The sequence below is a fragment of the Amphiprion ocellaris genome, chromosome 1, assembly GCF_022539595.1.
Source record: "Amphiprion ocellaris isolate individual 3 ecotype Okinawa chromosome 1, ASM2253959v1, whole genome shotgun sequence".
Classification (NCBI taxonomy): Eukaryota; Metazoa; Chordata; class Actinopteri; family Pomacentridae; genus Amphiprion; species Amphiprion ocellaris.
In genome coordinates, this window is record NC_072766.1 from 23,716,053 (window position 1) to 23,776,469 (window position 60,417).

The 60,417-nt window shown below is 39.8% G+C and overlaps 1 protein-coding gene across 1 annotated transcript; it reads right to left on the bottom strand.

Moving 5' to 3' along the window:
* Window positions 1-2,175: 2,175 nt before the first annotated feature.
* Window positions 2,176-44,645, bottom strand: LOC111577676 (collagen and calcium-binding EGF domain-containing protein 1-like). The gene is made up of 11 exons (XM_023284053.3): window positions 44,229-44,645; window positions 40,833-40,913; window positions 9,483-9,535; window positions 7,952-8,086; window positions 7,184-7,321; window positions 5,927-6,060; window positions 5,618-5,732; window positions 5,154-5,293; window positions 4,162-4,197; window positions 3,672-3,707; window positions 2,176-3,309 (listed from the first exon to the last, which is right to left on the bottom strand). The coding sequence occupies exons 1-11, from the start codon at window positions 44,339-44,341 to the stop codon at window positions 3,121-3,123; spliced, it is 1,170 nt and encodes a 389-aa protein (XP_023139821.2). The 5' UTR covers window positions 44,342-44,645; the 3' UTR covers window positions 2,176-3,120.
* Window positions 44,646-60,417: the final 15,772 nt, after the last annotated feature.

Consider the following 60,417-nt stretch of genomic DNA (forward strand, 5'->3'; position numbering starts at 1 on the left):
TACGGTCTACAATTATCCCTCCAGCAGCTGTTTATACCTAGGCATTTGACCTCTGACCTCTGATTCTTAACACCTTTCATAATGACACCTAGCCACGCTACGGGTCAACAGTCACTGCTGAGGATAATAAGTGGGAGCATCTGCTTTGCACATAAATGCTAGGATGATTTACTTCTTTTCCATAATTTGCATGTTTGGAAAGCTATGAATACTATGGATGGTACTTGTGTACAGATGTAATGAAAAGTCACTTTGGTGAGGTGAGTAAATACCTTGTTGGTATTCACTACGACACATTCAAGAGACTGAATTTTTGGGGTCATTTTTAGGGTTTTATCTGTCACAGTTTGCTGAACTGAACCATCCTGTTTCCTCTGTAAGACATACTGGAACTGAGAAGTTATCGCTCACTCAGAGAGGAGGTAACATGGATGTTTTACTCTTCAGGAGGGAACATTGTTAGACCTACAATTTAAAAACTGTCACCTCATGAACGGAATATAAATTCTGACTGAAACAGTCTTTTGGTAATGCTCTTCACAGTGGAATATTGTAGACAAAGTTGTTTCTGTCCATTTTGAGGAAATCTATTCAAAATGAGTACATTTTAATATTTGGATAACACTTATAACTAATTGATGAAATTTGCAGATATGTTTCACATATATGGTACAGCTCTTTTCATTTTGTTTCAAGTAATTTGATTGGCTTGTGTCACCATTTGTTTTTGAAGTTTTTATTCGCTAAAGGCTCCTCGCTTCTGTTTTCTCACCCTAATGGTGGAAGATGATTATCTAATCACAATCAGATGTTTTATTAAGGTGTGGCCTATAAAACACACAAGTGCCTTTGTCCTGCTGTGATTGTTGATTTTTAAGAAAGGATTAAAAACAAAATGGCACCCAAAATAAAGAGAACTATTTTTTTCAAACTCTAATGTTTTCTTCCACACTCACTACAGCCCTCCTGTGAAATACATTTTTATTAATTATCTATGAATTAGCACCCTCTGCTGGTGGCACTAAGTGGATCGTCACCTGGTGGTCAGAAATTCTCGTCAACTGTTGCTAATTGGATGTAAATCTCTGCTGCTGTTAAACAAATTTATTTACCACACAAAAACCTTTCCAGCTTCTCTTGACATTAAATCAGTGGCCTTGAGTCTGTGGGGATCTGTGGGCTGCTTTATATTATAAGGTCTCTGGCTGGTATTAAAAGATTTGCGTATAAAAAAAATACATACGATCTTATTTTATTACCATCACTTTTAAGCCAGTGCAGAGGTTTTAAAGACATCAGAGAACCAACTTATCTAATTCATTTCCACTGTCATTAATGTGCAAACTACACCATGATTTCTGGACTTCTTTATTTCTCCCTTTATTGTGGCCAGAAATGACAGAGAGGTGTACAACATTTACCAGGCACTTCATTTAGCTTTTAATGTCACTACTGTTTTTAATAAGAACATAAATTCTAAGAACAGGGAAATGAAAAGGGGTCATTGCTGTCTGGTTTCAACACCACGCATGTTTAAGTTTGTTCTTCTTGTCTGTTCTGGAAATGACTTTTTTTTCTGATAACTAGTTGTGGTGAGTAAAGTTTCTGATATTACCATACCATGCTTTGATGCTGAAGTGAATCAGTGATGCTGCATGAATCATACGTGCATAATGTAATAATAATTTGAACTTTGAAGATGCATGCTTTCGTTGGGATCTCGCGTCTTATTAATAGGAGCTCGCTCTGCCTCCCATGTAATTTGCAGTGTAACTGTAAAATGATTTTTTTAAAAAAGGTCTAAGTTACATAGAAGAAGAATTGTTACAATGAACATATTTTCAGCTGTATATGGACACATGGGATGAAATACTTACAAATAAGAGGCTGTTTAACCTGGTCAAAGCCTAAAATATTTGTGCAGATATTTAAGCTATTGCAAATTATTACTTTATTCACCATTTTATGGTGTTAAAGTGCATTTCAACCAGATCAATTTGGGCTATTATTTCTGATGTTAATGCAGTACTATTTGCTATGGACCTTGAATACGAGCAGCCAAGTGGGGAAAAACATGGTAACAAACATTATTCTTTGATGCATCCACTTTGAAAAGGCAGCAAAATTTGTAAACTGATGATTTGTTGAAAAAAAAAAAACCACAAAATTGAAAAATTATACCACATTTAGACAAACCTTTATTGATAAACCAGTTAGCCCTTCTTGGCAGCTGCTTTTTAGAAAAAAAACTTTCAAGAATTCTTCCTTTTGTCACGTCTGCCAACTTTAAGAATATGTGCAACACTCATCTTTCTGAAACTGTTCACATTAGGAGTATATTCTCAACGTGATGATAATATGAGTTTCCCATTGTGTGAATCCAGTTAAATTCCTTTTAACTGACATTTTTCTTGTCTAAAACCATTTTCCTTAATATCTATTACTACATATACTTTCCAAACAGCAGATACCAGCAAAGTATACCTATTAAATGTTTTGTTTTTAATTTGAATTAAAGTTGAGCTGTTTAATTATAGAACGTCAGCAATAGCACACTCATGAATCTGATGATTTGGTTTCTGAAGGTACCTCGGAGAAAAGCTGCACAGCTCAGACTTCAGCAGACAGGTGCAGCGGAGGCTAACAGTGCAGGTCCTGGGTCTTTACACCAGCGCCCTGCAGGCAAACTGTCAGTGGCACAGCAGAGCTTCCATGGACAGACTCAGGAACAGGAAAAGATGTAGACGATAAAGTTCGTCGTTTGAAGTGGTTCAGCTCAGAGGCACAGCTCAGAGACTCAGACATAAAGGCTCACGCTGCATCTTTCTCACTCTTTGTCCTGCACGCACATCCCTCACTCACATCCACGGCATGCGAAAGGCAGCAAAACAGTGCTTGCAGTGGTTAAGAGAGATTGTATCTCTTGGTTTTACTGTCTGTAGCATTGCTGAGAGGTCATTCATTCAGTCATTGCCCTGTTTGTCCCAGTCGTGAGGTTAGGAAATATGTACATGTTGATACTATGACCACCAGCGTCTGTGTTCAACAAAACAAGGAGTCAGGTTTGGTGTTTGTTTTTGCTGGTTTGAGTGACTGTTACTCTGAGCAGGATGTCAGAGGTCAGGTTTTGAGCATGAGATCTCCTTGTCCAGAGCCCCAGTCTACAAAATCCACTTCCCCGCTGGAATGAGGAGGACTGTCCAGAGAGATGCCTCGCCGCTCCCCAAACACCTTCTCCTGCAGCTCAATTATGTCGTTGCGGATGTCGGCCATCATTAGCAGAAGGAAGTCGAAAGAACCGGGCGGTCCCTGGAGACAGATGAAAAATTGAGGAATTGATGAAGATGACCTGCATGTTATTTCTCACTGAGGTTGACACTGAGCAAACACACTCTGAGTGATTACACAAATTACTAAATAACACAACAAATTGCAGTGAAGTCTTGTATATGTTAGACTGACCTGTGCTACAGTTATACAGAAAAATATAGATGAAGACAAGAAGGGGTTCAGTGAAGAACTTTAATCCAAACAACTACAACAATAATATTAATAATAATACAATAAGGTGTAGAAGTGACATTTGCACAGAAGGCAGTTGTAGCATTTCTTCATCAGCAGAGTCATTACCCTAAATGTGAATATGTGTTTAATCTACAAAATAAACTTACAGGTGGACCTCTGGGTCCTGGAGCTCCTCTGTCACCCTGCAGGTGAGTAACGACACAAATAACACGTCAATGTGTGGACGAGGACAAACCGACTCAAATCAGAAACACACACTTGTGCGTTATTCAGTGATGAACACCTTAACTGAAGTGACCTGAACACTTCAAGTTCAAACACACATCAGTGAGTATTTACAAGCCCTATAGAACTAAAAGTGTTTGTACAATGCACTGTGATAGTTTCTGAGATTCTTCAATAACAAGCAATCAATGAAACAAAAACTGTGATAACATTAGCTTCACAGAATCGGTTGTAGAATAGATCTTATAGATGGTACATATATGTGATGTCGTCAGCAGCTTCAGTGGACTCTTGAAGCATGTTGAAAGACAATACAGACATCATGTGGCGACTGCAGCTCCACACAAGCACAAAGTACACAAACAAGCAAGCAAGCACATATGAAGGGGAAAAAATGCTCTAAATATATACCTTTAATCCATCTCTTCCTGAAGCCCCAGGCGGCCCCTGTAGGAATGATTAGATCATGGGTGTAAGCAGTTCTGCAAGCTTTTTGACATATCTATACATAATGTTGCCAACATAATGCAGCAGGCTTTTTATTGATTCAGAGCAACGGTGTCTGGTTTAAACTAATATCACATTGCTAGTGGTAGATCCGTGCAGTCTTTTACCTGCATGTCAGTCTCTATTTACAGAAACAAGCATGTTCACATGTCACAGCAGGAAAAACACAGAATGAATCACAACTAATGATGGTTACATTTCACTCAGGTGGGACAGTTACAGGGTAGTGCCAGTGGACTTTACGTTATGGTAACTGTAAACTCTTAAAAATAGCTTTTCTAGGCTTTGCATATGTGTACATATAACATGTAGTATACACAGTATGCATAAACATATACACACATAAAGCCTCGATGGTTTAATAGCTGACCATGTCTGCTGGGTGAGACATCCTGTCATCAGTCCTACATCTCTGTTAGAATGACATATAAGCAGCAAGACCCAGAGGTGGTATCAAGTCCAGTTTTCCTATGAAACAGGTATCTGTGACTCAAAAGAAAACCCAGTAGGCAGTTTGAAGCTCCTTAACTGCTTCATGGAAACTGTGACTGTCATATGTGTACTGTGACAGCACAACTGATAGACTGTGCACATGTTTGCATACATGAAATATTTTATGGATCAACAAAAATCTAAAGAAGCAAGTTAGTGTCATGGCACAATTTAGAGTAAGTTAAAATTGAGGAATCTACCAGTAATAAGATGATTTCAGTGTCTTCTTCAGAAAAATCTTATCAAATCATCTTGTAGTTTTATAATTTGGTAATATGACAGATTTGATTTGAGATGTGATGGACTGTTTTCTTCCTGTCACTCTTCCTGTACATAATCAACCACTCTGGTGGGACCTAAACTCTGTGATTACCCATAAATTATAGAGACAGTTTTTGACTCACCACAGGCCCCCTGCGGCCTCTCTTGATATGCTTGAGATCAGGCTCTGGACCCATGGGTCCCATGTCTCCCCGTGGACCCCGAGGGCCAGGAGGGCCCATCTCCCCTGGGTCTCCTCTCTTTCCTGGTTCTCCTGGGTGACCTGGTAAGGACAGATGGTAGATGTGACGAAGAGAAATTCTAAAACTGGAGACTGCAGAGTGACACATAACACAACAGAAAAATTGTAGCACAAATATGATGGAAAATAGTGCAATATGAAGGCTTAAATATGACTAGCACCCTCCTGTATGCTTGTGTGCTTATACTTATAGTTTTTACACAATCTGCTTTGAATTGTTTTGTGTGAAGCAATGCATTTTTTTTAATTTAGATTGTTTTAAATTACCTGACCATACAACTCTCCCTGCATAGATGCCACCTGTAGTCAGGGGTGTCTCTAACATTTTAGGTATCTCTACATTACCTGGAACCCCAGGAGCTCCTGGAGGGCCTGGTAAACCTGAAAGGCCCTGGCTATCAGGACTTTTTCCTGCTCGACCCATAGAGGGTTTGTCACTGCTGTTGGCCAGGCCAGGTACCTACAAACACAAAAAGGAAAGAGTAAGTAAAGTAAATACAGAGTGTGGTTCCACACAGTTTGTCTACTGTTTGCAGTCTGACTCACTTTGCATCTATTGGCAATTTTATAATAACTCTGGTAACTGAAAGACTAGAATAAAGAATATTTGGTCCAGTAATATTTGATTTAGTTGCTCCAAAGGAAAACTGTTACCTGGTTGGGTGACTGTGTATTTCCCAGCCTGAGCTTTAGCTGGAGCAGATTGTTTTTCATATTCATAAAATCCTGACAGGTGAATGAGCAGGTACCAGCACTCATCAAGGTGTCCGACTTCCCTGATGAACTCACTGCACAACAAAACAAAACATACATTTACATTTTTTCTCCAGCTGGCAGCAAAGCGTAGGTTCTTAAACTGCACATTTGTTCATGATTTTTTTTTTTTTTAAATAGGGATCAATGCAGTATACACAGACAAAATAAAAATTCATCCATCCATCCATTATCTATACACTGCTTAATCCTCACTAGGGTCACGGGGGGTGCTGGAGCCTATCCCAGCTGACTTAGGGTGAAGGCAGGGGACACCCTAGACAGGTCACCAGTCTGTCGCAGGGCCACATACAAAGACAAACAAACACTCTCACATTCACACCTACGGGCAATTTAGAGTAATCAATTAACCTCAGCATATTTTTGGACTGTGGGAGGAAGCCGGAGTACCCGGAGAGAACCCACGCATGCACAGGGAGAACATGCAAACTCCATGCAGAAAGATCCCAGGAAAGCCGGGACGCGAACCAGGGACCTTCTTGCTGCAAGGCGAAAGTGCTAACCACTACGCCACTGTGCAGCCCCAAAATAAAAATAGCTATTCAATTCAAATATCTAAGTGTTCATAACTAATTTTACTATCTTTTTTTTTTTATTTTTATAACATCTGTGCCCAGAAAGACTTTTATGAGACTATGGAGTTGAAACAACAGGATAAAAGGAAAATAAACAAACACAGATAGTTTAAAACAGACTGCAGTAGGATACAAAAGGCACGCATTTAAAAACACACCACAGGCAAAAACTAGACATCAGTGTGGGTTTGTTGCTGAATTAACCAGGATCTGATAAGATCCTCAAAAGCATTTTGGAGCGAATTTCAAATAACCACATGTGGGCTACAGAATTTACCCCTTCCACAGGAAAGCTGTGTTACTGATGCTGTTTGACAGAACAACATGTACTTAAGCTAGTTCTTTGAATTCAATACTATTCTCTACCTCACACACCTTACACACACTTGAGATACCTAGTCACCTATAAAGAAACAACAAAGTCCAAGTTTGTTGTCATGAATACATTTTAGAAACTTTTCTATTACTGCAATTACGTAATTTTAGTTTAGCCATGAACAGGTCCAAATCTAAAAGCTGAGCACGCTTGTTGTCCCACTACAGTGAAAACACAGAAACTTACAGTTGTGCACGGGGATGCAGGAGCGCTGGTCTGGTGCCAGTATGTATCCACTGCGGCAGCGACACAAGAAGCTGCCCACTGTGTTCACACACTCATGGTCGCACACACTGCTGCTTGACACTGCACACTCATCGATGTCTGTATATTTGTGTGTGAGGAATAAAGAGGGAAGGGGGAAGGACAGATATACTGTCATGTTCCGGTCAGTAACAACAAAATCTACTTTTGGAGATCACATTAAAATGAATCATCTTCATGCAGAGACACAAAATGATGTAAAGAAGAACCTTACAAAGAACAAGACCTTCAGATTCAGCATATTATGATGATTCTGTATAGTTCTGAATATCATCTGTCCTTAGATATGTCATTCTCACCCTTTAGGTCGGCAATTTTGAGAGCTATTAGTCCCTTAGAATCCATAACTGTAATTAAGAACTCTGTATTGTAACCTTGCTGAGCCCTCACATTATTTTGAAAATCTGCTGAATTGCTCTATGGCAACAAGGGAAGATGTTCTGCTGTACAAAACAGGAGGAGGGAGCTGTTTCACCAGTTTAGACAAATCCTGAAATATCACTTCCAGAATGGTAGAGCAATGGAAGAACCCCGCAGGAAGCTATCTGCTTGAAGAATTTCTCCATGTTTACTTGGGTTACTTACAGGATTAACAGACTGCCTTTAAATGGGTGACAAATATTCCATGCCAGCAGTAGACATGGCATTAAAATGTTTAACCTGGAGATGATGAGAGGGGAGTTTACCGACCCAGGCAATAAGGAGATTTGTGGTTGCGGTGTCTTTCTCTGTCGAAGCGATAGCCGGGGTAACATGTGCAAACAACTCGTCCAAAGTTGTCAGTACACTGCTGCTCGCAGGGCGACGCCGCACACACATCCACACCTACAGAGAGACGAGGCAGACAGTGAATGGACCGAGCATTTAAACAGTTTCATCGCCACCTTCCTACATCCATCACAACTTGAAATTGATCTTAAACAGTTCTATTGTGAGTCTTTCAATGTCTCAGTTGGCCCTTATTCATCAAGCCAGAGTACGAAAAGCACAGGTGTAATTAATAACATGAGAGCTTCAAGTGAGGGTCCTGGATCACAGTCCTTCTGTTGTGGGATACTTGAATGTAATCCAGCCATCACTGAAGTTATTACCTGCACCTGTACGTCCCCTACTGCAGTGGTTTAGAGTATATTCAGAAATAGACAGAGATTTCTGATCCATAGGAATCATCACCATTTTGTGTCACTACTTACATGAATGGACTGCAGCTTTTACATCTATAAAATATAATGCATTGCATTGTGGGACTTTTGGTGGGACACAGTAATAATATTTACAGTATAATATAATCAAATTTTCTCCTGGGAGAAAAGACTGTTACAATGACTGATATTTGTTTCTGTGAATGCCAGAATTAATTTTCAGTTCATTTCATGGCTGGTTGGAAAACAGTTGGTCTTTCATCAGACTACGATAAACTTGGTTATGTATTGTGAGTCCACAAGGACCAATAAATCATAATGCACTGTTCTTGTGTCTGATCATGGGGCTTCTGTGCCTCAGGTAAAACCTCTATACGAACACTTCAAATTCAGTGTAAAACAACCACAACCACTTATGTTTCTGGCTTAGGCTTCATCATTGCTGCTGTGTGGATCAGCTGTGTGTAAACTGAAATTTGTTGTGAGAAATTTACTCCAAATATACGTTTGACATACTTACTCCTAGAAACAGCAGGTACTGCAGCTGACACATGCTGAAAATAGTAATAGTAATCAATTTGAAAATACTCTTCTTGGGCTTCCTTCCTTCAAAGGCTGCTACAGCTGGATGGAGAAACAGTGTCCTCTAGTGGCTACCACAACCTGCATCTCTTTGTCAGAACTGTTCACCAGTGCTTCTGATTATGGTTATAAAAGTCAAATTATTCACAAGTACCACAAATTTAATGTGGGAAATCACTAAAAAATGCGGCAGCTATCTGTGCCACAACTGTTTCTTTGTTTCCTGCTATGTTGTTTGTTGTGCTCTGCAATGTGAAGGTTATCTGAAATGACTCCTTAAACGTAATTACTCCAAACTGAGAAATGCAGACTATAACAAAGGAGGATCTGCACTGCTGAGGTCCACATTGTCAAATGTGTTCTCCAGATTGTGTGGCACAGCTTGTTCTGATCTATGAACTGGTGTAAAGAAGAAATTATATCAGATTAGGAGCATGTGTATCAGATGTGAGACTTTATGAGTAAAACTTAGAAGACAGAGGGATTGGTTTACCTACTTTCAGGTATGCACTGGCCCATCACAAACCTGAATCCTTCACAGCATTTTCTCCTGAAAGAAAGAGAGATAAATGAGTAGCCTACCACCATTTTGAGATAATTTAGCCTGGACTAGATTAAGGACTACAAACAGGGGAACATGGCAGGAATGACTCTGTCCAAAAGTAAAACAATTCCACCTCCCAGTCCCTCGACAATGATCACAAGCCATTTTTAGTGGCACATGAGGAAGAAAATATTTAACTCCAACGCCAACATATGTCTCCACTTTGTTAAATATTACATTAGTGTGATTAGTGTAGCCCCATAATTGCAGGTTGGGAAATGAAGTTAGTTATAAAACAGCTTAAACGAGGTTGATGAGATGTTAAATCTGCATTTACAAAAAAACCTCTTGCAGTATGGTCCTTTAGCTGTATTACGACCACATAGGTGTCATAAACCGGTAACCACCTCGCTAGAAAGAGCTTACCACGCCGCATTAATTTGCGTGTGGCATGGCAAGCAAATCTAGCAGGTCTCCTCAGCCCATTGGGCTCTGTAGTTTTGGTTTGCTGTAAGAATGTGATGTGTTGCACTTCACGTGTAAAGCGGCCATTTAAAACCACCCAAATCAGCCTGATAAAGCTGAATCAGACAAGAGGCCTGTGCCAAAATATGCTCAGAAAAGTAACACTGAGAAAAGTGTACTAGAGAGGGCAGTTATAAAATTTTAAAATAAAAGTGTATTGCTAAATGTTGGGAATCATTCACACATGGAGAACACATTAAGTAGGCTTTCCTCAGCACTGCAGATTGTTTTGTTTTGATGGGCTGCAGAATAAAGACAGATCATACCCAAGGTTAAAGACTTGAAAGACTTGCCTCTATCCACAAGAACTAGTAAGAAGCATATTGGTGAAATGGTGGAAAATGTCCACATTCAGCAAACTGCTGCATTGACAAATGTACTTGTGTTTCGTGTGGCTGTGGATAAAAGTGTGAACATTCAAACCTTTGGACCATTTGAAGGAATCTGCAGCTGGTATCGACAAACAGACCAGACAGTGAAACAGTAAGATCACATTAATTGCTGAGCTCAGTTTACATTTCACCTTTTGTTAAAGTGCATTATAACAACATCAGAATTGAGCGAGAAGATCCTGTTTAAATAATAGACTGATTATAAGAATAACTAACTATTGCATTGAAGCACACAACTCAAAATAAATTCAATGTGAGTTAACAAACAGCACCGCCCACCTTTATCCATTGACACTTACAGTGCCTAAAAGTATTCACCCCCCTTGACAGTTTTCGATTTTTATTGTTTTTCAGCGTTCAATCTTGTCACTTACATTTAGCTTTTTAAAGACGAATTTACAAAAAAAAACTTCCATGCCAAAGTGAAAATAGATTTCTATAAGTTAAGTAATAATTAGTAAGTAAGTAATGTCAATAAATTAGGAATATAAAACATAAAATAAGCGATTATACACAGTAGGTCACCCCCTTTAAAGTGATTCACCTAATTAAACACAGGTTCAGCCAACTGGTGCTAGAAGTCACACAATTAGTTCATCAGAGTGCAGTAAATGTATCTCAAGTGATCCTAACATAAAATGTTGCATCTGGAAGGTTCAGTCACTGCTGAATCATTACCTCTGGCTATAACTACACACTGGAGACAAATGAACACTAAAAGCAGGTCTGTGAAAAGGTTATTGAAAAGTATAAGGCAGGGGATGGATACAAGACAATTTTCAAGTCACTGAATATCTCTTAGACAACAGTTAAATCCATCATTAAGAAATAAAAGGAAAATGACGCATTCATAAATATGTGTAGAGCAGGTTATCCTCAAGAATCTGAATGGCTGTAATAGACAGAGACTAGTGAGGGAGGCCACCAAGACACTTATGACTCCTCTAAAGGAGTGACAATCTTCAACAGTTGAGTTTGGAGACACTGTGTATACAACAACTGCTGCCTGTTCTTCACCTGTCAAAGCTTTATGGGAAAGTGTCAAAGAGAAAGTCACTATTTAAAAAAGCTTGACTTCTAAATCTCAACTAGAGATGTCGGGAGACATGTAGGGGACTCTGAAGAAGAAGCTTCTTTAGTCTGATGAGAACAAAACTGACCTTTTTGTCCATCAGACAAGACGCTTTATTTAATGGGAAAAAAACATTGCACATCACAAACACACCATCCCCACTGTAAAGCATGGTGGTGGCAGCATCATGATGTGGGGATGCTTGTCAACGGTAGGCCCTGAATGGCTGTAAAAGCACAACCTGATGCAGTCTACAAGAGAACTGGGACTTGGGGAGAAGATTGTTTTCCAGCAAGACAATGGCCCAAATCATGCAGCCAAAGCTACACAGAACTGGTTCAAAGACAACAAGGTGAATATTCTGGAGTGGCCGAGTCAGAATCCAGACCTCAGTTCAATTGAGAATTTGTGGCTGGACTTGAAAAGGTCTGTTCCTTCACAATCCCTGTGTAGCTTGACAGTTCTACAGAAAATAACAGGGTTAAATTACAGTGTCCAGATGTGCAAAGCTGATTGAGAACTATCCACACGGGCTCAATGCTACAAGTGCGGCCAAAGGTGCATGTACTAAACAGTGACTTATGTAATCATTTATTTAATTATATATCGATTTTATGTTTTTCATTTATCGGCATTACATTGTAGAAATATGTTCTCACTTTGATATTTTTCTTTAAAAAAATATTCTTTCCAAAAAACTAAAATATATGGACCATGATTCATGCAGAAAACCAATAAATGGGCAAAACTTTCAAGGAAGTTGAATACTTTTTATAGGCGCTGTGTTATTACAGAAAAAAATGCAGACAGCTGCTACGTGCTGAAGCACTTCTGACATATCTTGGGCAACGGTGAGAGTTAAGTAAAATTTTTAGTTTCAGTGCTCATTCTTTCTTTCCATCTCTCCCTCACAGCCAGTTTGTCTATTTTTTGGTCACTGCAAACACATGTAAGCTTGCTGTAAATGTTTCATCAGGTTGTCACTCCAGCTGGCTGAGGGTCTGCAGATATACTTAGTCTGATATCTCTTTATGTCCCCTTGCCCGTACTTGAATCTCGACCAAATAAATGACTAAAAACTACCACTAAATTCTTGAAGTCGCACAAGTTTTTGACTCCTTTACAATCCGAGCATATTGTGGAAATGCAGCATTGTGCAATGGTTATTGGGCAACAATTTCTTCCAAAACTGATTCATGTTGTTTGGAAATGACACTCGTCCAGCCAACCCACAACAATCCACCACATGTTACAGACATTACAGTTGGAAAAACACAGAGGAAATGGGTCAGAAAGTGGAGCAGCAACAACTATCACACAGGCACATGCTTAAAGAAAAAAAGAGAAGAATGCACGACTCCTGTCCTAAAAACTGCATGCTGTTACCGGACAGGATTTAGCATGCTGCCTCATTCACGGGCCCCCCAAGACAACAAGTTGCTTTTATTCTCCTCCAGCCTCCATGCAGTGTAACTCTAAATCACTCTGAGATCCCCCCCCCTCCTCCTTTTCAATGAAAAATAACCTATAAAGGAGCGAGGCCGGCCTAAACTGATGAGATCCAGATGAGAGCAGCTTTAATCTGCAGCCTGTAGCTTAGAGTGTTGAGAGGGATGGATAAGGCCAGGCATGGAGCTGAGGTGGAGAAAGGAGAGTGAATACTGAGATTAAGGTTGTCACTCATTCAATCAATCCGTCAGTCAATCCATCAATCAGTCAGTCAGTCAGTGATCTAAGTTGGGTTAATGTGTTGCAGGTGCAGGTCTGACCGGGAGAACTTTTGTGATTTATATTTTTGCATTAAAGCAACTAAAAAGTTGATTTAGCTTCAACCTTCAGTTTATCAGCTTCTCATATGACTCCCTGCTTTTATAACAGGTCATTTCTCAGAAACCAGTAATTTAGAACTATGCAAAACTTACTCATTTGTCAAAAAATGACCTCTGGATGTATTTATTTGTGTAAGAACTGATAGGTTTGTAAAGTTAGAGGAAAAAGCATCGTGCACAACCAGTGGCAAAAAGTGGACCATTGCATGTGAATCTATAGCAAAAGTCCAGAAAATACCAATAAGAACAAAGATCCATTCAACCTTCCAAAATATTGTGGTTTGATTTGATCTATTTTATTTTTTTGCATCAGAATTACTAGTTACCCTTAAGTTCTATGGCTTTTTCTTTATTTAGAGTCATGAACTTAGGTGAACATGCTGATGTGCTGTGGAGTATCTGCACTAAATGTGAATACAATTATGCTGACCTGCTTTTACATACTTTTACATCTTCACAGACAGTGCATACAAATATTGCTCTGTTGACTGTTTCTGACTTGCTTGTCAGGGTAACCTGTCCCCCACTGTACAGTCCTGCAAGAGATGATACCAAAGACACACGGCAAAAAATGAACTCCAAAAGACTGAAGGCTAAAAAAGTCTTCTGCTTGTAGGCAAATCTATAAGAATGACCACTGAAAGATGGGTTTTTTAATGTACAGCATACAATTTACATGTACAAGATACAGGCCTGCTGTTTTTAGCCAGTCAGTCCACCACTGCACTTCAGACTAAAGACTCTCCACTGAAATTTGGTTCAGACATTCATGGTACCCAGAGGATGAATCCTACTAACTTTGGTGATCATTTGACTTCTTCTAGTGCCTTGATAAGGTTGATGTGAGAAAATTTCTGTTTCCACAGCTCTGGACAGTTGGTCTAAGGGTCACTCTGACTTCATTGATGGCCTTTTACAAGATAAGCTGTGTTTCCAGAGACCACACATTAGCAATTAGGAAGTAAACAGTTGTTCCTCATCTGCAGCAGTGAGGGCAGTGGAGATATGTGGAGCCTCTGGGCTCATGTTATGTCTAAAGAGTAACTTTGGTTATGCATATGATGAGCTCTGTGAGCAGTGATATGCACGCTGTTGACGGGAGGAAATTCATAACTGGGATCTCAAAGATACTTCTTACTGGTATCATGACATCTCTGATACTCCTTGATTGAGCTTAAAATCAGCAAATATTTCTGCTTTTTTTTGTCATGAGTCAGTTTCATCTACCTGCTCACAGTAATTCCCATCACAGCTTTCTTATCATCAAAAATGTCAACAACTATTGGATAATTTCATAAGACACAGCATGCCAGCAGGATAAATCCTGAAATCCTGTCTTTAGTGTCACTATGAAGTTCACATTATAGTTCTGAGGGAAATATTTCAACAGCTACTGAAATTATTGCCATGGAATTTTGGTTCAAATATTCATATTCCTCGCAGGATTAAATCATTTTAGTGATCATTTGTCTGTTCCTTTGGTTTGTGTACAAAGCATCTGCTGCACATATTGTTTAATGCCAGTTAGCAAATGCTAGCATGTTGAAACCAAACTATGACAGTAAACATGGAAAACTTTACACCTAATTACATGCCTAACGGAATTTTCTTGCTTCTCTGTTTCAAAACCATCTCTTGGCCTGAATTTGATCAACCAATCTGGTTTCTTGATATTTGATACAACGTTTTGTTTTCTGGAGGGATTTTTGGAAGCATGTGAATCTAGTCTTTGAGCCTCTGCCACACTTCACTGTGTAGATGCGCATACACATTTATGTTTATGTCTGCAGAGGCATAAGTCCTGTAGCTGCTCTTCTCAAAAAGAGACTAAAACAAGCAGCATAGTCTAGGTGTGCTGTCCAACAAAATGTCCTAATTTTTAATAGGGAGATTCATCCATCATCTACACACTGCTTAGTCCTCATTAGGGTTGCAGGGGGGCTGAAGTCTATCCCAGCTGCCTTAGGGCAAAGGCAGGGGACACCCTGGACAAACACTCTCACTCACATTCACACCTACGGACAATTTAGAGATACCAATTAACCTCAGCATGTTTTTGGACTGTGGGAGGAAGCTGGAATACCCGGGAAAAACCCACACACACACAGGGACAACAAGCAAGATTCCGGGAAGGCCAGGACGCGAACCAGAAATCTTCTAGCTGTAAGGTAAAAGTGCTAACCACCAAGCCACTGTGCAGCCTAATGGGGAGATGTACTTCATATTTAAAATTATTTAAAATTTCTTTCTTCTGAATCCTTTGATAGTGAAATTCCAATTTGAGCTCATAATTAACTTGTGTGTAAATGTATTTAAACAGATTAATTAAATTCATCACTAAATCAGTGTATTATTTAACATAAAATGAATAATCATTTTTGTAATACAGGTGAGCTTAGCTGAGTTTCTTACTTGACAAGTGTTTGTTAGATGGTCCGACATCTTCGTAAACCCTCTCTGCTCACCTTTATCTAAATGTCACATGGACAGTAAATGTGAGAAAGTAAGCAGTCTGTCACTTTTGTCATTTTTAATGTGTGCAGCACAGTGAATGTCTCAGAGGAAAGGTGTTCTGTAAATGTGCAGAGAGAGACAGAATCTAAGTAACAACAGAAGCAGGACAGCTGCAGAGTAAGCTAACTGAACTAGTTACACATCCATGTAGCCAACAGGCAGCCTGTCAGTGTGGTAACTCTCCCCTGGGTGTCTCTGATGGACAGGCCAGTGGAGGTCGAGGCGTCTGGACGAGCAGTTGAGGGTGGAGGGAGAGGTGACCCGTGTGTTTTTGTTTTGGAATGTGAAAGTATGTTGGTCAGAAAGGCTACAGGCTCGGTCGACATGACACAAGCTATAAAACACACACCATTACACTGGAATCTGACTGGAGCTCTGTGTGTGTGACTACTGAGGCTTGTGTGTTGTGAATGTCTCTTTTTCCTCTATGTAACAGTTTTACAAATTATAGTGTTATTTTGTTGGCTGGAAAAATGCTATATTGGCATCAAATATTGGCTATTATTTAAAAGAAATCTCCATTATCTGCCATCAGAAATCCCGGCAGGTTTCACTGTATTGTGGTCACGTCTGTGAGAAAACGTCTGTACATGCAGCGTTTGTGTGTGAGAGTCTGTGTGAGGGCTGGGATACCATCCAGTAATTGGGTACAGCCTTTTAATGTCAGTCAGGGTTTATTAGAGGAGAGATCCGTGACGCTAGCAAGCTCCCTCTCCTCCTCTTTCCTTTTCCACGTCCTCTCAGTGCACTTTGCTCGCCCCACATTCAGTCTGCGATGTGTCGATTTATATTCAGGCCGTTCTATCAGCCTCTTGTTTCACTGTGAACTCTGTAGCTTCACTCGTTGTTGACATAATCTCTGTGCCCTTCTCTCTTCTCTGCAGACTGACATGTCGCTGGCCTCAGGTTGCCTTCTGTACATGAAACCTGATGAGGTGTCCACCTTTTCCATCTTTATTTCATTCAGAGGAATATTATTCTGTCCTCGCTCAGAAATGCTCAAAGCCTTTTAGAGACACTTTGCACTGCAGAGTCAAAAAGGACCACCTGTCTGCTGGATCTAACTTTAAATGTTACTTCCCTGCACTCAAAAAGGATTTTGTCCCACAAGTGCTATGAATGAAATGTTGCTGAGGGACAACATTCACCTCCTGAAGAATGTCACCTAACGCTACCGTGTTACAGTGTCACATTTTATATACGGCTCGTGGCCAGAAAAATCAGTGTCATTTTTTTAGAGTGATGGAATTATGAATTAATCTTCCACAAGTTTAAAGATTATGCACACATTTCCAAACTTCTGTACTGTTTTGTCCTTTTCCCTCTGAGGATACAGGAGATTTACAGAACTCTTTCACAGCCTTTGGAACACTCAGTCTCTGCTGCACACTGCAAGGTTACAGACATCAACAAATGACTGTACAACAGCAGATCTAGAATCCCAGTGAAGGATCACAACATAGACCCAGCAGGATGGTAACTTTCATTCATGAAAATCTTACTAAATTGCTAGTGAGTGTTATGACTTGTTCTCTTTGAAGTACACACATAAAAACTGAGATACAGTTTCATAACTCACCACAAACATTTGCAAACAGCATTTCTAGCATTCTGGTCCCGTGTTGACTCATTTCAAGTGTTTTCTCAACAGTTTATATTGTGCAATAAAATGAAAGCAGTCATAAAAAAGAAATCAACTAAACTAAACAAATGGTCGTAGCAGTGCAGTGCTCAATGGATATTTGAGTAAAATTAGGATTAAAGTGTTCATTTCTTCACTATTATTACAATGGATTGAAATGTTTATAAATAGTTCACATGATGCAGGGTATTGATGTGTTTATGTGTGTTTGTGTGTGTTTGTTTGTGCTTGCGGTCAGCGGTCATGTCAGGTTATGGCTCAGCCTGGACGTGCACTATTGTATATAGACAGTACTGGCTTTTCTGGATTTGCTATCTCAGGTTAAAAGTAATATGTGTTATGCTGTAATTATTTGGAATTTGCATACGCTTCACAGCTGATTAGCTCTTCGTTGAAACAAAAATACGTGTGATTAGAGTCTGGAGTGGATTTATGCAGCCTCTCTTGGCTCTCACTGACACACTGACAGTGTGGATATTATTAACTGTGACAGCTGGCTGCTGTCTTTGACAGTTTGTGTAACCAGAGTGCAATGAATTACAATAAACAAAAAAACTGGAAATGGCTTGGACATTACTTAAGTCATGCTGATCCATTAAAAAGCTTTAATTGGCCACGATACACACAGATCCTGCATAGAGACAGGATCAGTGACATGCAGTAAATTCTTGTTGATTGTTGAAAGGAAAAGGAGCAATTTGAAAAAAGATTTTTAAAAAAGCCCTTGACAAGGCCCCTGATATGACTCAGTTACGTGTCTTCATAATGTCTGTTTTTGTCCACATGTAATCCCCAGCATGCTGTAAGTGCTCAGAATTAACTCTGATTGTCCTTCTGACCTGCTAATATTCAAAACCTACAGACTTAAGCCCTGTCCATCTTCCTCTCTGTCCCTTTGGTATGAATTTCTCCCACCAGTCACTTCCAATTGTTACTGGTTGACCCAGCAGCTACCTGCCCAGGGAGTGGTGCAGGCAGCCCCATGTGCGACCTTCATCTGCTGCTGCCAAAACCAGCATGGCGGCATTGGAAGAAACACCAAGACAGGATCCAGAGGCAGCCCTGAGCCTGGATCACTTTACACTGAAGATTATGTACTTTAGCGAGGGGTCTCTTTCCAGGGGGAGATCACTCACTGTTTTGGTTTCAGATCCAGCATTACCATGATTTATTTGCGCATTTACAGGCAGGAATGCGCTACTAAGGATATTACTTAGAGCACACGGAGAAAACCTCACTACCTCCTCAGGCCAGACAGTGCAGTGGTCCTGACAGAATGGATGATACTTTCCACGGACATCACCGCACATTACAAGTGCCATTGACTTTTCTGAGAGATGCTCTCTCAGTTTGTAGATAGAGTTTCCACACCTGAGGAAGATTAAAACAGACTTCAGCATTGGTCTCTTTATGTGTCCTTGGAAATGAATCCCACCTCCCGTGTATCGCATCGAATTGCAAAGATGTTGGATGTGATCCGAGGCGGATGTGAAGACGATGGGGGAGGAAATGCCACGAGTAAAAATGAGGGAGGATATTGACAAGAGGAGGAGGATGGTTTAAAGAGAGGGATGAAGGTTGCTGTCAGCATAGAGTGTTCCCTCTTGGGACTCTGGTGGGAGGAACACAGGAAGCAGAGCTCTGTGGAGGTCAACGGCCTCTTGACACACCAGGACAAGAAACTGGCCGTGTGTGTGTGTGTTCGTCTTGTCACTTTGATGGATGCTTCTTACTGATGTGGCTTCTACGTGTTACAATTGCAGCATGTTGTGTTCATCAACCTCGCTGTAGCTGATTTATTTGCTCAGCAACCTTGACAGTCACAGGCAGTTCAAAAACTTGGCTGGTTGGTTTGTATATGATGGTGTGATGATGGATTATACTGAAACACATTAGAAGGATGAGATGCCATTTTAGAGGGGAACCCTGTTAATCTTTTTATTTATATATATATATATATATATATATATATATATATATATATATATATATATATATATATATATATATATATATATATATATATATATATATATATATATCATTACTTCAGTTCAGATCTTTTGTTTTTCAGTGCTGCTAATTTTCTGCTGGTATTGTAACTGGTTGAAGTTATAAGAGATTTTTAGAAGGTGTTCTTTCCATGAGGCCTTTTTGTGTTTTCGTTTGTTTTCGTTAAATCCTCAGTTAAAGCACACTTCTACTACTAAGTCATACTCTTCCATCATATTTGATTCACAAACCAAACAAGAAGTGACGGAAATTCCAACTTTAAACTACTTGTTTGGAGATTAAAAGAGTCCTTGAAGTGAAGTGAAGTCCTTGAAGATAATGTATAATGTAAAATGTTCTAAAGTTTAGAAATGCTCTCATAATGCTCTCATAATCTCGTAGGTCTTGTTGCAAATTATAACAAAACTCGTCATTACGTCAGCTTCCTCCTAAAGGTGTGAAGGTGTCGCCCAAAGCCGCACAGCTCTTTTTTAGTGTTAGGGCATAATTGCATGTGTGTGTATTCTTTTTAACTTGTGTGAGTATACATATGTGAAGGTGTTAGTGTGTTGAGCGTGAGCACCTCCTCTCTGTTTATTTGCTCTGCCAGCCCACTTCCAGGACCCAGGCCTCAGGGGAAACATCAGAGCTCTGGCCTAACAGAGGAGGCTTTGACTAGGAGCACAGGAGGTCTGAAGCACTTCCACCAGAATAAAGACTGACCTGCACTCCTCTTTCTTCTCCCCCTCCTCCTCCTCCTCCTCCTCCTCCTCCTCCTCCTCCTCCTCCTCCTCCTCCTCCCTGTATTCTGCCTCACCACTCCCCACACGCCTCATCTTTCCATCATTTCTCCTGCCATTCTCCCATCCTGGCCCACTCTCAAGAAAACACCCTTTAACCTTTTGCCCTTTGCTCTTATTTGTTCAAGAACTTTGTTTGTGCTTCTGCGCAGATTCACCATAGTAAGTCAATATGTTCCAAAATGTACAGATGTAAAGTATTTGAGTAAAATTAGACAGATAGATAGATAGATAGATAGATAGATAGATAGATAGATAGATAGATAGATAGATAGATAGATAGATAGATAGATAGATAGATAGATAGATAGATAGATAGACTCTCTGACATAAGCCGGCTTGTTGACGGAACAAGAGTGATCATCTAAATGGCAGCATTATTAAAAGTGTTTGCATGACACCCGACCACTTTCTTCCTGTTGCACATCATGCCATCACACAGAAAGCCGCAGACACCACAGAACAGATCACTAACGAGACCTGATGACTGAGAATGACGCAGCATCTCACCACTTCATTTAGTCATTTTCTAAATTACCCGACATTGTTTCGTCACACATAATTTCAAAGAAACTGCTAACCAATGAAACATTGGCAAATGATTCATTTTCACATTTCATGGCAGGCTGTGGTTTTAGCTCAAAACAAGATGGGTTTGTCAGTGCCTTGCCATTCACAGAGCGGAGGACTGATGGGACAATGTGGTAGTTTTGCTTGATTTTATCTTGTTCCAAGAAGCCTAAAGAAAATATTTTTTGTGTCACAGTTTACCTTTCATGCAGTCATGCAGTCATGGTTGCTTGTGTCACATCATTTCAGACCATCCACTGCCATCTGTCCTGCTTTAGCACCAGTTGCATCACCTGATCCTCACTGCCCTTCTATTCATCTGCCTCTACTTCACTCATTGGTCCCTTGAGTTTAAATACCACTGGTCCACCAGTCAGGTGAGGTCATATTGTCTTTGTGCCCACCATCATTGCTTTTTGATCCTTGCCTGCCAACCTAGAACTCTTTCTGCGCCTGACCCCTTTGCCTTGTCCGAAGAAGGAATTTTCTGAGTCATCTTCAACTTGACTTTTTCCTGCCTGCCTCGGAGGATATTTAGATCTGTTTTCTGAGCTGAAGAGATTAGGATTAAGATTTTTCTCAAAACAGTGTACACCAAGTTTTGACTGTCATACCTCAGAGTTTAAACTTGGTCAGTTAAACTTGACTATTGTAGTTGACACAGCAGTGTTGTTGTTAACACCATTAATTCAGCTGTGCTCTCATGAATACACTTCAGCATAGCTGTACCTTGCTGTACTGTGGCAAAATAATAAGGAATCACAAGTCCACTGACAAAAACCTGTTGACAGTGACACGCAGCCAAAGATTCACCTCTTATGCTGTCTGTAATTTCCATTGGAAAGACTTTAGATCACTCTGCCTCTGTTCATTTCCACATATGTTTCCATACTGATTGTTTTCTGAAATGTGATGATAACTGTACATGTGAGGACAACAAAATCCACACACGCAGCACTATTTCACCATTACTACCTAATGAAGTTTAACTTTATCTTCAAACTAGCAGCAACAAATACTGTAATCAAACGTGTTTTTCCTCCAAAAACAATGATATTGCATTATATAATAAATAGAGCCAGAACGATATATCATGCAGTTGACCAATATTGGTCTATTTCAGATGTATCAGCATATGCTGCCTGATGTGCACCGTTATATAGACTTTAATATTACAGAACATGAAGCAGAAAAAGCTGCTTGAAGTGTTTTAGAAACGCTGTCATCACAATGTTTATCCAGCTGAGTGCCTCTGACTCCACAGTTGAAAATAAATTATTTGCACTTTGTACAGCACATGTAGCAGAGTAGAGCTGAGCATACAATGGTGCTGAATCAAGCAGTAGAATACTGGCCACTATATGACAGTGGGATTTTTGACTCAATAAAAGTGAGCATCGACCCCAAAAATTCAGTATCAGTTAGGATTTAATAATAATTGCATCAAACATCAGCAAGTAGCAAATTACTAAGATTCTTGTTTTCAGTGAACAGGTGATAGGTCTTCACATCTACAAAACGTTTTTTAAAAAATCTAAATGGATGCTTTCCTGCTGGAACATTTCAAAACTTTATAAAGTGACATAATAGCAGTGCTTGGATTAAAATTGTTACAGCTATCACCTCAAAATCTCTACAAATCTTTCTTTTGAGCTCTGTGAAAGTTTTACAATTACAAAACATCCATGGATGAAAAATTTAGAATACAGATATAATAACATGGTAGTATTCTACAGAGAAATGTGTTTTTGGGTCACAGGGGATTTTCTTGGTTCCAGCACTAGGAGTGGCTACTTGAACAAATTAGAAACAACACTGAGTCACGGCACCATAACCAGCTCTTTTAATATACCAATGATGGATTGTAAACTATTCCTGATAAAGTTGGCAGAGCAAAAACACTTACAGTCATTTGGACTGTGCTTTCCGGATTTTGAAATACAACAGAACTTGGGCATGGACCGATGATGTCCAGGCTAAGAAAGGTCCATGTCTGGAAGTGTGTCTCAGAGCTGACAGAGCTCTCCCTGTGGTCTGTGGCCTTTGCAACCCTCTGCAGGCTGAGTGTCTCTGCAGGAATGTGCCATCTGTGACCCTCTGAGCTGCTTTTCAGTGACAGACGCTCATACGATCCGTTCTGTCCAACTCTACAGAGATCTGGAGGTTTGGCATCCAACCTGGCAGCAAAGAACATTTGGATGGAGAACACATGGGGAAGTAGGACAGGAGAGGAGACGAATGGATGGACGAGCTGTGTTTACAGCTTTATTTCTGTGGAAGTGTTTGGGAGTAAATGTCTAAAATGCTGCCAAAAGTAAAATGAAAGTCAGGCCAGTGTTTCAGCATGGTTGAAGTGAATAAAGGGGCTCCTGACTTCTAAGCAGAGCTGCACATATCCACACAACAATGCACGTGTGTTGATCAGCATTGATTTCACTTGTCAGCTGTTTCTTTTTGGTTACATGACGGACATATATTTTACAGATGGTTTTTTAACGTCTGTAATATTTTTAGATGAAAAAAAAAACACTTTGATTTGCTCACTAGGTCCACTCATACCAGATGTTAATGCCTCCTGCCCATAATGTGAAATTATCTAAGAAACCACAAGAAATATTATAAGATGGCTATTTACTCGACCAGTGTGATTCCGTCATTACTCACTGTGTCATTTTTTGGCATAGATATGAGTGAAATACGTCCCATCTGTGGACTGGCAAAGTGTGTCGCATTGGTATGTGTGTGTCAGAGGGAGAAGATGTCAAAAGTAACACTTACTTTCACTTGGATAACATTTCTGCACATGGGAGGAATGGGAGGAAAACACACCGAGCTACTCAAACTGAAAGAAAAAGTGACTGACACTCTGAGGGGAGGAGAAACAGGGACCAGAGTGGGATGGCTAAGTGCTAGATAAGGGTGACAGAGAGCAGCTAAGGAGTGAGGTCATGCTAACGACAGATTGCTCATAATGATGTGTCTGGTTGAGTTTTAATGCCAAACAGGAAAGCTGTATTTCAAGGAGGGCCTTTTACTAAAAATCCCACTACAGACTATAACTGAGGCTCAAAGTCACGGGCCGATAAGACCAAGAAGTTCTTCCAAGTCTTCTAAATGGCCTTGCCACTGCGTTGATGTTGGAAAATCCTCGAGGTATTGCAAGATTTATGGCTGTTTTCACTTGTAACTCCCATTTGTTAAACTCCACACCCCCTCTATTCTCAGTTTTGCTACATGAGACAAAGCTTCATACACACAGACACATGGACACCGCTGGCCTTGTCAACTTCAAACAATACTGCAACAACAACGTCTTTCCAGTCTGTTATCAATTGGCTGGTGATTTGTTTTGTTGAAGCATTGACAGTGACAGTGCAGTCATAAAAAGGTTGAAAAGAGCTAATCCAGAGCAGATTGTTTGCAGAAAAACAGCCATTGTGCTTGTCCAGAGGGCTGTTCAGGTGCACACTAATCAGAAAAAGATGGAAGATGATGACTGGAGTTTGTGGGGAGGTCCGACTCTGGTCTGCAGCTCTACGAAGACAATTATACCTCCATTAAACACAGGAAGCGTAACTCAAAGGCCTCGTAAAAGTCCTCCCTGAGAAAATGAAGACGGAGGATAGCGCTAAGTGCTTCTCATTGTAATGAAAGAGCAAAACTCCGAGTGGTACATAGCTTCGACGAAGGAATCTTGTGTCAACTCAAGTGTGAGAAAAATGAACAGGTTACTGTTCCCACAGCTTGAGGTTTGTTGATCACCATCCAAAGTATACAGAGAGAAAACGCCAAAGGCAGAAACAAGAATGATAGTTTGAATAGGATGCCCCTGTGGACTTTTGGATGCAATGCAAACAATCCGTTAGCAGATCACGTTCGGTCGACTATTTGTTTCCACTTGACGAGAGCAAAGCATTGCGAAGTGACGTCTTGAGCTCAGAAGCTCAAAGACAAAAAAAGAGGCAAAAGTGATTGTATCCCCTCCGTTAATGAGGAGGGCTGAGCTAAATACAGAGCTATCAGTGCCTCACTAACACTCACAACTCAGGATGATAAACAGTAGACTCCTGCTAATGTGAATTTCATCACCAGAACACACACACACACACACACACACACACACACACACACACACACACACACACACACACACACACACACACACACACACACACACACGTATGGATTATATGTTCTTAGCATACATGAAAACATTTTCGTTTACAGTTTATCAAATTTTATCCTACTTGTTACAAGCACACTTCTACAAGCTAAGACAGCACTGACAGCGATTACACCCGTACACACACATGTACAAGGTTAAAGGATGATCTCATTTCTGTGCACCTGTGAACACACACACACACACACACACACACACACACACACACACACACATAAAGGCAGATACACACATAAGACTATCAAATGTAGTGATATTCAATCCAGGCTTCTACCAAGTATAGCAACACACACATGGAAACATGCATATATTACTCAGAATATCCAAATACACAACATACACACACATGCACTCACGGTTGCATCTGGTCCTTGTTACCTGTTGCAGAACAAAATTAAGTCACGTCCTTCCATTCTTCAGACTTTTCCTGCTGTTTGACAAAGACTGGTCTTAGCACCTTATTTTGCTATTTATTATTTGTTTGTATTAATCCTATCACTAAAAGACAAGCCTAGTGGGTCTGCTGATGAAATGTAATGTGTATTCTAATTGACAAATGATAAAAACATGTACAAACAGCACATTTCTCAAGACGACAAATAGAAACAGCTGTTCCAAAGGGTCTTCAAGGTCTGTGAGAGATGATAAAATTCCCTCAACACATACAATAAATGCCAGTACACGTTTTCAATACAAGTGAGAAAAACTACAACATCATACTTGCAGGGGGAAGCTTTTTTTTCAGCAACGGTGGCGTTATAATGAATTGTTTTATGGCTTGTAAGAAGGGGGACCTCTGATCCCAGTAGGCCCTAAATGTTGAGCCCTGCAGCATATGAACCACACACACCATGTAGCACACAGAGGAAAGAGAACATGTGGACATGAACACACATATGCACACGTCTGCTTCTCATCACCTGCTGTAGAAAGCAGCTCTCTGTCTTTGCAACCAGATACAGATGAATGGGACTCCAGTGATGCATTCTGTCCATTTCTCTTCTCACTGCATCTGTTTTACACACGCTGTCAGTTTGTTGTGCTTTTCACTGCAATAAATTACAGCAAAATGCCAGGGGAAAGCTGTTAAATACATTTGAGCAAAAATAAAGTTTGCCCCCACTTTTTTTCGATTATGAAAGGAACAGTCGTTCTTGAAGGAAAAATGCAGCACTTGCTTCTTTGACCAACAGTTGGACTCGATGTAGGTGCCTTTTTGCACAGGAACACAGCTCAGTGTACTGCTAATATTTGCTTGAATAGATTTCTCTCCATCTGCATTCAGTCTTGGTTGGGAAGGATTTGACTAAAAGCATGGTTCTGTAGCATCTGTTTATGTTCTGACAGTACACTGCAGTGGTACATAGTGTACTGGCTCCTGACAGACAGGCAGATGTGAATGACAACACAAAGGCCTCTTTCATGGAATACATTTAGGCACATCACAGTAAGAAAACCAGTGGTATCAATATTACAGTCGGTCATGATTGAACTTCATTTGCCTGCGACGTCACAAACGCACACCTGCAAGAGGTCAAAGTAGGACTACCATAGAGTGTTCCAAATGTGGCAGGGGCACTGGGAACGGTGTGTTATTGCACAATAAGACAACTTTGGGAACAAAACTGACCAAATTTCAAATTTAGTTTTTGTTTGTTAGAAGCACGGTCTCCGAACTTTCTGATCACACCTTATTTGTGAGAATTAGCAGTTCATCAATATGAGCAGCTGGTGGCGCTCTTTCTCCCATCGAGTGTCGTTAAATCATTTCAGTGGAGCAAAGATAAATCCATGGACTGATGGAAAAGCATGTAAAAATGTGATGAAAATGTTGCATTTATGTTTGTGTCATGCATAAGAAATATTACGGCTTCTCATCGGTCCCACAGGTCTGATTATTTCGCTTGCTCCCATTTTTTGTCTCTTCAGTGAAAGGAAACTCCTGGCGTCTGATACACTATGGTCGATAAGAAGCTTTTCTGCCTCAGGCCAAACACTAAGTCTTTTTATTGCAATATTTTGTCTCTATTCTTGAGTTTCTGTCAAGTTGTCACTCATTTGAAAATGTGCAAACTCAGAATGTGTGGATTCAAACACACTTACTGTTTCACTGTTAGTTTACTAGCACACTTGAACACAATGGAACTACCACTGATGTCGTTTGTAAACACATCTGGGATTTTAGGGCTATGAGCCAACATGCATGCTGTAAGAGTGATGTAATTTATATATTCTCTGCTGAATTTGTATAATTCAAATATTATTAGTCCTCCTGTCCATCTGTTCTTACCTTTCCTCTCCATCCCTGTCTGCCTAAACATTACTCTGCGATCTCCCATGGTGAGTTCAGGCACTGTGGGAGAAATCACAGTTTCTGTACATGTTATACATAGACAAGGCAGCTAGTTAGACTAAACAGCATGTTACACATGAGGAAAGCTGCTGTGTGTTTGGAACATTTCATGCTATCTGGAACCGATTGAACAGGAAACATTCATGGTATGTGAAATATATATGTTTCTGATCCAAGAAGGAAAATTTAGCTAGTGGGGGATGGAGGAATGACAGACTGGAGAGACACATTAACAAGAGTGTTGGTGATTCAGAGAGTGAGTGACATTGAGAAAAAGGACAAATAGAAAAAGGATTTTAAAAAAACGAGGAAAGACCAGACATCATGATAAAACTTTAGGGAGGAAAGAGAGAGGAAGGTAGAAAAAGAAAACAAGATACGGAGGGTAGAATGTATTTACATGTATGAGGATGACAGGCAGACACAATAAAATAGAGAAATACTGAGAAATCGACAGCAACGAGGCTAAGAATTTGATGAATGACAGAAGAAAAGAGTGAAACGAGAATGAAGGTGTTGAAAGCGTACAGAGCAGAGCTGCTGTCCTCCTCCTCCAGGAACATCGCATTCACCCACAGTAAGCGGTCAGCAGATCCTCAGTCAACGGTCCACCACATGTAGTCATGTAAGTGGGAAGCCAGTTACATGAGAGAGAGAAAAAATACTCAGCAGCTTCCTTCCCTTCTCCAATTTCCTTTTCTGCTCTTTTTATAGACCTTTACAGGCAAATCCCCCACTGATGAGAGCTCTCGACCTGCCAGGGTGCAGCTTTATTTCATTTGGATCAAAAAAATACCTCTCGTTCCAAAGTCGCAGCACATCTCCTTCCCTTTACTTTCTTTCCTTTTCATTTGGCAACCTTCCTTTAGTTCCCCCTGCTCTACATACTTTTTGGTCATATTTCTGTTATAACCTTGAAAAATAAAATAAAAATTAATAATTGATTAAATGCCCTACCATCCTTATCTTTGCTGGTCAATTAGTATTGATCAGCCCAATTAAAAAGGACGAATGATCTGAAAAAAGTGCTTTGGATGAAAGCCACAAGAAATACTGTATATTGAGCAAGTATCACAACACAAGATGACAAATCTCCCATATCTCTGTCTGGCATTTACGCAACTTCTCATGAGCCCCCAACACCAAGGTTGAGAAACAGTAGAAACTACAATAGATGTATTGATATTTTTGACAACAAAGCACAGGATCAGGCCAAAACTGGGCAGAGAAAAACGTTTTGGGGATTAGGACTGTGTTGGGAGAGTTCTCCTATCATCCATCTCCCCAACTCTTCCCCAAGTTTCTGAAATTTTCTGTGTGGAAAAACTTAGACTGTAAAATGATGGACATAGCAAGTGATGACAGAACGTATTGGTTTGCACAGGAGCAACATTAAGGCCAAGAGAACAGCTTTATTGTTGATGGAATCTCTTTTGGTGGGAATGTGGATCTTACAAATATGTGGAGTGAGGTGGAGCAGGAGTGTGACACATTAAAACGTGACTTGAGAACATAGCTAACACATAAAACTTCATCGGTCTGACAGCTAATTGGCAAGGGTGCATTGTACACAGCCTCCTTTATGCTATTGAAGAAACAGATTAGTGGAACGTCTTGGTGGTCTGCTTGGACAAAAGTGCTTTAAACAAGCTAATGAACAGCAAAACTGTCATGGAATATCTGTTTACTGCACAGAGAAATGATGACAGAATAACAGTCATATTATTACAACTGAATCAAGACAATGTGCATGGGACCCGGGTTCACCAGTGAATGAGTCTCCTGGCTGCCTCATCCAATCAGCCCCTTCCTCATTCCAGACCAGATATGTCAATCAACCCAAACCTGCCTCTCTTTGTGGCCTATTGTCACTACAACACTGACCAGGAGGAGTGAATTAGGTAAATTCCATCAAAAAAAAGTTTTGTCTTTTGTCGTTCATTGTAAAAAGCATATCTAAGCTATAGTTGAAGTAAAGTCTTGTTTTGAATGAATCTCGTTTATTTTTCGACTTTGGTGGAAGCAGTTTACTTGAGTGGATTTAATCAATTTGAAATGACACTTTGTCCCTTTAAACTGCTGTAATTTCAGCAAGGGTGCAAAAACTATGTTTACTCCTGCATCGGAATTGTGCATCTGATCAGAGGACATCCACTTTTCTTTAAACTTTTCTGCTGCGACTCAACCATCGTTTACTTTGAGTAGGATTACAAAGTAAAGAAAAGAGCAACAAATTTAAATCTTACATTTGGGATAAGCAAATATGTAAGTTGGTAACAACTGTGTGTTCAAGCAAATCGCCTACGTTGGTCCAACAATTACCTTGTTGGGGGAAAATTAAGGTATCTCATAAGACACGTTAATTTTGTTCATGGGACTCTATTGGATGCAGAGATATTTTGGAGCCAGCTCCCATCAATCCACAACTTCTATCTGTTGGTGTTGCTGTGTAGTTCAAAGTGTTAGCTTACTACCAAAGAAACATGCATGAGAGATGATCCAGTCTCTCCTTTTTTGAGTGATGGACAATGCTTCATTTCAGCTAGTAGATTCACTCTTATTAGGGTAAGTTTTCATGCCTTTGAGTGTCTCGTTAGCCTTGTTTACTGTCATACCAGTATTTGCCGACACTGCCCCAGTTTATTCAATAAGCTGGACCATAATGTGTGTAGGAAAGGTTGTTAGATTTCAAACTATGTGCAAAGATAGTGTAGGATCCAGAGTAGAGTCGAGAGCAGAGTCTAAAGCTGTGAATCCAAAGGAGATGACAGGGAGCTTGAAACTCCAAGATAAAACTTCTTTATCTGTAGTGCTGTGTTGAGGTTGTTATAGAGCAAAGTTCACACACATGTATCATCTGCACAACATACACTATACAGCCTGGATAACAGACAGCAGCTGTCAGTAAGTTAATCAATCATTGCAGCAAGTCAATAAGTCAATATGTCAGTCTGTTAGATGTTGAATCATCCAGTCTGTGAGAGCTTTGAAGCCAGAGAGTCATTCACCCTGAAAGGATACTCTGCATCTCATCGTTGTTTCAGAGGTTTAACTACTGAAACTCTGCACGTCCTCATCCCTCACAGGGACCAGAGATGCTCCCTGTGGCCTCATCTTACTCTATGCCAGGACACAAAGGTCCGTAGAGGTGGGATCAACAGGACACAAGCAGAGGCTGCTAGGTCTGATCAAGATGGGCTGAAGTGTTTTCTGTCATACTTTATTCTTCTGCCCTAAAGTAATCAGACATTAAGGCTTTGACAAGGACAAGGACAGGATCAGTTTCCCAACACTAACCTCACTGAACTCATCTGGTTGACACAAAGCTGCCAAAGCTGTGTAATTATGTGCTCTGCAAAACAGCATTCAACATGTATGAAACTTGTTGTTTATTACATCTGACCCGACCTCAACCTTAGCATTAATACTCAGGCTACTAGACGGAGGTCTGGCTTCTGTCTTTAAAGAGCAAAATAGAGTCCAACTAGAAAGCAGGGAGCTGCAGAGTGGAGATGGAGATGGAGTCCAGGCCTGGAGCAGAGTCGGGTCTCAGTAATGAACACTTTAAACGTTTCTGGGTGACACACAGGGCAACTGTGGGTGGGGGAGGTTGGACTTGGACACGGTGCTTGGGAAGAAATCTTTGCCTCTGAGAGACCACTTTGACGTTCATCAAATGATGCAGAAAACAGAAGAAACATGTTGGACTTCTGTCTGGCAAGATGTTCAAATTATCATATAAACATACACTGTATTATGACCTTCAGAGCCACTGCTATCCACTCTACAGGCATGTCGTGACAGTCATAAAGTATGATCCCATGACCTGGAATCACCTGGGAGCTATAAACGACTGTACATGATTTTCAGATATTATTTTGAGTGGTAGAAACTTTTGGCAGATGAAAACTGAGGGGATCACCTGCTGTATTACCAATGTGAGCAAAACAAAATTTCATGGCGATCAATCCCATAGTTGGTGAGATATTTCAGTCTGTGGTGAACAAACAGACCATCAGATGGATCACTGCTTTAATAAAAAATGATTTTCAGGTTACATATGTATTGTTTTAAAGTGAAAGAGAACACTCATCCAAAATGCATTTTGGCAAAGGAAGGGGGAACTGAATGCAGCTAAAGTATATCTGATATGAGACGCATGTGAATGCCAGGTGTAAAGGTCCTGCAGCCTTCTGAACAGCAGTCAGCATGGAATCATGTCTGCACAGAGGCAAACCCAGCATGAGCCACATAATGAGTCAAGACAAGAAGTGGTTGTGCTTAAAATCCAAGGTTGACTGCAGCTACACCGCAAATTATTAAATGATGTTGACCAGTAGAGCTTTGTACTGAACTTAGGTTCAAATACACAAACAGTAACAGCAAAAGTGTGTGTGCTTGAGTTCCTTCACTTCTAACCTCATGACAGCCAAACAGCAAGTCAAATACATTTCATCTCTACGGGGGTCAGCATTAGGACGGATCATTTGTTTGGAAGAGTTATTGGATTTTCTGGCTTGCTGTTGGATCCTCCATGCCAATAATTAAGAGTCCTAATGTCTGGTGATGATGGTAGAGATGTAGCCTGACGAAACACATCTATCCGAGTGACGGATCACCTCTGTGAACGTTTTTTAGACAAATTGATACGATGAATAGTGAATTTGAAGGCAAAAATGTGTGGAAGGGGCCAACAGCATAATGATATCAGAGACCTCTACAAAAGATGCTTCAGAGGCAAAAATTCTGCCAAAATGACCACAGTCTGTGACTCAGTCTTGAGATATTCCTGGAGGCAAAGTCAAGAAACTCTGATTGTAAGAATTCCTTTCTTTAATCTCTGAAATACAACCACAGCCACATGCCCAACTCTTCTCTCTTCTCACTCTGCTAGTTCCTCCCATCTGAAGTTATAAAAGTTTAACTGTTTCATGAAAGCAAACATTACCTAATATGATAATTAATATGACTGGTGACTCTCTCTTCCAGAGCTTTTTAATGCATGTAACTGCATTCAATAATTACCTCTCAATATAGGAATTCTTATTCATAGTGGCAGAATCAGACACTTCCCACACTGGACTCACATTGCACAGAGGATTCACAGGAACGTAATGCTCTGTAATTTCGTCTTATTGATAACAGCCTCACTGTTCGCTCTCTTCACATTGCGTCAGACGTATACAAAAACATCCAGCTGCTTCACGTTCCTCTGTAGACATTCAACAGTGTTTTAACAAAATGACTTATACATATGAGCCACAGCATTAAAGCATATGAGCCACAGCATTAAAGCCACTGACAGATGTTTGGGTTCTACTCAGGAACAGCTCAAGGAACATGACCAAGAGTCCAAAACTTTACTAGTCCCATTACACAAGATGCATTGGAACAAGCACAATCCATAGAGGCCCCACTTTACAACCCAAACCACCCAAAGGATTCGCTGCCAACGTCCCGGTGCCAGATACCACAGGACACCCCCACCCTCATATGTAAAAGCCCAGTCCTGTGTACAAGCTCTGACAGGTCAGAGCTGTTTTGGCAGCATGAGGGAGACCTGATATTAGACAGGTGGTTTTAATGTTGTGGTTATTCTGTGTTGATTTCCAGTTAAAGGAATACAGACTGTAATCACACATTCTTTGGAGGGGGTCATGTGCCGCCCCAATTTACAGCAGAAAAAATGCTACATTTGTCCTACTTTTAAGAACCCAGCCAATGGATGTCTGTTGATTTTTCCTATCTATTTTCAATGTATTTCCATTTTCCAGTAAAAGAAAGTACGAATGTGACAGCCCCTTACAATTAAACACTTGCCAAACCTTTGGATTCTGTTTGCGATGGACCATCGAAGGCAGGGGGAGAATGTTGGACGTTACAATAAAGTTACAGGCCGTGGATGTACAGCAGTGGAAAAAAGTTTTTGGACACACTTAAAATTTTAGACAACGTCAAATATTATCCTGAAATGTTGGTGAGAAAAAAAATTGTGTTTTAAAAGGTTTGGCTGCATTAGACAGATACAAACAAATACATCTTTTTGTTGTTGCTGTGAACTGTTTACAAGAAAAAATTTACAAAACTAAAATCTTCACTGCTTTAGTATGTCGGTTCTCAACATTGTCGGTACCAAAGTCAACAAATAGCAGAGAATGTGTTCAAAACTGGACAAAAAAAAATAAACCATCATATCATCAAATTAATATTTAGTAGTCCTGCCAGTAGCACACAGTAGAGCATCAAGCCTTTCACACTGTTGAGGGATAATCTTGTCCCATTCTTCTTCAATTACTGCTTTTAATTCTTCTAAATTCTTTGGTTTACACTTGGAAACAGACCTTTTGATAATCCACCACAGATTTTCAATGGGACTCATGTCCGTGAATTGAGTTGGTCACTCTAAGACCTGGATACTGTGCTCCTGCAACTAATTTCTACTGGTCCTAGATGTGTGGCAAGGGGCATTACCTTGTTGAAACATCCAGTTTGACCTCGACAGAACAGTGCACATGCAGAAGGGAGCATGTGGGTTTTGAGAATGGCACAATACTTGGCAGAGCCATCACAGACAGTGAGATAACCAACACCTGCTGCACTCATGCATCCCCAAACCATGATAATGCCTCCACCATGCTTGACAGTAGGTACTGTATTTGCTGGAGATAATACTTCACCTGGCCTTCTGTGCACCCTCACATTAGCAGGAGGAAGATAAAGCTGGAAACTGGACTCATCTGACCACACAATCTTCTTCCAAATTCTGGCTGTCCAGTTCGTGCTTGGGCCCAACGACAACAGGCTAACCTCCGTCTCTCATTGATCAGGGGCTTCTTGACAACATTGTCGGACCTTAAGTCATGATCTTAAAGTCACCCACGTACAGTGTGTGTGGAACACTGAACACCAGTTTGGTTTGACCACTGCTGCTGAAGCTCCTGTGATGTCATTCAGCAGTTTTCCTGCACATGCAGATCAGGATGTGGTCATTTCTTGCTGAAAAAAACCCTTGGACGCCCAGATATTGATTTGTCTTCCGAGCTGTTAGTTCATCTGTATTTCTGCAGAGTGTATCCAACTGCTGAAGGACTGCATCTGCACTTCCTGGCTATCTGGCAGCAGCTGTACCCTTCCTGGCTGAGAATCTGTATCTCAGGCATGTTTCCTGTGTTAGGTTCCTTCTTTTAGCCATGAAGAACTTACAAATGTGCTGGCTTTATATAGACACGAAGTATGGCAACAAAAATTGTGTCTTTAAATAAAAAGCAACATTCAACCTTCAAATAGTGGATCACTGGTACCAAAATGACCCAATACTCAAAATATCTCATATATTTATGGAACCAATCATTTTTAAGTTTTCAGTGGCTTTTTTAGGGTTTGTTTAGTATTTTGTCTGTGACTGTACTAAAAGAAATTGCACTTGAAAACCTAAGAGTGATTCTTAATGCAGTATTTTACAAACGCATGGGGTGTACGACAACTTTTTTCCACCACTGTATAACAGGCATAAAGCATTGTTTACAGTGAGTGCAGCAATTTCCGGTATTTCAGGCTTTTCTTCACATTTCTGCAGAAGAAAAACTGCTGAAAACTCATAAGCCTCCATTTGTATGCCTTTACTCAGCAGAGGCGCACACACAGACCTTTTCAACTTAACAAATTGAATTTTACTTTCATCTATCACAAACTTTTTAATATGGAGTACGTCATGCTGATGCACCTGGACACACCAACGATGGTTCCTGGGGTCATCAGGTGTTTTGGACCCAGCTGTGGTGGATCAATGCCCAGCTTGTGTCCAGGTAACAATATGATCCCCACAAGTGTCCATTACGTAACATATTGGCATGTCTGTCAGCTATTAATGTGACTCACGTATATCGGAAATGTGTTAGATTAATGCCCGAATCTTAAAGTAATGTCTTTCAGGTGTCACTACATGTAATGTGGGGTATTACAGAAACATCAATAGACCTGCTAAAGTCTTGTTTGTTGCTCACAGCTGTTGCTTATCAGATTTTTTTCCTATGACTATAGTAAACACCTGCGGCATCACACAACAACAGACACGATTAGTGCCTTCTTGAATCTGAGAGTGATGTGAGCGTTCATGCACATAGCGCAGCAGAGGGAGCTTCATGAAAACCACCTGACTGGTCTGCTGTTCTACACAGATTCCAGGTTTATATGATCAAATTGTTTTTAGTAAATCTTCTCTGGATGAATGTTGAGCACCAACCCAGCTGTCAGAACTGTTTTATGAAGATAAGCCCGTCAATATGCACAGAGTTACATTTCAGTGTTTTAGTTGTGATAAAAACACAGGCAAACTTTTTAGCAGCTCAAATAAACCGGGATCACCGTCCTACGGGCTCAGTTCACCTCCTTTTTCCTCCAATGCCTCTTGTAGGACCTCTTCATTCAGTGTGGCTTCACTACAAACTTGATAAAATACATCTGCTATCCAAAATTTGATGACGACAAATACGTATACTTCATCTCCATTATTCCCCTTCACCTTAAAAGGCCCCAACTGGCCCCATGCAATGTCTGACTGAAGATCACGCCCTTGAGTATAGAAGTTTTTGTTTTTGGAGATGATTTAAAGCATGGACTCTTTCAGTTAAATGCTTTGTGTGTCAAACTCCTATGCTTTTAATGTGTTGTGTTTCCCCCTCAGAACATGTCACACCTACTCAATCAAATCAAAGTGGTTTTGTGCTATCAAAAAATAAGTACTACATATAGCTAAGAAGTGCTGTTCAGTGCTCCTGTTATGAATAACACCTTAAACAAACACTACACTACATACAATTCTGTTCTGTGCAAAAGGTAGCAGTGAAAAAGTTTACATGCTCATTATACCTGCAGAAACCGTTATGATACCCGGCGATGTTCTCTGTGAGATAATGCAGAGATGATCACTACTTATGAACTTCTATGATATGATGGAATACAAAACTATAATGATCCCACAGGGAGGGATGGATCATTGTAGCAACAAAAGTAGCATAAAGCATGGAAACAATTAAGATCAATCATGTCTCCATGAGATTTATCACCATCCCCTACTTTGTCTGAGCAACAGTCTGAGCTCACATACTGCAGCATGATGTTATGGGTGTTATCTAGTGCAGTAATGAGCCCTGCAGGGTATTTAAACCAGAATATGTCAATCAAGAGAAAGAACGGTTTATAGTTTAGTGGAGCCCATCAGTTCTCTATCAGAGTGTACAGCTGAGAGTGTTTAGAGAGTGAGGGCAGAAAATTAACTCTCATCATCATAAACCTGCTGCAACTGCCAGCACAGACAATACAGAGACAATTCATACAGACTCATGCGTAAACATGCAAGCTCTCACACTCTCACATCACTCAAATTCTGGCTACGAAGCATGTATATTTTGCTTGGCAAGGCTGAAACCCGACCTCCAGCGAAGACAGAATAGGAACGCAAAATGGGCAGAAGAATAGAAATGTAGAAATCGAGCTGATTCGCCCGTCGCCGTAGAAACCGCAGTGGAGGAGGAAACCTGCGGCCGCCATTTCTTTGTTTACTTCTGCACAACACCACAAGAAACATCTGAGACAGAGACAATACATTCACATTTTAGGCATTTAGCTACAACATTATCCGTAACAAGGCATTCATGAGTGCAGTAGAAGAAAATGATGTCTGAGAAGATCAACAGGAGAGAGAGAAAAAGGCTCAGTGAGCTGACAGGAGGTTGGATGAATTTGTATTCACTTCATGAAGTTGATTCCTGTTTGTAAAAATAAATCTTTGTTTTAAAAAAGACTGTTAAACATCAAAGGATCCCTTTTATAAAATCTCAGAGGCAGCTTGCGTCAAGTGCAACTATAATTTAAATACCATAATTTTCTTCATTGTTTTTAAAGAAACTAAACCCACTTTCTTTTGGAAGGTGTGAATTTTTCCAAATGTTTAACATGTCCTTTTCAATAAAAACTCTGGCATATGAATATGAGAGTGTAGTGCCAGGTAAAGAAATAAGAGAAGAGAACCAGAAATTACTGGAAAATGTGCAGCCTGTCTGGACACTGCAGTGCTGTTAGCAGAGATTTGACTGTTAGACTGACCAGGTCCGGGTCAAAACCAGTTTAAAAACTTCACTTGTCCAATCATAGCTTAGCAACCGTAACTAAGCACGGCAGGTCTGTCAAGCTGCGGATTTCTCCGCATGTTCTGCCGTTCACATGGGGTTGTAGTAAAAACAATTCCTTTCAATCCTCTTTCCACACCAAAACACATGAAATTGATTAATCAGTGTGTTTATCTGCTATTACATGAAATAAATTGTTAGCATGGCTTGCTAATCACTCACCACAATTGACAGTAACCAAGCATTACTGCCAAGTTCATGTGTAAAAAAAAATCCTGAACTAAACTAAAACATCCACTTTGCAGTATTTCCCACTGTGGATGCAGTCCACAGATGCTGTCAGAGGTAAAAGTGATGCTAGCAGCCATTTGGTGTTCTTTTTATGATTTGGAGGTGTTTATACTCCAGAAACACATCAGTTAGGCTTCAGCATTGGAGTCTTTTCTGCTTGCAGCGTTAAAAGTAGATAGAAAAATATGAACACGCCAAGCAACCAAACAGGTTCTGGTTGTGTGCACATACAATGTTTTTCCCTGTCATTAAATGCACTGGCAGTGTGCTGGGATGGACTGGTGTTTTTATTATAATATTTTAGCAACATATTACCATCTTTGCATGGTAGACTAGCATTGCCGCGGTGTGAGTGTGCATGGCTCCCTGTCTCTTTGCATGGTAGATTGGTGGCCTGTGCTGGATGTAGCCTGCTTCTCACCCAGTGTTAGCTGGTAGAGGCTTTAGTCCACTGAGGTTAAGGTTTATGTAGCATATGATGGATGGATGAAGTAGCATGATACAGGTAGTAAGCCTAAGATTGCATTTCACAATAAAAAGGTAGTTAGCCAGACATCATTTGCATCCAACTGAAGAAGCCAGTTCTAGTGAGGTGCTATCAGCATGAATCATCAAGCAAAATTGTCTGTTTGGCAAACTAATGACCCCTGACTAGAAATATGAAGCCTGCATTTGTCTCAAGATCTCAAGGAGTTCAAGTAGATTTTCAAGCAGTTAATCTTTCCCTGTAGCCGGTCAAGACCAGTCACAAAGCCTATTTTTTAGGGCCAGCAAACTTAATTAATATTCAGAATTTTAAATCAGCAAATCCATTTTGATTTTACCTTATAACATGACCAAAAATAAATGTATCCAATATGAAAATGAAAGCAGAATGAGTTTGTTTTGTATGTTCTTTCCAATGGGTTTCATCCCAGTCACCATTCATAATTCAATCTAATACAAGTAAATGGATTTCAAAAGGGTGCAGGAGAGTTCACCCTAAAACCAATAAAACAAACAGGTTTCATGAGCGACTGACCAACGAAAATTGACTCTGTGGTTGGTCTATTCCACTCTTTAGATATAACATTAGGTCTACTATGTGTTATTAGTATGAAGGGGACACAGTGCATTATTTGGATCTCCAACCTCACAGGACATACTTATCCATTACTACATTAGTCATATCTGGTCCACTGGTCTGTCCAGCAGATGTTGGCAACATGATGAAAAAAAGTCAACCAAATCAAATGCACCAAACTGAGCAAAAATGTGTGTAAGACCTCAGCAGCTATGTCCACACCCAGGTAAAGAGAAAATCCAAAGGTGATTGTAAGCTGCATATAGTACAATATAGCAGTGCAAAGCTTGACAGGAAAAACATCAGTAGCAAACAGTAACTGTATAGAGAACTTCATTGATTTAAACACAAAAGTCTCGCCAATCTGGATCACGGACAATAAAAAAACACTTTCCAGATAACTGAGTGACCACAGACCTCCTGTAAAAACTTTTAATTTGTCCAAACAGATGGAAATATGTGGCGGCGGGTTCGTCAGCCATGTCGGGACAACATGCTGAAAGTGATATTTATGAACAGATATAGTGGATCAATCTGTCCTCTACTGAAGTCTCTTGCAAAATCTATTTGATCCAGCTCTGTGCTGAACAGCGCACAAAGAGAAACACGACAAGGAAAATACAGCCTCATCTAATCCACCTCCTCCGGCACCACACATCTCTTGTCGAGCCAGAAATCAAACAAGACACAGAGTCTGTTACAGTCTAACCTTGACAGTGAACAGATCACATGGTCTGGCCTCACACCAGACCTGGTGCCTCATTTTTTAAAGGATCTTCTTACGCCAACAACCAAAACCCAAGCCAAAGTTTGGCTTCAGCAGAAAGTTATCTCAATGTCAGAATGAGTGATTTTTTTTTCTGTGATATTTTCATGAGCTCAAAGTCTTACTACCTGCCATAGTGTTGACCTTGAATCCATTTGTTTCTTTTAACCTTTGATTCAAGATGCTTAAAGGATATAATACCAAGCATGTATATAAATTAAACCCATGGAGACTGTATGTAAATCGGAAAAAATAGCAGGAAAGGGGCCACTTTCCTTAAACGATATGTCATACCTTTGAAACACTGCTTCATGTTCCACTCGTGGAACATGAAGTACAGCTCGTCTGAGCTGTACTGCATTTGATCTTTTCAAATTAAATAAAGAAAAAACAATCTACTCGCTAATGATTCAAAAGTGCAACCAAATTTGGTGTTAATTACTGTGCTGTCGCTCTGAATGGACACAGTGCAATAAAAAGAATTAATCGCATCCTGTCCTGTCAGATGCCTTCTACCTTTTAGCTTATAATGCAGCTCTGATTCCCTGAGGGAGAAGCTTCCTGGATGTTTGAGCTCTGGACCAAAGCTGAGAAAGTTCAAGCTCGGTTTAACTGTCACAGAGCCAGGCTGGTGGATATCAGCTGAGTGCAGTATAACTATGTTACTAAAACTAAAACCATTCCCCTCTTATGCGGTATAGTCATCAAAGACAATGAGGAATATATGGTAAGTTAAAAAAAAAAAACTCATCTTGACTTCCTTAAGGGTGTCTGTCAGTGACTGACAAATGAAAACATATTTACAGACTGAATCGTCATTCAGACACTGAGTGGTAGTCTACAAGTCATTTTTATTTTTCTCTCTCAGATCATCCAAGAGTGGATATATAGAGTTTCCAAAAGAGAATATAGTGTGTGGATTGGTGGAAATGACACAGCAGGGTGGTTTAGTGGTTGCAGAGGCCGTTCCATAACCCCAGATTTCATTCTCCCAACAGGGATCAGTACCCATTTGTCCTGTCAAAGCATCGTTGAGCAAATCACTGTTTTGGGAAAAGACAGTCTGCTGGATAGATATCAGCGTAAAATGTACAGTCAGTGTTGTTGTTCGTTCACTCAGTGGTCCAGGCTTACTAGACCAAGGAGGCCTCAGCTGTGATCCAAAGGACAGTAGCACAACTTACCTGAAACAAGTGCTGTTCTTCCCCCCAGCTCTGACACAGGAATACTCCACGGTCAAGATTTTATTATCTGGACACTCCGTCCTGAGAAGAGGAAGACACATGGGAAAAAGACAGGATGTGATTGGCTGGTAATGTCGTCCGTTAGCCTTGAAAAGCTCCACTCTCATAAAATAGAGGGAGAGTAAAGATGAGCTACAAAGGTTCAGAGCTGGATGTAAACAGGAAGTGTTTTAGTTTGAAATCAGCATCTTATCCCCTAATCTATCAGAGCTCCCCCATGTTCAGAGCTCAAACTCAACTGTCGTTAAAACTAATCTGTCTTAACTGTACATCATACAATATTACACATACACATACAATCCCATCACTACCGGAGGTTTGAGGGTGATTTCCACAGTTATATCTGAGAAAAGATGTTCATTGTTTTGGGATCACCACTTGGATGATTTGCTGCTTTGCTGCTTCATATTTTTTTAGATTGAATATCAAAAAGTGAATATAGATTTTGAAGTGTTGACTGGATGACTTCCCCTTTTCTGATGAAAAATTGGGACTTTGCGCTTTTTCCCACTATTTTCTGCTATTTAATGGACCACACAATTAATTAATTTATCACCAGCATAATTAGCAGATTTATTGATAATGGAAATAATCATTAGTTGCAGTCCAAAAAATCATAACCGAAGCAAATATTTTCTTTGAAAAAATGAAAGAATCCTGACCAAGAAATGTTTGGAGTAGGGCTGTAAGATCAGTTGAAAAAACTGTAAAAATGTGTCTCTGGTTCTGTTGCAGAAGCAGAGTCGCCTTTAGCGGGGTTCAGAAAGGGCCATGGCCGCTTCTGAAATCTCATTAGCCACCCGTGTTTCCACCCCAGATCTGATAGGTCCTGTTCATTCACTCAGCATCAGATGTCTGTCTTCATTTGATGAAGTCCACACACCGAAGTTTAGCTTGTTTGTAGGAGTCTTTACTCTGAGATGATTAAATACCTGCAGCATCAACAGCAGCAGGATCCATAAGAGCATTACCAAAGCAAAAGAGCTGCACAACAACAGTAATTTCACTAACTGTTTATAAATATAACTAATCCCCCCGACATGGAGATATGATTAATCAGGATTTAACAATAAATAACACTGTGAGCTTTTCTTCAACTTTTCTTCTGCCGAGTCGCAGTTTACAAGCTGCAGTTGAATCATTTGTTACAGAACCGAGTCCTGAGCTCCATCACAGCTGGATAAGGTTTTACTAAAGTCAAAATATTTTTCGTCATATCAAATTTTTCTTATTAGGGAGATATTGTGATTTTACAGCTGGATATTTGCAGCAGTGACATCCCCAATTCACTGAACATCAAAACATGGCAATGAGTAGCTGAGGAGCAATGAAAACATGTTTGGTTGTTCCATAATTGGCTGTCGTTAGGCAAGTTATCATCAAAACTGGACAGAATTTCCAAAATTGAAAACACAAATACACGCTGAATGCTTTTGCTACACATCATCCATTAATATTACACAGCAACTCTTCTCCTGGGCTATTCTGAATGGTGGTCACCCTAATAACTACAATGTACCTGCAGCTGTATTAGTCTATTCACGTTAAATAATTAATAACCTTCATTTTCAAATAAGACATGAATGTTAATATGTGACTTTTCATATTGACCAAGAACAACAGCACAATAGAATTCGTGACATTTAGCCATGTCTTTTGGTTTATGTGCATCACCACTAGATTCTCAGTGGCCCCATCTGGCAACCCTGATGGAATATTCCCTGATGGAATATTCCTGGAAGCACCCCAGCTCTGTTGGACGAGACACTGTTACTAAATGACATCAAATGTGTTTCTGATATTCTGTGTTTGCTGTTGACACAAATTCAATATGGTCTGATACCCGTACAACTGGTATACAATATCATCCTGTCACCCTGGCAGATTAATTGATCTAAATGTTAAGAAATACAATAAAAATGACATGAAATACTATGTATAACCCAACTAAAAACAAGGAAAACGCAAAACAAACAACAAAAACAAAAAACAGGCCAAAAAAAGTTTTACAGTTGAAATATAGTAAAAACAAAAAATAATTTTTAAAATCGTGTAATTTTATGGTCACACATTAGAACAAATTACTGTTTACAAAAGTACAGATTTTTAATGTGGACAATATATTGTTTTGATCTGATTTTCTTTTTCTTTTTTATGATTTTTTCTGTGATTTTAATAGACATTATTTGTAATTTATCAAAGAATAAATGAATTTGAAAAAATCCATAAAATGTCCAGTAATCACATGTAACTTTTCTTTCAAATAATGAATTCCACTTTTTTTTTTAAAAAAAACGAGGACATGATTTTTTTTTTTTTTTTCAGAAACATGGCAATTTATACTTTATTTTATTACTACACTAGTCAACGTCTGAATTTAACAAAACAGGAAACAGCTGTAAAATAACAGGGAATTGTTCAAATAATTACACTTTAAATAGTGTTCTGTGAAGACATTATTAATAACTAATCCAATATAGAAACTTGACAGCCAAGGGAGCAGACCATTATTACAGTACTTGGTGTATATTACACAGTCATTATTAATAAAGCCAGTAATGTGTTTCAGTCGAGGAGCATCAATCACAGAGCTGCATGTTTTCATCCCTCTGTAACAGAATCCACTGAGTTCACACGAAAGCTTGAGAACATCAGTCTAAAGATTCAGCACCATGGTTTGTTGCGAGAGGGAAAAGTAACACTGCTGGTTAATAATCAGGTGTTTAACCTGTTTGCAGGAGGTTTCATCTCAGTGGTTTCCTCTCCTCCTTCTCTATGTGCTGCTCTCACATCCTCTGCTCACCTCCTGACCTGCTCTCTCCGGGTACCTTAATAGCATCTGTCATGTTATGTCTGAGTACAGGCAACATTTGGCTCTCTGCACCGAGACCGATTCCAACCATTTGGAGTTTCCCTTTGCTTTGTGCATTTCCTGTAAAATCACATTAGACGAGAAGCGCTGCAGCGGTTCATCCAGGGGGCTCCTCTCTGACAGCCACTCACACACTGTGGTAAAGATTACAAACCAATAAATCAGAATAAACTCTGTTAAGGCTTTTAGCACTGTGCGCTCATCTGACAGTGAAGTGCGTGTTTTGAATGCCGAAACAAAGTGCAGATCACAAGTACACTTTATTTCAAACGTTGTGGTTCAAGATATCAAAAAATATACAGAATTTCTTTTTTTATTTTGAAAAGCTTCCCTCATTTCAAGGTGTAAACCAACATTACACCCCTGGTTTAACTTGACAAGGAGGCTGTCATGGTTCATTCAGCCGCTCATTCACAAAACATAAAAATCTCTTCACATCCACCACTCCAGTCCCTGAGACTTACTTCGAGGTGTCCACTGCAAGCGTCGTCCTGATAGAGCTGGCACCAGATTCCCACAGGAAAGCAACACAGATTGCGCCAAACGGTAAAAGAGTCGCACCATAAAGTTGACCCATGTCCCTCTTTGCGCTCCGGGACAGATGATCTGTCCGAGTGAAAACGCCTTAACATCAGCAAACCGCCGCTGTTTTCATCTGTGAGTGACCCGCGCGGGTAGTGGGATCAAAATATCAGAAATCCTTGTCAAGTATCCCGCAGAGGTGACGCACATGGAGCCTGTGGGACAGTAAGAGCTGCGCGCTGCGTCCGGAGCCCCTTCCCAACTTTACGCATTGAAGCAGAGACCCCTTGGAGAGCGACTGAAGGCTTTACAGCCCAGTGTGTTCTCACTAATCCCTCTGGATTTACATTCCTGCCTCTAAAGAAGAGACTTAAAGCAACTGAGTATACAGCCTCACTGCCCATCGGTGGGAGTGACTGGTAGCAGAATAATAATAATAATAATAATAATAATAAATTCGTCTAAACAGCTTTTTCGATCTTCATCTTCTACGCATATGCTGCTTTATTTTACAGATAAATATATTTTACAACATTACAGTGATTAGGAAAGAAATTTAGGCACTGGGCGGCGCTGTGAAGACCTGAAAAAAACGTTAATACAGTTTAAATATTTAAAGAAAAAATAAATAATTTTAAAAAGAAGTGCGTGAAATGTATAGATTGGACTTGGTACTGCATAAAACATTAAAAAGACTATAAAAAGTACTTTCTTGTTTAGTACACTGGCAATATAACAGACTAAATCACAGAAGTGACAAATTATTTAAAAATCAAGAAAAAAAATCCAAATAATACCACAATATCAAAATAGAAGCCAGCGCACATATAATATCCAGTCAAGCAGATGCTTTAAAGTTTCAAAACTGGAAAAGTGTAGGTAAGTTCTAGATTTGTACAAATTCCAAACGTGCAGCAGAATAGCTAAAAACATCTTCACCATGTTTGAAACATTTTCAGAACAATCAGAGCGGTGACAGCCTCTGAGCTTTTGTGTTTCAACACTAAAGCAAAGGATCCAAAATGGATTTAGTTTCCAAACCACTTAGTGATCTATAAAGGAGCAGGAATCTGAAATCCATTCCTTGACAGACTGAAATTCAGAGATTTGACAGTTCAGCAGTTTTGTGGTCTTTGTCAGGACTAGAACAGCATTGAATGGGCTGCAGCTGTCTGAGAGCCACTGTAGAAAGACCAGAGAAAAACTCATTGTTCTACACATAAAGGCGTGGGTTAACGCCAGATCTTATCTGAACATTAATTCAATTTTATTATTATGGCATTACTTTACAACATATGTCATCTCATACAGCACCTCACACAGTAAAATGATGGCCTTACAAATTTAAAACAGAGAAACCCAACTATTCCAAAGTTTCCCTAGGATTCCCTTTCAGTAAGCACTTGGCAACAGACACTAACTTCCTTCTTTCTTTCCCCTTTGGAACCAAAATGTTTTACTTTAGTTTAATCTGTTGTTATTTTACGATAGTTTATCACTTTCAGGAATAAATTTTGATTTATCTAGGAAATCTATGAATAAATAAAGTCAGTTGGCTACACAGCATGTAAAAATCAATGTCGTCTGCGTAATTGTGACCAAGAAGTTTGTTGGTTTTGTCATATTTTGTTTCAGGAGGATCCAAACAGCCACAGAGCCACCGTGCTATTTATTTATAAAATCCCAACTGTGTCTCATGTTTGCAACGGTTAACAAAGAGTGGTGGAGTGTTGTCATAGCAAAGACAAACACGTTGCGTCAGATGAGACTAAACTTGGTGTAAGGTCCAGTTGTTAGCAAAACACTAGTGGAACCACATAGTCTAAGATAGTGCCAGGAATCAGATCGGAAGCATGTGCTCATCCGAGACTCTCCTGTGAGATGCCCAGCTCGTGTGTTTCCAAACTCACACAAAAAGCTATAGATCTGCTGTGTAGCTGCCACGTGAGCTGTCACATTGTATGCACATTGGATTAAAAAAAAAAACATGAGTGTTTCATATAAGTAAGCATACATTTCCTCTGTGGTTAAACGGAGCACCTAATCGAGTGCATTTATTGTGTCATTGTGCAACTTTTTGCAAAAACGTCTATTTATAAATACACAAGGTTAGTTGCTACAGCATGATTACCTGTCATGTTTGTTTCATAAAACATCCTAAAGGTGAAAGCGGTACCTGATTAAAATAACAAGGAAGGAAAAATAAGCCGCCATGTAGAGGTCATTTTTCTATACTTAACAATTATATGCTCATTATTTTTGTTTTTTTAGTCATAGCTGCAATCACAGCCTGATTGCTCAAGCTGTAAGTTTGCCACAGGCTTTAGCATCGGACTGTGTGATCTGATTAACCAGCGAATTATGTGCAGGTTTCAACCGCGATATGTGCAATAACAGCTACAAACAAGACGAGGGGGAACTCATGTGAGCCTTGTTAACTGTATATTTTAGTTTCTCTTAGTATGTGTTTAAAAGAATATTCCTCATGTCTATCACACATCTTTTATATTACTGTATAAGGTAAGCACTACTTGACATATATTTAATATAGAACAGCATTCATAAAAATTAGAGCAAAGCCTCTTGAGTAATTGAATGAAATCAGAGACACACTGTGCAGTATTGCTCCAAATGTTCTGCTTATAGAACCTAATGGGTAGAAAAAAACATAGTAATGCTGTAATACATTTTAGTGACATATTGTACGTATACATCACATTACATACACATACATCACTGCAAGCCTCTCAGTGCATTCAGCAATGTATAGTATACTAATAAGGGTGCATGAGAAGGTAAGTTAATCAATTTTACACACATAGCATTAATCTGAATTAAAACATTTGAGGGGATTTTGATGTCACCGAATGTGACAGAAACATTGTAGTGAGTTTTAATTCATGATGCATTACTTGAGTTTCTGTGGGCAGTTTGTGATGATTCACTGGAAGAAATAGAAGGCATTCCTCTGTTGTGGGAGAAGATCTGACCAAGAGTCACCTCAGAGGAAAACACGACGCAGCGGTCAGCGGGTGGTCAGGCGATGTTAGGTAACTCTGTACTCAGTGGTCTTGTACACCGTCATTCCCCCGGGCACATGGGGTTCTTGGCCAACGTTCAATAGAAACAGCTGGTTTTATTCACCACAAATGAATCATGCTAGAAATACACATGCACTCACGTACACATGCAGTGTATACACGCATGCACACAGTAACTCGGTCTCGCACATCAAATTAAACTGCGCAGTCTCCTTTGGCTCCATTCCCTGCAGAATCAAATATATTCATAAAATATATAAAGCAACATTATTAAAGAACCGCAGCTAAAGGCAGCTGTTGAAATGACCGCGTCTGCTTCGTTATTACGACCACACAGGTCACGCTTTCTCTTTTTCCCACGAAGGAGAGTCTCCTTTCTGCGTTTACTTTGGTTGTGGTTTTTATTTAGTGTTTGTCTATCTGCATATAAGCAGGCTGGAAGAAATGTGTTTTTCATTGAGGGCTGAGGCCACATTCTTCATTGTTACCAACTTCTTGTCATTCATGGATAAAACTGCCCAATTGTGAAACACATAAAAGCAAAGACATTATCCTCAACTTCCCAAAGGAGCTAGAGGGGATTTTAAGCTTGTGGTGTGAAATGGACATGGCTGTGATGCTTATCGCCTTTAGGACCTGAGAATTTACTGCTTACTTCTCTGAGTGTGACAGCATGGCTGGAATTTTGTCATTGAATAATTAATACTAATCAGCACAAGCAACAGCTACATTTTTCCAGTACTTTAGGACACGCACTGTTTATGCTGATCCCCCAAAGGCATTTGCATATGCAACTTAGAGAAACCCCGCTGGTGAAAATCAAGTTTTTTTTTTACCTCGTTCACATGTCCATGTGGTGTTTTTGTTATGTTAGAAGACATATCATGTGTGAAGTAAACTGTGACTTATTTCTGCCTTAAAATTGATTACAGTCTCAAAGAAACAAATTCAGACAACCATGGTTATATATAGAGACAAAAGAAACCAGTGTTGTCAACTTACAGGGTGGGGCTTCCTGCATCATTATTTTTCTTCAGAATTGTTTTCAGTTTGAACATGTACAACATGTACAACATGTACACCAAGATTCCAACTTAATATATTACCATGGAGGATGTAGGAGTTAAAGACTCCTCACATGAGAAATATCCCTATCTTGATGTTGCTGCATCAGGATGGAGAGTTCATGACTTTAGCTTCTTGTTACCTGTGTCATTTAGAATCTTCCTTATTACAAACAAGTCCAGCACACAGTAGAGAAGGCATCAAAGCAAGCTTGGATGAGCTCTAAACAGGGTCCTGCCCCAAGGGAACAAAGCTTCAGTCTCTTACCTTAAGGTCATGATAAATCTGTCCCACCCACTGCATGACCTTCACTCAGATTCAGACAGTGTCCCCACAACATGACAAACAATGTCCAGCAGTCGTTTTTACACAAAGCACTCTTTAGCCTAATGCATAATGTTGTTCTCCTTTCATTTCTTCTTTTGATTTGTAAAAAAGATTATGTGTCAGACACACTGATGTAACTCTTTCTTGGAAAAACTCTTAAACCATCAAATATCTTCTCAGACAACTTCCACCTCTTCCAGTTTTGTTCTGTCAATCATAATAAGATCTTGTGTCCAGTTTCTCGGGGGGAACAAACGAGACTTCACTTACATTGAACAATGCTGACAGAAATGATCCTTCACGTACTTTAGCATGTTTTTGGCCTTTGTTGATATTTAATCTAGTGAAACACCTGCACATCAGAGCGAGATTAAACATCAGAGACACATTTGGGATCTTTTGTAAGTAAAACAAAGTTAGAAAATAGCTGTGACTAATTCCATTTCCTCCTAATGCTTTTAGTCTTGACAGTCCGCACTGAACAAGTAACATTTTCCAAAAAACATTAAAGCTCCATTGCTTTATACACAAGAATGATGAGCTCATGTCACGGAGCTGCACACAGATAACTTACGCTTACAAGTGTGCTGAGAACACAAATACATCACCAAAACCTCTGTGCAGTACACAGAACTCTTTATTTGTCTGTTTGATTTATTCACATTTGCACTCTTCCACTGCCATTAGCAACACTCCCATTAAGCTTTGGCTGTCATAAAATTCTGACAAGGAGACTTATGAAGCATGTCTTCCAATTGGAAATGTTGCTACAGTTCTGTTTTTATTGCATTTCTGTTTCTTGGAAATAGAAGGCGTTTCAGAAATGTGAGTGTTTCATGCCTCTGTTATCGTAGTAAACACCTGACTGTTAAAGCCAAATAACACAGGAGCAATCTGTCAATGTCAGAACACATCATTTGGAAGGAAAACCTCTTTTGTAATCCCGCTTACATTGCACAACTCACATGTTTTTGTCTCGGTTTCTGTTTAGCAGAGACAAAAGTTAATAAATTGACATTTGGCCGACCTTTGGACAAATGCTTTGCTAGCTTTTTTGCTGCTTTCCTTCAGTCATTTCTGATCATTTGTTGGTTTTATTATTACAGACAGCAATGGTTTTTGCAGAACCTGTTCTTTAACAAGCTCAGACTTCATTTAAATTCTTTTATTGAGTCTCATTTTTACATTTTGTCAAGAGTTGAGGTCAGTGTCATGCAGTACATGCCTTATTCCGGTGGTCTCACTCTAACATTAACCTGGGGCCTGTGCTCCAACGGGACAAAGTAGGAACTTGTAAAAACACAGAGACATCACCTCTTATTGTTTAATGAAATTCAAACTGGAAAAAGTAGATCTTATAAAAAGCTCCAGAGATGTGGCGCAGCCGATGGAAAATTATTTCCTGGTTTACTTTACAAGGATTTGTCGTCCCACCTTCCAACTGCTGTTCAACATCTGACTTTTAGCTTGAGAACAAGGCCTCTTTTGAAAAATGTTGTTTTTTTAAAAATACTTTATTGTAGGTTTTCTGGGTTTAAAAACGTGGAAATACATCTATGAATCATTTACAAATATTTCCTGCAACTGTCAAACTCCTCCAGTTTCTCAGCTGTCCATTCGTCTGCAGTATATCAAGCACTACAAGTCATTCCCCTTGTGGCTTTATGACAGGTTTCTGAAGCACATTACAGTGAGATGTGTGTGCGTGAAAGGGTCAGAAAACAAACCAAGATGAGGTTATGGGGAGAAAAACATCAGAAGCTGTATTTGTGCTTGAAACTAAGGAAACGTTTTTACCATTCATTTAGTCAGAGTCCTGGAATTCAACAAGGTGGTGGAGAGTTCTGTATTAAAAAATGCTGAGAACCAAGAGTCTGTCTTAAACTGCTTAAACTATGATCAATACTTTGGTAATCAGATTTTTGGTTTTGGATGGAAAGTATTGTGTTGCGTATTGTTCCAGAGAAAACAAAAACTACAACCAGTAACGCAGTTCTGTTCTCATGATCTTGTGTGACTGATACACACTAGTGGAAAATAACTACATCCATTTCTATATCTATGCATTTATAGTATAGTACATTTACTGAAGTCCTGTACTGAGATACAATGTTGAGGCACTTGTACTTTGCTTGAGTATTTCCATTTTCTGCTACTTTATTCTTCTGCTCCACTACATTTATTTACACAGTGCATAAAATAACAAGATTTGAAAGTACGACAAACTGTTAGAAATTAAATGAGGGGTTATTAAATTTATTTGACTTCTTCCAAAAAGCAGTGTCAGGCTCTGAAAGTGATTTTACTGCCACACATGATGCATTTCAGTAAATACTGGACTGATCCAACAAGTTATTAAAAAGTTAAATATTATAGAAAAGGTGCCAGAATGATTTTCTTCTTCTTTCTTCTCCTTTTAATGATGTGACGAGTCCTCCGATTTATCTGCTGTCTCTGTAAATAAAGCTGACACACTGATACTTCACTTTGAACACGCTATTGATGTCATGCGTAATAATATTTAAGTCAAAAGGATCGAGCCAGTTGGTTTACATTAATACTTTAACTATATTTTTCTGCAAATACTTTTGTACTATTACTTAGGTAAAATTTTTTATGCCAGACTTTTACTTGTAATAGAACATTTTCACATTGCTATGTTGGTACTTAACTTAAGTAAAGTAATGAATGCTTCCTCCAGTAAGAAATTTAAAATCCTGCGCTGACCAAGCAGCAACTACAATGATGAAGCAACTTCCACAACGTCAGCTTCAATCAAGAAACACCGACCACAGACACCCAGTCACAGAGCTTCAAAGACACTCAACCAAAATGGAATGAGGGAATGAAATAATAACTATTCCTAAATGCTTTCTAGAATATGTGACAACTGAGAAAAAAACATTTAATGTGTTAAATTTCAGTGAGAACAGATTAACCTGAGGAACTTGAGATAGCTTCTGAATGACTGTGTGACGTCAGTGAATCTAAAGTCTCTGCTGCTGGATGGTCAGTAAATCTCTCAAACTACAGGTCTGCCTTCCTGTTAAACCACAGAGCGTTGCTTTCTGTGTCTTAAATACAGGTTGAAAGTTGTGGGAGAAGAGGATATGAAGTAATGTAGCACATTAAGAAATGAGTAATTAGAAGAAGCAATGCAATTACTTTCTTGATGATTTTGCTGATTACCTGTTGGAATTGGTCATTTTTCACTACTTGTAGATGTAACATCGTGTAGCGTACTCTGGTTTAATATACTGTAACTGCCAAAAGTTGCTGTTTCTGAATGGAATACATTTGTGTCATGTTACACACACAGACAAACACAAACGCACACATACACGCACGCACACACTTAATTATTTGCAAAGAGGAAATTTGTCTATAAATCATACAAAACAATATTGCTGTTTTTTTAAAAAATTTTCAATGTGTAATAGAATCCGAGCCAAACAATAAAAAGATCATTTATAACAGCAGTGGGGGAGAAGTTATACAAATCTACTTTGCTGTTGTCCTAACCTTTATGTAGTCATCTCATCTTGCAGAGTAAATTGCTGTAATCCAAAGCTGGTTTCTGGCTAACAGTAAATTAGTAAGTGTTCACAGTTGTAAATTCATACTTCCATTTGTCCCTAAGGATTCTGCCACCCCTGCTGTATCTGCATAAACTCGTATGATTTATAGCTTGTAGAAAGCTTTCAAAGGGAGAGTTCTTCTCTGTCTCACAGGTGCACCCAGCAGTCACAGCTGAAAACACAGACTCTCACAATCAAGTCCAGCTTTGACATGACTCAGACCTCAACACATGTTGCCCTGTGCAGCACAGCGGCCATGTGCTGAAACTCTGCCAACTGTGATGGATTTGGCTCTGCTCGCCGGATGATGACTTGATAAAGTCGTCTGCAGAAGAAGAAAGAAAAACAAAGGATTATTCTGGGGACAAATTACAGCAGTTTAACAGGTGAGATGCCGATAGACTCCTGGCTGTGATCTGCTGAATTACACTAAATTAATTAAAGTAGAATAATATAATGTAAACACATGCTCTGTGGATTCTGTGAGTATAGGGTTGTGGCTGGACCAGAGCAGTTTGGAACAAATAAAAATATGACTTTTTTTTAGGAACACAGTGAAAACCACTAAATATAAAACTAAAATACACTAAGTGATGTCGACCAACTCTTGACAGCAATCAAATTTCCCAAAGTGCACCTTTAAATATCCACCGTGGTGCAACAAACAATTGAAAGGAGAAATACCTGCTTAAGAAGAATCTTATTCATACAATATTATTAAAATGAGTGTCACAGAGGTGGAGTACAGAAACACCACTTAAATAAGATTTCACAGAATGCAAGAAACCTCAAGAAGAAGATTACCAAAGAAGAACTTCCAGTTATAGATAAAACTTTGAGTTATTGAGATGAAATACCTGCAGCAAATGTTGCAATAGCACACATACTCCCCCAATGATAACACCCACAGTTTAGTTCTTTTGAAATTGGGAGCAAATTTATCATGTTGTTTCTAAAAAAAAAACATCAGTCATGCCAGTGGTACTCGCATTGTAAGTGGCTTAAATGAAAACCTGTGTAAATTTATGTAGGGGGTTAACCCTACATTTCATCCATGGGGGTGAAGCAGCACTGTTGCCCAGCCATGCAGAGAGAGCTGACACTCTGTGTGTGTCCAGTGATTGGTTTAATGGGGTAGAAACAGTGGCTACGTCTGGAATGCCTCCCAATGCGGCCATGACCTCCGTGGATGAGAGGGATTACAAGTTCTGGGAGAGGACAGACCTTTCTTCACACAGAGAGCAGATCTTGTGGTAAGAACTGCTGATGAGCAACACCACGGGGTCATGCCCTGGAAAAGCAACACTTTAAGGTGCTGCCCTCCACAGTTTTCTGCACATGCAGGCCTACAGGGTTTACAACGTTTACAAAGACCACCTGACTGACTCTAGCCTGACTGACCCACAATGGGAATACTGTAGACCAACCAGGGGGAGGGCAGCATTTAGTTCATTGCATCAGGATGTTCTCCACTAAACGCTTTACCTTATACGATTAAAGATCCACGACCCAACCTGTAACACTCTTTGCTGAATTTCAAGCATTCATTCTCTCAGCAGGAATTCTAGCCTGACGCCTGGCAGCGATCTACCCTTTTAGCTGAATCAGACCACATGCAGGCAGAAGTCAGATATATGACAGTGAAAAAGTGTGCAAAACTTGGAACTCTATTCTCCCTGAAGACTTTTAATTTACATGCTGCCAGCATGAGGTGGGGAACAGAATGAGAAAAATGTGTAAATCTCCTCGGAGAAACTGCAAATTAGACGCTCTGAAAAGATAATGTGAAACCCTTGTCGTGAATCAAGCTGCTCCATACCTACTGCAGCTGTGTGGCCTGGGACAAATATTCCTGCATGCAGTAAGTCACACGGAGAACACACACAATGGAAAACACAGGATTATTCATCATTCCATTCACACTCAAGGGAAACTTTTTATGTCTTAACCGACCGTGGTGCTGACGTTGTGCCCAGGGGAACAGAGAGAGAGAGACTTGGGAAATCAGACCAATTTTTCTAGCAGTAATGGCACTTTGAGTGAAAGCCCAGGTCTGCTCACTGTCCACTCAGCGGCAGGCAACCCTGCCTAATTGCTGTGCTTTAATTAAATGTGCTTCCTAGGAACCCAGAGCTAATCAGATCAGAGAATTACTCTGACAGGCAATTACAGCTGTGCACTAAATCTTATACTGTATGTGAGGTCTGGTTAGCACACAGTGTTAGCATGTGCTCTCAAAGTGTGTGGGTGTGTAAGACAAACAAGGCGAAATATTGTAAAGGCTCTGAAATTCCACAGAGAGAAATATAATTGGCACTGCACTGTACAGTATTGATTATGGACAGCTGCACACTGTATGCACTGTATTGCCTTTTTATCTTTTATCACCAAGCAGTGCTACCATCAGGTCTGTTCAAATGTCTTTGCATTATTCACAGTGACTGTCAGTACCTCAAAGACTTCACATAAAGTGAGAAGAAAACTGAAAATGAAAGAAAGAAAGCACAATGTCAGACATTTGACAGGGATGAGCTTGTAGAATAAAAAAAGTCTTTTTTTAAAGGACATTTAACAGTAGGTGTTAAGCAGGGTCAATGAGAGCACAACGATTACAAGAATTACAAGAATCAAGTACGTCAAAGAGTTATGATCCTGCTCAACAGGGATGACAGTAACTGAGAACATTTCAAGAAGGAGAGATCATTTGGAAATAAAGAAGACTGCAGAGTCATGAGGATGCTAAATCAAAATGTTTTGGCAGCTAGACTCTGGCGAGAAGCGACATCATAGGGTGGAGTCCCACATGAAGGCAGGAGATAGAGGCCCCCTAGAGTTTACATGCTGGTGGTGATGAAGCAAAGTTAGCAGATGGCTGATGGAGGCTGGTTCAGACGCCTTGTACAACCCAGATAAAGTGGAGATAGGAAGCCAAGGGTTTCTCGAGCAACGTAGTGGATTTGGCTCAGAGAACATGAGTCGATAGATCATTGGATGAGAGTAGTGATGTCGAAATTCAGAACGAGGTGAAAACAGAAGTAACGAAGTGAATAGAGCAGCAGGAAAAGCTGATATTTATTGAGAAATATGGAGACAGAAAACAGCTGAACAGAACTTTCTTATTGAACTTATGTATTAGCTTCATATACTCCAGTACTGTAATTAAGTACAACACTTGAATATACACATCTTGTCAAATATAAGTCATTGTTATATATTAAACTATATTGTTGTGTCTAGTGGGAGCCTTTTGTTGTATATATCTATCAGGCATAACATTGTGACCACCTGCCTAATATTGTGCTGGTCCCCCACATGTGGTCAAAAATGCTCTGAACCATTGGGTCTGGACCAGAGGACCTCTCAGGATGTCTCATGGGGTCTGGCACCAGGATGCTGTCATTGGATCCTTTGGGTACTCTGGGTTGTGCAGTGGGGCCTCTGGGAATCAAACTTGTTCCACTGCATCTTGTTGATGCTTGATCAGAATGGGGTCTTGGAAGTTTGGAGGTTAAATGAACATCTTGGGTGATTGCCATGTTCCTCAAGATGTTCGGTGTATTTCAGTTCTCTGTCAGTTCTTACCAGAGGCATTATTCTAACATATGGTTTCACTGAAGTAAATGAGGCTCTAATATGTAAATGTGCAATTTTCTAATAATATTTCTAAAAATGTACCTATTTTGGATTTTCTAATCAGACTTTTACTTGTATTGGAAAACTGTGCATTGCTAGCGCTGTTCACAAACACACCTTTAACCATGTTCACACCAATCGTTAGTAACAACAAAACATCAAAATGGATTGTCATTATCTTACAAAATGCACCCAGTATTGTCACCCTCACTTAGCTTATTATTAGAGTAACGCATTTTTCAGCTCTTCGCCCTGCCAGTGTTTATCAGTTCCATTACAAGTCATTTTCACAACTGACACCTAGCAGGAAAACTGCAGGCGTTACCAACAGCATTAACAGCCACTGCGTTTTGTTGAAGTGTCCCAGTAACCCACAGTAATGTGACAGTGAGCCAGCATGATACCAGGACCCTGAAACTGAAGCAGTTAAATGGAGGTCAGCCGTCATGAACTGTATTGTTCACACCTGTGTTTTCTTTCAGGCATGTGTTCTGTGTTTTTGGATTCTGCAATTTTCTGCCTGTCCAGCAGCAGTTCTCAGTGGGTCGTCTCTACTCCCCTGTCTGCTGGCTGCACACTGACCTATAATCTTCCCCAAATAGTCTTACATTATATATACACCACAAAACTATTGTTCTCTTTCTCCTATTGTTCGTCTGTTGTCATGCTATTCTTCCTGCTACTCTCTGCCTGCTCCTTTTATCTGTAGTGTTTGCTCTTTGCTGACTGACTGCTTCTTACAGACTTGTTTTGATTTTTGACCATGTCATTTCAATTCTACCTGCTCTATGATCAATTGCTACAAATGTCACACACCAACCCCTCCACTTATGACTCTTATGACTTGAGTCGACTTCAACTAAAACTACTTTGTTAAGTAAAAGGTCATAGATAAAAGTAACCAGCTTTCACTGCGGGGAGGTTACATGACACAAACCACAGACACTGAATGCCTCACCATGTGTCTCACTGCAGGGATTTTCAGCATTCAAACAGCATTAGAACAACGTCACACTACTTCAGCCTTGGCCTCTGAGAAAGTATTAGTCATGCAAACTCATGAGTTAGCCTGTTAGTGTGGATGATAGTAAGGGTTAACATTTTTTATCCCTTCACATCATTTGTAACTGCCTCTCTAATCACAACAGGGTGGCGGATTTAAACAGGGATTTACAGTCCACATTAGAGCCAACACAGGTTTCCTGGTTACCACAAGACTTGACATGACAACCACTTTCTTGTTTATAAAGCAACACCAGCTTTGTTTATGAGGAATTAACAGTATGTCAGGAACACGTCTTTGACCAATCAGGCTGCTCGGTTGAAACTACCTGTTGTTTTATGGTTTTCTTTTGCTTGCTATGTTAACAGAATACATGCTGAAAAATGACAGACCTGCAGTGTTCCCATGGTCACTGACCCCAGTTAAAATCCCCCTACTATAATTTCCTTTATGACGATGACGAGGCTCTCGTCTCTGCAGACTTGCAGGTCAAACCTCGTAGACCCAATGCAGATATGTGAGATGCAATATAAACAAATACTGAGCAAACTGGACTTCAGGCAACAAATAAATTGTGCCTTCTTAACAAGGCAGGCTTTATTCTGCAAAATAGGCAGTTTGAAAATGGGTGTGAATTGGTGATTTTAAAACTGAAAAGGTACGAGTAAGCAGGAGCAGATGGGGACAGGGGGCTAATCCTGTTGTGGTAAAGCCCTCCAATTGCTCTGTGTAAATGTTTGGTTTTATTATTCGGCTGTCGTTGCTGTTCCCTCTATATTCAGAGTATGTGAGGAACGTCATCACGATGAAATGCAGATTGCAAGTATCAAAGAAGCTGTGTCGTTACAGAGCAATGATTTGGGGTTAAATCAAAACCATTCGATTTTGTTAATCAAAAACACACGAAGAGGAGTCAGTGTTGGTCTTCTGCAGATTTTCATACTAGCCTTTCAGCATATTGTAATTCAAGTGATCTGAGAGGAAACTAGAGTTCAGCACCTCCTGATGGCTCTATTTTCAGGTTTTAGGAAAGGACGTGCAGAGATGGTGCAATGGATGAATGGAGGACTTTAACTCAGGAGAATGTGGTTTAAATCCCAGGAGAAGCCACAAATGACTGTGAACTTTTAGACTGACTATCTCTGTATGTTTCGAAGCACGTTTTGATACAGTGGGAGGAGCTTAGAACAGAGAGAGAAGAGCTGCAGGAGGAGGATGTATGTTTTCAAATACTGTAAGCTTTTGGTCTTCTGCGTATTGCAGCTTTAAACACCACTGAACAGCATCCAGTCTTGTCCATAAATTCCTGGAATTTTTTTTAGACTTAATCAGTCTTTTAAGTTACCTGTTTGTTGTAACCTGTGGTTTTACTTTACCCATTTGCTCTTCATGTTTCACAGAACAACCGTCAACAGTTCAGAGAGCAAAGGTGCAAACTTTTTCTACACGTCAAGAAAAAAAACAGAGAAAAGATGTTTGCAGATGAAAAACATTCTGATTCTGGTCAATGATATATTAATACTAAATCTTGATCTGGAATTAGTTAGTTGTAACTGAGATTTACGGAAATTTCCATTTTAGTTTTCTATGATTTATACTGCCTAATATATAAAAGAATGCATTCACAGCATGTACTAAAGTCCTAGGATTATATGATGTACAGTACTGTGCCAACATCAGGAGAACAAACAGCACAATGAGACCCTATTATCAAAATGAAAACAAATGTAGGGAAATGCTACATAGCCTGTAAAGTTAATTTGATTGTATCGAAAATCGTTTTTTTGGCGTAGCAACCAGACACTGTTTGTGCCCTCCTCTCTAATCATCTGGCTGTTATTGGTTTCTCCTTTTATTAGCAGCACGGCAACTTTGCCTCACAAAAAGGTTCTTTGTGTCAGACAGCAGAGAAAAGGAGAAACGAAGGGGAATTCCAGCTCTGTTGAACTGAGATAGTATTCTCATGTGTAGGTTGGTGTTGTGTGAAGTTAATTACATAAACATCACCGGAAGGATTATTTCTCAGAGTGTACGTCTCTTATGAGAAACAGCTCTGCATGCATGTGTGTGTGTGTGTGTGTGTGTGTCTGTGCGCAACTGCGTGATTATACCTGTTTGTGTGTGGTAACAGGACTGTGACTGAACGGGCACATCTGTGTGGTCTGTATCCACATGCAGTCAGACGTTCACCTCCCACCGTGATACAGAGCAAAGGCACAGAAGAGGTTAATGCAGGGGAAGGAGGTCAATAGGATCTGGGACAAACTCATGACAATAGATACAAAGTGACTGACAGATCTGTCAGGGCCTTTTTATCTCTGATTCTCTGTGTTGCATTAACGTGGAAAATAAAAACCTTTGTCTCATCGTCTGTAGTTTGATCTGAGATCCCTAACTAATAACTTATTGTGGCCAACTGGTTGATGCATAATGAGCTAAGATTTTCAAATAATTCCAAACAACATCCCATGGGTGTAGTAGGCAGCAAATCATACAGACTGTAACTGTACCGTTTGAAGATCTCTAATAAAATATCAAACTCGAGATGTAGCATGTTGGAAACGCTCAGCTGACCTTCTGCACATCACATGTTGAGCCTCAGATGTTTCCCATAACATCATTGTCACATAATCATCTGACTTCCATTATTGGTTTACTCTTATTTATTTATTTGCCCTGGCAGACGAACAGAGCCGAGGTGACGCAGTCAGCAGAGTCTGCTGCCTGGGAGTGGTGTGGAAGTACATGGAGCAGGCTGTTACGCTTTCGGACAGCAGCTCAGAAACGATCTCATGGCTCATAATGAAAAAAAGTACAGATACAGTAAATGTACATCCATATGTGGCAGCCCACCTGATTGATTTTTTTTGTTACTTTTTATAGTTTACCTATGTCTTATAATTGACTGTCCAACAGTGTACACATGTAGCTCCAGTTTTTATCTTGTAACCAAAAAGTTGCCAATTACATTCCTAAAAGCTGTAATCATTTGAATGGAGAAAGGTAGTGGATAATGGAAATATATCATATTTTTAAACAAATACAGATCTAATTTTTATTTTCTTGTGTAACTATCCCATTAAGCTGAACCTCTTTAATATAATAGCATTGTAACTGCTGTAGCAATCATCTATACTGTTCTAATAGTATTTAAAAAGATCATGATCAAAATATATCGAATGACAAAATGTACAATCCTCATAGGAATACTGAAGGAAAATCATTGGATTTAGCCCCATAATGTTTAAAAATAATAATTCTCATCTTTTCTTTTGTGTTTCTCCCATAACATAGTATTTAGAAAAGAGGGCTTCCGCCCATGAAATGTGGTCTTCAAATGGTTTCACATTCTCCAGTGTTAAAACACCACTAATAGCAGCCTTTCACAGCGTTCTCAAACCGTCCCAACATTTTGTGGAGTCCAAAAATGCATTTCGTGCAGATGGGCCTGTCACAAAACACAACAATGGAGATAGTTTGACTA

Bases quoted from the DNA above. Each gene is read 5' to 3' on its own strand.
- LOC111577676 (XM_023284053.3), bottom strand. From the start codon at position 44,341: ATGGGTCAACTTTATGGTGCGACTCTTTTACCGTTTGGCGCAATCTGT. The intron at 3,708-4,161 runs GTATATATTTAG...ACTCACCTGCAG, and splicing joins CAGGAAGAGATGGATTAAAG to GGTGACAGAGGAGCTCCAGG. The intron at 3,310-3,671 runs GTAAGTTTATTT...ATCTGTCTCCAG, and splicing joins CAGGACCCAGAGGTCCACCT to GGACCGCCCGGTTCTTTCGA.